This window comes from Vipera ursinii (genome assembly GCF_947247035.1).
Source record: "Vipera ursinii genome assembly, chromosome: Z".
Classification (NCBI taxonomy): Eukaryota; Metazoa; Chordata; class Lepidosauria; order Squamata; family Viperidae; genus Vipera; species Vipera ursinii.
In genome coordinates, this window is record NC_139517.1 from 6,168,729 (window position 1) to 6,240,817 (window position 72,089).

At 39.2% G+C, this 72,089-nt stretch overlaps 3 protein-coding genes across 3 annotated transcripts; all 3 read right to left on the reverse strand.

Annotated features, from left to right (window-relative positions):
- Window positions 1–22,470: 22,470 nt before the first annotated feature.
- LOC310649947 (vomeronasal type-2 receptor 26-like) lies at window positions 22,471–38,311 on the reverse strand (the record flags this gene model as incomplete). The annotated part of the gene is made up of 7 exons (XM_083378779.1): window positions 22,471–23,372; window positions 27,118–27,244; window positions 28,276–28,503; window positions 34,317–35,177; window positions 35,359–35,650; window positions 36,353–36,517; window positions 38,244–38,311. 7 exons carry the CDS (start codon window positions 38,309–38,311, stop codon window positions 22,471–22,473), a joined length of 2,643 nt encoding a protein of 880 aa, XP_083234905.1.
- Window positions 38,312–38,373: 62 nt separating this feature from the next.
- On the reverse strand, window positions 38,374–53,580 carry LOC310649948 (olfactory receptor 6X1-like; the record flags this gene model as incomplete). Its single annotated transcript, XM_083378780.1, has 5 exons — window positions 38,374–38,406; window positions 41,389–41,548; window positions 47,435–47,766; window positions 48,138–48,626; window positions 53,518–53,580. 5 exons carry the CDS (start codon window positions 53,578–53,580, stop codon window positions 38,374–38,376), a joined length of 1,077 nt encoding a protein of 358 aa, XP_083234906.1.
- Window positions 53,581–58,871: 5,291 nt separating this feature from the next.
- Window positions 58,872–69,142, reverse strand: LOC310649949 (vomeronasal type-2 receptor 26-like; the record flags this gene model as incomplete). Its single annotated transcript, XM_083378781.1, has 5 exons — window positions 58,872–58,934; window positions 61,333–61,952; window positions 62,040–62,166; window positions 63,037–63,264; window positions 68,225–69,142. 5 exons carry the CDS (start codon window positions 69,140–69,142, stop codon window positions 58,872–58,874), a joined length of 1,956 nt encoding a protein of 651 aa, XP_083234907.1.
- Window positions 69,143–72,089: the final 2,947 nt, after the last annotated feature.

The window sequence follows — 72,089 nt, forward strand, 5'->3', positions numbered from 1 at the left end:
CTGACAAACAAATATTTTCTTTCTGAAAGGCCATGAGTCTCAAAAGAAAGAAAAATTTACTATTTTGTGCTATTTTGGTTATATCACAACTGGGAAAAGACTCAGAAATTTATACTGACTTCTGAAAAAGTATCAAGGTGGTAATCAAAGTTATTTCCAGTGGAATGATATTCAATAGACAGGACCACCATTGAGAACGTCTTTTATAAGAAGATTGCTTCTTTATAATTTGCTTACAGTAGATAGATAGATAGATAGATAGATAGATAGATAGATAGATAGATAGATAGATAGATAGATAGATAGATAGATAGATAGATAGGCAGGCAGGCAGGCAGGCAGGCAGGCAGACAGACAGACAGACAGACAGACAGACAGACAGACAGACAGACAGACAGACAGACAGATAGATAGATAGATATTTTGGTTTTGGTTATTTTGGTTATTAAGTTTAAGATATGTGAAAAATATTAGAAAATAAGAATATTATATTGTATTATTAATCTGTTGATGTAGATGGTGAGAATCTATATATAAGATGTGTATCCTGAATACTAGACTTTGAGAGGAAGTGTGATAAAGGAATTGGGGTCAATTAAAAATCTGGAAATGATGAATATTAAATGTTAAATTTAAATATTAAGGGAAAATTAAAATTGGGAAAAATTTACTAGGTCATTGATGGTCTAAAAGATTGAATGTTAAAACAATTGAGATTGAATACAAGATACTGCTATGAGTTGAGATAAAGAAAAATTTGGTTAAGTAAAATTTAGAAGTATAAACACTAACAAGTAAATTGGAATATTGGAATATTGATTTGTGGAATAAATACTAATAGTTTAAAAAAGAGGAAATACTAAACATGGAAATAAAAGAAATTTTGTTTTTTTTAAATTTAAGATCTTAAGATATTTGAGAATTATTAGAAAATAAGAATATTAGCTTGCATTATTAATTTGTTGATGTAGATGGTAGAAACCTATATAGATAAGATGTGTATCCTGAACACTAGGCTTTGGGAGGAATTGTGATAGGAGTTGGGGTCATTTAAAATTTGGAAATGATAAATATTAAACATTAAATTTAAATATTAATGGAAAATTAAAATTGAGAAAAAATTATTAGGTCATTAATTCTCTAAAAGATTGAATGTTAAAACAATTAAGACATATATAAACTAAAAACTATGGATAAATGTTAGAAAGTTACTTTCTGTTTGATTGATAGAATAAGAATTGTGTTGTTTCAAATAAGAGACAGTATATATTAAGGGGAAAAGAGAGGGAACAGTTATTGTAATACTCTGAGATCTGTACTAATGATATCTAAATGTAATGGAATTATTGTACTCAGCTGCCACGTTGCTTTTCAAATATGTAGATGTAATAATAGAAAATCATTTTTTTAAAAAAAGATATACCCATACATCCAGTGGTGGGATTCAGCCAGTTCACACCACTTTGGCAGAACCGGTAGCTAATTTTTTGTTGCCCAGGCCCAGAATGGACTTCTGGAAGCAGCAACCACACAGAGAACCGGTTGTTCACATATTTGAATCCCACCACTGCATACATCTATATTTCCATTGAACAGCATGTTAAATATGGTTGGCAGGCATTCTACAAGCTAAGTGTAATTTTCAAGGACAACCTCCCCAATGCTTGAAGAGAAATGTTTTCAATCAGTGTGTGTGCTACCTGCTCTATCATATGCTGGTGAAACATGGACACTAACCTCACAATCAGTACAAAAGTTACGAGTGGCACAAAAAGCCATGGAAAGATACATGCTTGGCATTACAAAACAAAACAGAGCTTCACATGGATTGGAGAACAAATGAAAGTATACAATATAATCAAGAGAGTAAAAGAATTGGAATGGGAATGGGCTGGTCACATAGCAAGAAGAACTGGACCAAGGCAATTCGCAGAATGAATTCCACTTGACAAAAAGCATCCATGAAAGAGACTTAATAAAAGATGGATTGATGACATTGGCAAGTACTACAGGTCAGTTGGCAAAAGAAAGGTCAGGACAGAACTTTTGGAAAAGTTCTAAGATCAGAAGCAAGTTTATTGCATAAACAATAAAGAACTAGGTGTAATAAATATTTTTTTTTCCTTCGGGAAAGGGCAGTATATAAATCGAATAAAATAAATAAATAACTAAATAAATAGAAACTTAACTCCTTGACTGAAACAGAGATTTCAAACTATTTGATTGAAACGGGGATTTTTAGAGTGCTGAATCTGCATAAATTCAGAGGAAAGGTATAAAAGTCAACAATAATAGTGAAAACTCATATCAATTGGATTCAAATCTTTTTATTATTATTTAAATATCATAGTGCTTATATTATCATTTGGTATTTTCTGGAATATAATTGTATTATCAGAAACTTTCATGGGGACAGTTAGAAAACTATAACTGATTCATTTCACAATGGTTTCTCAATGGTTTTTCCTAAAATTAACTTCTTTTCTGTGGGTGTTTTGAGGGAATAGCTTCAGTTTGATAGAATTCCCCATGAAAATATATTTTTTCTTAAAGAAAGAGTTAAAAGGAAATCCAAATCCCTGTGCAAAAATCATTAAAAACATTTTATAATTTTACATATCAATAGATATATTCAAATGAAAAAGTGTTTAAACATGCCTTCGTAACAGTTGCCCCTTGTTGTTTAAATCAGGCCTCAAAACAATAATGTAACACTTGGGGAGAAAGATGCATCCAAGAAGCCCAGCACTAGAGGACAAAATGGAGAATATCTCCACAGCCACCAGGGCTTTTCCTCTGGTGCTCAGGTAGGTTGGAACAAAGGAGACCCAGACACTGCAGAAGGCCAACATGCTGAAGGTGATGAACTTGGCTTCATTAAAGCTGTCAGGCAGTTTACGAGCCTGGAATGCCACAATGAAGCTGGCAAGCGAAAGGAGAGACATATAGCTCAGGACACAATAAAACATAAAGACTGAGCCTTCATTGCATTGTAGAACCATTTCTTCAGTTTTTGAGTGCATGTCTAACTCTGGAAATGGGGGAGAGGTAGACAACCACACAATACAGATGCTTGCTTGGAGTAGAGAGCAGAGCAGGACAATAGAAACAGCCAATCTTTTCCCTACCCATGTCCTCATCTGAGATCCTGGTTGGGTGGCCTTGAAGGCAAGAGAAACAAGGATAGTTTTGGCCAACACACAAGAAATGGACACTGAGAAGACAAGACCAAATGCAGATTGTCTGAGGAGACAGGTGACTCTCCCAGGTTGTCCAATAAAGAGAAAAGAGCAGAGAAAGCAGAACAGAAGGGAGATGAGGAGAGTGTAGGTGAGATCCCGGTTGTTGGCTTTGACGATAGGACTGTCTTTGTGCTTAATAAAAGTTCCCAGCACCCATCCTGTAATGAGGGAAAACACAGCAGCAAGACAAGCTAAGTTATACCCTAAAGGTTCTTCATAAGACAGAAAGTTTATCCTTTTTAGGAGGCATCCATTTCTTTCTTGGTTTGCATACATATCTTCTGAACATTGCAAGCAAGCTACCATATCTGAAATTAAAAAAACAAAAAACAAAAAAAACCACCACACCATGTTTTAATGAATAAATGTGGAGAAACAACAGTGGCTAAACTGATTCCTAAATGTTCTTCCTAAGGCAAGAAGATTTTTTTTCATGATGCATTCATCTTTGTCATGATTTGCATATTGATTTTCAGAGCATTGAAAGTATGAATGTGTCTATAGAGATTCTCAGTCATCGAGATCATGGTTGTCCCAAAAGTGCTTTTTCAAGAGTTCAAGACAGTCAGAACTGAAGAGATGAGGAGCAAAACATCTTCAAGGAAACACAAAGTTTGGTTGCCTCTTGAAAAAGCACCTTAGGGACAAGTAAGAACATTTAAGAAAAAAAGAATAGCCTTTTGTCAATACAGGTTCATGAGACAGAGAATTAATTCCATGCTCAGAATAATATAATTTTCAATGAATTAATGAATTTGTTTTCTTCATTTTCCCATTCCACTTCCAAATAAATGTACAACCTAAACAAAAAACAGATTAGCTGAAAATATTCAACACAACATGGACTGTAAGATATAGAATTCTTTATGTAGAATTCTTGATTGGCCAGGTATGATTGGACACAAACAAGGAATTTGTCTCCTGTGTAGAAGCTCTCAGTGTGCATACAAGCAACAAGTGATCAATCATGATCTTAATCATAAAATACAATCATCATAAATGATAAGATACAACACAAAGTGATAGTCTTAAGATGCCAAAGGAATAGGTAATAGGAAAGATGGGAAGGATAATAGTAATGCAGACCTACTGCATGGTTAGATATTCTAAGGAATAAGACTTTATTGTGGGAATTAGTTGCTTAGCAGAGTGATGGCATGGGGAAAAATTATCTTTGTGTCTGGTTGTTTGGTATGCCTGTATGCCTGAACAGTGTACTCGATTTCTATGGAAGTCTGTCTGAAATTTCAATTTCATCTGTATAACAAGAAAATCAGAGGCGTTTGTTAACGTACCCATCTCTTTAGAGATTTTTCCTTTGGGACATGGAACACAATCATAGCAGCAGAATTTTTTCCCTTCATTCTTCCTTTTCTGATACCCAGGGTGACAATAGTCATTGCACAGAGAAATAGGAAGGACCTAATTATCAATATTAAATGTTGGAAGATGAAGATGTATTTGTTTTGAAGACAAAATAGTTATTACGCTGAAAATAAAATGTTCTACTATATTAAAAGAAATATCCTAACAAATCATTGTAGAAAAGAATTAAAAAAAATCTATTTATTTGAAAATATAGTTAGGACCATTTCAACTGGAACTTTAATTTGAATGTGTGAGCATATCTGATCTGGCTCTCCAAGTTTTCCAATTAGATTCATATCAGGATCTCAATATGCAATATTTCATTAGTTCAATTTATTAAATGAGAATTCCCTTTAAATCACAACTCTGATGAAGCTTCACTCAAACAAGGAAATATAGTTGCTTAAATGCATGTTCTTTTTCTTTCACATTCTTCTTTCAGTTTTTCATGGAGGTGTAATAAATATTATGCACAATATACCTGTCTTAGCTTTTTACAGTAAAAGTTGAAAGAATGTCATTCTTGATTTTCACAGATTGCCTGGAAGCTAATATCTCAACCTAATGAACCCATCTTAGGATAGTCATATAAAGTCTCCTTGCAACCATACCTGGTTAAATGATCTGTGCCAAACTATCATCTCCTCATTTATGTCTAATTCCTTCCCTTTAAGAGCATCAGGGTTCACTGTTCCAACATTTACTCTCTGGTAAGTGGAATTGGGAAAGACAGCTATATTTATGATGTCAAATCCACCCTCCATCTTCTTTTGATCATAAAAAGTCAAGGCCTCTCCAAGAGAATTATTAAATTTCCAGCTTTTAAGAAATTGGTGGAGCTAGATTATTGGGAATACGGAAATAAAGAATAGAAAGGTGTGAGTAATTTAATCATAGTTGTGCTATGCTTTTAAGGGAGAAACTCTGAGAACACGGAAAATCTATTTGTCCAACCTTGAAAAACTGTGTACACATAAGAAGGATTCAATCTTTCCGTTTGAGGAATAGTCAAATGAAAGGTAAAATTGATTCTAGCCTAGTATGCTCTCTTGATCCCAGTTCCAGGAAGAGGCATATAAAAAACTAGAAAAAAAAAACAATTTTCATACTTGTCCCATCTTTCCCACCAAATTTTCATTTCATGTTATTCTCATAGATATAAGGTTGCTAAGAATAGAATAGAATAGAATAGAATAGAATAGAATAGAATAGAATAGAATAGAATAGAATAGAATAGAATAGAATAGAATAGAATAGAATAGAATAGAATAGGAAGGGGCCTTGGAGGTCTTCTAGTCCAGCCCCCTGCTCAAGCAGGAAAACCTATACCATTTCAAACAAGTGACTGTCCAGAATTGAAGGACAGCTAATTAGGCTAAGGAGCATTCATCTAATATCTTCATTAATAGGTGAAATTCCTGAATAGCTATAAGGCTTTGAAAACCAGGACCTGGATCTTAGTTCAGGGGTCCACAGCCCCTGGGCCTTGGACCAGTAATGGTCTGCAACCTGTTGGGAACTGGACCACACAAGTGATGGGCGAGTGCAGAAAGCCCCACCTGCATTGTGCGGGATGTGAGTTGCACACATGAAACTACCACCCCTGCTGCCATTGCCACCACTGCCACCACTATCAATCCATGGAGCCAGAAATGTTGGGGACCACTTTCTGGCTCCATGCTTTAATCTTTGCATCCTGAAGATATCCAGGGAATAAAATGGAAAATATATTACTGTGAACTTAAACCAAGAATGACATAGAAAAATTCAACCTGAGTTCAGTTTTTTTATTTGCTTACACACAATAGACAGAATCTTTCCACAACAAACCCTTACTACTCTCATCCTAATGGATATTCCCTGAAAAATTCAAGGATATTCTAACTCTCTTCTGTCTTTTCTCAGTCTCTAGGCTATGTTGCTTTATCTCTCCCCCAACTTTCTCCAGGGGAATTTGCCTGTTCACTAAGCTGCCTCATGATTCTCCCAGCTTTCTGCAAATGTATTAGGGGGATTTTCCTCTTCACTGCAGTGAGTCACACTAGCTCCCCTTCCACAGGCAACATCTTTCAGAATTACAGCCATGAAAATAAAGATACACAAATAAATATTATCAATGGACAATATTTCAATATTTGCTTCTTCCCTGCTTGAATCATGCACACTAACTTTGTGCTTTAGGACACAGCACTCGTAATGCACAAATCACCTGCCACGGTTGTGAATTTTCATATTCTGATAATTTATGCCTCAAAAAATGCCTGTGGTTAGATCGAAGTAAGAGGAGAGCATGTAAAGCTTGAGCCAATACATAGACTGCATTATAGATACTATAGCTGTGCCCAGACAGCTGCAATTCAAAAAGAGCTCCAGGAATATCCTTCATCCTCTCCTTTCCAGTACATGTATCACTGTCCAGAGAGGTCACGATATGAGCTGGCAATGAGCAATCAAATACTTGCTCCCAGAAAAGTGGAAAAAATCTGTCTTCTTGAATCCAAGGAGGTTTTATGGACTTCTGGAATTCCTTGAACCCTGGAATGTCTTTGGAGTGAATTGTGAAAAAAATGGCACCGTCCAAAACCTGCCGATCCCATCTTGTTTGCATGCCTGTTAATAAATAAACAATCTGGGCAGTCATGATCCACACCTTTCCCAAGGAACTCTTCCCATCTCTAGGATCAAATGTGAATATAGTATTAATGATCCATGCAATTGTCAAAGATTCTCCACAGACAATAAAGGTATTGATCTTCTCATCAGTTATGTGGTTATAAATATTTTCCCCTATAAAGACCATTTCAGATAAATTGTCCCAGTGGGTCAAATATGGAATTCTTTGTGTACAAGCAGAACAGATTCCATGCTGGGAAAAGAGAGAGTCCATGATCTGCAGAAAATATTCTCCATGCCTATTATCAATAGCAAAGAGCCCAACCCATCTCCACCCAAAATGTTGAAGCAATCGGATAATCCCAATGTATTGTGAGGCCTCATTTGGAACCATGGAGTAATAGAAGGGAATCTCGGCACTATGAATATCCTTTGGAGCAAATGAACCGTATGTGAGCTAAAAGAAAACAAACACATATTATAGTAATATGTCATCATCTTTATTATCGTCAACAATAACAACAACAACAACTTCTCTTTTCCTATTTGGGAAACTAATATTTCTTGACAAATTTGGTCAGATTGTGAGATATGTGGGCATTGTTCAGAGTATAATCATTTTTTTCCGTCGCCCTCATTTGGAAAAATAAAGGAGGGGAGGATTTTCATGCCTCTGTCCTCAAAGATCCTACCTGTGGAATCTTGCAAAACTGTATAAGGTCTGCAATATAGGAGGAAGTTTCAGAGCTGAGTCCCCCAATGATAGAAATGAGATTTTTCCTGGTGTCACACTTGTAGTTGGGAACAAATTTCCGTGACCTGAACAAGAGGTCTAGGGTGGTCCAATAGGTCATCATTGCATTGTAGTAGCTGTCATGAATATGGAAGCCAAGAGTGACATTGGACAAAATTTCTGGATTCTCATTGATCTCCTTCACCGCAAAGACCAAGGAAAGGACATGCTGGTAGAATTTTGTTAACACACTGAAAACAGGACAATTTATATGTCTTATTAAATATTTCTAATTCTAGACATTTTCCTGAAGCTTCACAGTGGTGTTTCACTCAATAGCCAAGCACAACTGAAGAACAGCCATTTCAACTCTATTACCAACTCAGCTGCATTGAACTAATTCTTGTGATTTCATTGTAGCAGAATGAATCAATAGGTAGACAATTTTTCCTACACATTAAGATCTCCTATACATTAAGACAATGAGCCAAGGTGTCACAGTGGCTACAATGCAATATATTAGGCTAATTCTGTCAACTCCCAACAATTTGATCCTGACCAGCTCAAGGTTGACTCAGCCTTTCATCCTTCCAAGGTTAGTAAAATGAGGACCCAGATTGTTGAGGGTAATATACTGACTCTGTAAACCACTTACAGAGGGTTGTAAAGCACTGTGAAACAGTGTATAAGTCTAAGTGCTATTGCTATTGTTATCTCCAAATGAGAAATAGGATGGCATCTGGTCACATTCCACTGAAAATATTGAACTTGAGGTTTAAACAGACATGAGAAAATATATTGTTTTAGGCAAGTTCCAAACGTTTCTTAATAAATGAAACAATCTAGAAATGCCACAAAGATAAAAAATAAGAACTGCTTACTCTGGATTGCCAAAATACTCCTGAGAGGGATGCTGCTGAAATGAAACTTCATTAAATTGGTAGTTAGCCATAGAGACCATACCACCAATGACAAGGTCCCCTTCCTGGTACCATTCATTTGGAACAGGTATGGGTTTACCTAGATTGCAAGGCAAAGACTTCACTCTGAAGAGTGGAAATAGGAGAAAAAAGAACATTTGGGCAGCAAATGCTGTCTTAGATGTTCCACCAGGAGCAGCTTTCCACATTAGTCTGCATTCACCAGCCTCAAAATTTCCATTTTAGAGCAAGACTGAAGACTACTAACTTTTAACCCTGATTCTTCTTGCGAACAGTGATAATATTGAAAAAGGTCTGAATGACAATGTAGAGTTCCACCAGCAGAACTTAATTTGTGGCAGTTGAAATCATAGGACTTGCATGTTCTGGTCTTCACTCCCCAGTATCAATGGAGCAGTCCTTCTTAATATTTTTTTTCTTTCTTTTCTATAATGTCTTCTTGAATTGTTTACAGTTTTGATGAAAGGAGAAAATTATTATCATTGGAATAATTTCAGTGGGAAGATAATTATGACTTCAGCATTTTGTCTTCCATTATTCTGTATATATAAATATATACTGTACATATATACACCAATACACACACACACACACACACACAGAGAGAGAGAGAGAGAGAGAGAGAGAGAGAGAGAGAGAGAGAGAGAGAGAGAGAGAGAGAGAGAGAGAGAGAGAGAGACTGGACACTGTGGGGGAGTGGGTGGGGGGTGTTTTGTTTATATATATGTTAAATTTGGATTGCTAACAAAAAAATAAAGAGAGACTGGTATAGCTATATATATATTTACACAAATATATAAATTTACACAAATATGAGCTGCCACTGCTGTGGATACTGCCTGTAGATGGCCTAGGGCTAGGCTGAAACAGGAAATAAGATTTGTCCCGTGTCTGGGACTAAGCAAGTGTATTCTGAATGCTTAACAAACATTTAACATTTTATCTATATCTATATCTATATCTATATCTATATCTATAAAGGTAAAGGTAAAGGTTCCCCCGCACATGCATGCTAGTCGTTTCCAACTCTAGGCACCGGTGCTCATCTCCGTTTCAAAGCCGAAGAGCCAGCGCTTGTCCGAGGACGTCTCCGTGGTCATGTGGCCAGCATGACTAGACGCCAAAGGCGCACGGAACGCTGTTACCTTCCCACCGTAGTGGTCCCTATTTTTCTACTTGCATTTTTACGTGCTTTCGAACTGCTAGGTTGGCAGAAGCTGGGACGAGTAACAGGCGCTCACTCTGCTACGCGGCACTCGGGATTCGACCCGCCAAACTGCCGACCTTCTGTTCGACAAGCTCAGCATCCTAACCCACTGAGCCACCACGTATCTATATCTATATCTATATCTATATCTATATCTATATCTATATCTATATCTATATCTATATCTATATTAATTTAATTTAATTTATTAATATTTCTATACCGCCCTTCTCCCTGAGGACTCAGGGCGGTGTACATGGCAAGAATAATACACAGAAATGTACAAAAATTAAAAGATAATTAAATACATGCCCGATTAAAATACAGTTAATACATAATAAAAACCCAATAAAAATGATAAAAAACCCCACCAATCAACCTCATGCCAGGCCGGCTTGCTCAAACAAGTATGTTTTCAGATCGCGGCGAAAGGAGCGCAGATCGGGCGCCGTCCGGAGCTCAACTGGTAACTGGTTCCATAGCTCCGGGGCGCCCACAGAGAAGGATCTCCCCCTGGGGGCCACAAGACGGCATTCTCTGACCGGTGGCACCCTGAGGAGGCCCTCTCTGTGGGAACGCACAGGGCGCAGGGAGCTTGATGCCGGCAGCAGATGTTCCCTGAGGTACTCCGGCCCCATGCCATGAAGGGCTTTAAACACCATTACTAGCACCTTGAATCTCACCCGGAAGACAACTGGCAACCAATGCAGCTCACAGAGCAGAGGTGTCACATGGGAGTATCGGGAGACTCCCAACACAACTCTCGCGGCTGCATTCTGTACCAGTTGGAGCCTCCGGGTGGTCCTCAAGGGAAGCCCCATGTAGAGAGCATTGCAGTAGTCTAGACGAGAGGTCACGAGCGCGTGAGTGACCGTGCACAAATCATCCCGGCTTAGATAGGGCCGCAACTGGCGCACCAGGCGAACCTGGGCGAAAGCCCCCCTAGTCACGGCCACCATGTGATCTTCCAAGGTAAGCCTTGAATCTAGGAGGACTCCCAAGTTGCGAGCCCTATCTACGGGGGGGTAATAATTCACCCCCCATCGAAAGAGATGGAATATCCGAATAGACCCGGGATGAAGGTATGCAAAGCCACTCGGTCTTGTCGGGGTTGAGTCGAAGTCTGTTCCTCCCCATCCAGACCCGAACCGCCTCCAGGCAACGGGACATCACGTTGAGGGCATCACTGGGGTGGTTTGGGGTAGAAAGAAAAAGCTGGGTATCATCAGCATACTGATGATACCCAACTCCAAAGCCACGAATGATCTCACCCAGCGGTTTCATATAGATGTTGAACAGGAGAGGCGAGAGGACCGACCCCTGAGGAACTCCACAAACGAGAGACCTCGCGGTCGACCTCTGCCCTCCTGTCAACACCGACTGCGAGCGTCCCTGGAGATAGAAGGAGAACCACTGTAATACCGTGCCTCCCACTCCCAATCCCCTGAGACGCCGCAGCAAGATACCATGGTCGATGGTATCGAAAGCCGCTGAGAGGTCTAATAGGACTAGAACAGAGGAATGACCCCTGTCCCGAGCCCTCCAGAGATCATTCACCAGCGCGACCAATGCCGTCTCCGTGCTGTGCCCGGGCCTGAAACCCGATTGGTACGGGTCTAGATAATCCGCTTCATCCAGGACCAAGGGGAGCTGATGCGCCACCACACTCTCAACAACCTTCGCAAGAAAGCGAAGGTTGGAGACCGGACGAAAGTTGTTCAATACATCTGGGTCCAAGGCAGGCTTCTTGAGGAGGGGCCTCACCACCGCCTCTTTCAAGACGGCAGGGAAGCTACCCTCACTCAAAGAAGCTGATATAACTGCCTGGAACCAGGTGCGTGTCCTCTCCCGGGCTGCATAAACCAGCCAGGAAGGGCACGGGTCCAATAAACATGTGGTGGAGCTCAGTCTCCCCATAATCCTGTCCACTTCCTCCGGAGTCACAGAATCAAACTCTTCCCAAATGATATCGACAAGACCACCCGCATCCTGATCGCCAGACTCTGCCCAGTCGGAGTCCAAACCGGTCCGAATCCGAGTGATTTTGTCCGACAGATAATTGTTAAACTCCTCGGCACGACCCTGCAAGGGTTCCTCCCTCACCTCCTGATTAAGGAGGGAGCGAGTCACCCTAAACAGAGCGGCCGGGCGATTATCTGCAGACGCGATAAGGGTAGCGAAGTGATTGGACCTCGCCACCCTTATCGCAGCGAGATAAGACCTAATATGGGTTCTTAGTCGCAATCGGTCGGATTCGGATCGGCTGGACCTCCAACCGCTCTCTAGGCTCCGTCTCCGGCGCTTCATCTCCCTGAGCTCCGCGGAGAACCATGGAGCTCGACGGGATCTGCATCGGGTCAGGGGCCGCAAGGGTACAACTCGGTCAAGAGCCTCAGTGGCCGCCCTTTCCCAAGCTTCCACTAAGGCATCTGCCGAGCCGTGAGTGGGGGAGGCAGGTGGGGACCCCAGCGCTGCCTGGAATCTCGCGGAATCCATTAAGCGTCTGGGGCGGTACCATCTAACTGGTTCCACACACCCACGGCGGGGGGAGGCAAAACGGAAGACCAGCCGCAGGAGATGATGATCGGTCCATGACAGGGGCATAATAATTGGAGAGCCCCCACCAAGATCATCTAACCACCGACCAGATAAGAAAACTAGGTCAAGGGTGTGGCCTCCCTCATGAGTCGGTCCTGAAATTACTTGCGTCAGGTCCATGGCCGTCATGGAAGCCATGAACTCCCGAGCCAACTCAGATGATCCTCCCAGAGATGGTAGATTGAAGTCCCCCAAAACTATAAGTTTCGGGAACTCAACCACCAACCCAGAGAGGACATCGAGAAGCTCAGGCAGGGCTGCTGCTGCGTGACTAGGCGAAAGGTACACCAGCAGCAAGCCCAACTGCGCACCAGGGCCGCATCTCAAGAAGAGAGACTCACACCCGACTATCTGCGGAACGGTGGCCTCCCGCGGAGCTAAGGTCTCCCTCATAACAACAGCCACTCCCCCACCCCTACCCTGAGCCCGAGGCCGGTGTAGCACCCGGAAACCCGGTGGGCAGAGATCAGCCAGAGGAATACCGCCCTCTGGGCCCAACCAAGTCTCCGTGATGCAAGCCAGGTCTGCCTGCTCACCCTCGACCAAGTCACGGACGAGAGGAGCTTTATTAACGACAGACCTGGCATTCAGGTACACCTGCCGGAGCTCAGGAGGCTGCACATCCTCACTCCCGGGACCTCGGGGTAGAACAAGAGGGTCGGAACGCCTCACCGCTTGCAAGTAGCGGAGAGGCCTTCCCTGAGATCGATACGGCCCTCTGTTCCGACACCTGCTGCCATTCCCTAACGTCGTGGGAATAGGCATTCCCACGACTTGCCCTGGAGCCCCGGGGGCGACCGACCCCCGCTCCTCCCCACCGCGATCAATCCCGGCCCTGGCCTGAACAGTGGTTGCTGGACTGCCCCCCATATCCGAACAACCAAAAGAAATTCCCACCCCCCTCCCTAACCTCCTAAAAAATTTAACCAAAAAACTAACCAGGGGCCTCCTATTTGGCTTATATCGGAGTTCCCTACCCATGCCCAGCCATCTCTCAGGGTCCCAACACTCGGGCCCTTCATCAAGAGGAGGTGTAAACAATAAGGCGGGTCGCTCCCAGGATGGAGGGGCCCCCCTGAGAGCGTATAAGGTCGTGCTAGAATAAGTCAGACGCATGATCTTAACAAGTCCGACAAAAAAACAGTAAGGCAGACCAGATCAACATGGGAGGATCTCAAAATAAATAAATCGAAGGCAAATGACCAGAGAGCCAGCCCAGCTCCACTGCCACTAGAGCTGGGAAATCCCGGGACAGATCGAATCCCGCCCTCTCACGGCGGTCAAAGCCAGGGGGCAACCTGGTACATACAAACCGGGGGAGCAATACCCCCCAGAGCTCTCACCTCTGGGAGGCAGCAGATGTAAAAAACTTAACCACTCTCCCACAGTGGTTACAACCCGGGCCTTCTATTATAGGGGAGGGGGGAAAAGGGGAGGGAGCTAGAGCAAAGTGTCTATGAAATACATCAGGATTAATAAACCGGCATGGTCACAAAATGGTAGGAGAGATTATGGTTATATATCTATATCTATATCTATATCTATATCTATATCTATATCTATATCTATATCTATATCTATATCTATATCTATATCTATATCTATCTATCTATCTATCTATCTATCTATCTATCTATCTATCTATCTATATCTATATCTATATCTATATCTATATCTATATCTATATCTATATCTATATCTATATCTATATCTATATCTATATCTATATCTATCTATATCTATATCTATATCTATATCTATCTATCTATCTATCTATCTATCTATCTATCTATCTATCTATCTATCTATCTATCTATATATATATATATATATATATATATATATATATATATATATATATATATATATATATATATATATGGTGTGTGTGTGTGTGGCTGCATTTAGTATTTCCTACTTTATTCTCCCTTTGTGATGTAATAATTGGAAAACTTCAGAGACAAAATTCAATTCATCTCAAAGCTAAACTTTGAATAATAAAACTGGTTATTTTCCACTTTTCAATCAAATGAAGGATTATTACTTCCCAGGATACTTTGGGAATAGAACATTGCTCCATGTGTAACTTGTAGGCCTTGTTATATTGTCATACAAATAACACAATAGATCGATTAGGTTGTTGTGATTCCTCGCTAGCCAGTGGATCCGGCAGCTGAGTCTGAGGACTCACATGAGGAGGAGGGGCCTGGAGGAACAGTGGAGTCTGAGGAAGATTCTGAGGAGCACCAAGACTCACAGTCTGAGAAGGAGCCTGGCCCCTCTACTCACACTCAGCAGAGACACAGAGTTTTGGGAGACTGAGTTGGGTGCCGATGAGGAACAGCTGGGTCCAATCCCAGATGTGCTGATGTGCAGAGAGGAGAAGCAAGCAAGACAGAGGAAGGCATTGGGGTGGCTCCATAGGCAAAATAAAAGTCACCAAGAAGCCACACCCTGGCTAGACTATAAAGGTGGAAGATGTGGGAGGTGCTGGTTGCCAAAGGAAACCATTCACGCTGCGGCTTTGTGTTTTGCTGATTATGTTATTTGCCTCTGAAGTGTTGGACATTGAGTCAGGTGTGTAAAAATAAAAAGGAAGGGGGTGGTTTTTCGAGCGGGTCCTTCCTGGTTCCATGAAGAAGGTTTTTTTCCTCGTGAGTAAAACAGTTGAGCAAATACGCACATAGGCTGGGACAGAACATAGGTTAATCTGCAGAACCTGATCCGAATCTATCTGAAGGGGATTTGTAATCAGGGCAAGGCAATTGTTTTTAGGAATCCCATCATATATCCATGGGAGAGCTGCTGAACATCCCTCCACATGAAGAGGACCTCTACTTCTCTGTCTTTACCGACCATAACTGACCTTGAAAAAAGGAGGAAAACCAGCATTACATCATGAAACCCATCCTCAATCCTCTGACCTGATCCAGAAGGACACCGTGATCAATTGGACTGAAAGCCACCAAGAAGTCAAGTAGGACAAGAATGGATGTACAACCCACATTCCACCCATGTCAGAGATCATTCAAAAACACAAACAGTACTGTTTCTCTCCATACCTTGGCCTCAATCCTGACTGAAAATGATCCAGGTAATCTGCTTCATCCAAGGCCTTTTGAACCACTGGTGCAAGCAATGCTCAAACCTTTTTCTCCTTTAATGAATAAATATTTTCCACCTAATACAGTCCATGACTGTATTTACAATTGTAACATCTATTGAGATCTCATTTTTACATGCATTCCCCTGTGATAAAAGTTTTAATATTCTCAAGTACTAATGTCATGGTTCCAACAGATGAAACTCTTCAAAAGAACTTCGAGGCATTGTTTTCCTTAAACTTTTATTCAAGAAACAAAGTATCGGCACAACATAGTTAAAGCCAAAAACTGAATTCCCCTTCCCTGGGCACAAAGTAGCAAAGCACAGTTCCCTCCTCCAATTAACAGTCATAAATCACATTCCCCCATTAGCTTGAAGTGCAGGTTTTCTCCCCAGCATTCCAGCCCGCCAAATCTTTATCAACTCTGGGCGCAATAACCTTGGATTCTCATGGCGGAATTATTATTGTTATGACAAGCTGGACTCTCATCCACATTTCCCCTCCAAGCATCAACTAACTCTAAAGCAAAAGAGGAAAAAGGCCGCATTTCCATCTGTTGTCAAAGCAAGAACATCCCATGTTAGCAGCGTTGACAACTAAATTCACATACCTATCTGATTTCCCCCCCTTTTTATGACCCTGTAATCCAGACATGTCAAACACAAGGCCCGGGGGCAAGATCCAGCCCGTGAAGTGGTTTCATGTGGCCCGTGAAGCCATCCTGGAAACAGGGAGGGAATGCCCCCCACTGCCTTGGCCCTGGCCCAGAGACCCTCCTTCTGCCAGAGACCCTCAGATCTGTCCCACTCCTGCCCAGGCCCCCATAGGCACCCTTGATGCGAATGATGTAGAGCTGGCCATGCCCACCCAGTAGGCCATACACACTTTAGCCATGCCCACCCAGTAGGCCACACCCACCCAGGCCACACCCAGCTGGCCCCCTGAGGGCAACCGCAATGCTGATGCGGCCCTCAATGAAATTGAGTTTGACACCCCTGCTGTAATCCCTTCATTTGGGGTGGAGTCAGGACAACTGAATGGATATTCAGAATAATACAAAATATTCTCATAGGGTGAGAATGATTCCATCTCAGAGATAAAATGGAATCTGATCTTCTGTTTTTTAATAAGGGAGATTCCTTTTTTAAATATATATTCAATTTATTTTCCCATTTCTTCCACAAACAAGTCAACAAATATATCGCCATACATAAATACATACACGTAGGTTTAGGTGCTGCTTGTCCATTTCCCCTTTCACTGTATCCACCCTCCTCTCTCTTCCCTCTTATCTACTTTCTTTCTCCCTTTCTCCTTTCTTTCCTACTTCCCTCTTCTTCCTCTCCTCTCCTCTTTCCCTCACCACTCCCCTCCTGTTCCTCCCCACTTCTCCTCCTCTTTCCCTCCAACCTTCCTACTTCATTCCCCCCTCCTCTACTCTCTTCCCTCTCTCCTCTCCTTTCTTCCCTCCCATTCCTCTTCTGATACAATTCAGAGGTGATGTCCGAGCATCTCCTCTCCTTGGATTTTCAATGTCTATGTTGTTGTTAGCTGCAAAGTCATGTCCGACCCATCGCGGCCCTATGGACAACGTTCCTCCAGGCCTTCCTGTCCTCTACCATCTTCTGGAGTCTATTTAAGCTCACGCCTACTGCTTCAGTGACTCCATCCAGCCACCTCATTCTCTGTCGTCCCCTTCTTCTATTGCCCTCAATCTTTCCCAGCATTAGGCTCTTCTCCAGTGAGTCCTTCCTTCTCATTAGGTGGCCAAAATATTTGAGTTTTTGCGAGTCCCTTGGACTGCAAGGCGATCAAACCGGTCAGTCCTAGAGGGGAATAATTGTGGGGAAAACTTTATCTTTTTCTTAAATATCTTCTGCATATTCCACCAAATTTTAATCCAAAAAACTTTAACTTTTTTACAAGTCCACCATATATGATAATACATTGCATCATCACAACCACACCTCCAACATTTAGGCTGATGATTTGGATACATACATGCCAATTTCTTAGGATCTAAATGCCATCTATAAAACATCTTATAAAAATTCTCTCTTAAATTTTGTGCCTGTGTAAATTTTACACTTCTAACCCAGATTGTTTCCCAAGTATCCATCATTATTGATTCTTGAATATTCTGGGCCCATTTTATCATACAATCTTTAACAAGTTCCATTTCTGAGTCTATTTCTATCAATGTGTTATATATCCTTCTTATATGAGCAGGACTTTGATCTCTAATTTGTTTAACCAAATTTTCATCTACTATGGAAATACCAATTTTTTTTATCCTGTTTCCATCTAGCTTGCAACTGCCCATACTGAATCAAAGTTTGCACTATATTTTCTTCTTTTAAAATATTAAATGGCTTTAATTGCCATACATTTCTTTCCAGTCTAAGTATTTCTTTATATGTAGTCACGTCATGCTTAAATCCCACATTTATATTTTCTATCGCATGTTTAGGTATTGCCCAAATTGGAATTTTAAAATTTGGCTTATAACTATATTTTTTCCAAACTCGCAACAGAGCATATGTTAATATATATGTCTTAAAAACATCATCCACTTTTTTATCATACAATAAATAAGCATGCCAACCATATAACAAATCATATCCTTCAATATTCAATAATCTCCCTTGTGTTAAGTTAAACCAATTACTAATTGATGATAATACCTCAGCCTCATAGTATAATTTAAAATTGGGCATTTTAAGACCACCTCTTTCACATACTTCTTGCATTATTTTAAGTCTAACTCTCGGCCTCTTCCCTTCCCAAATGAATTTATTAATACCTCTCTGACTTTTCTGGTGTAATTTTGAATAGAAATTTTCTTGGTTTTCATTTGGGGCGTAAATCGCTACCAATAAAGTTTTTTTTACAATTCATAATTACTTCCACCATTAAAATTCGCCCTTCTTCATCTGAATATAACAATGTAGTTTGTGTTGTTTTTTGAATATATAATACCACATCTCTTTTACTCTGATCTGCAAGAGCCTTGGTGGAGCAGTGGGCTAATGCCTCCTTAAGTAACACCAGCTGCCTGCAATTAGTGCAGGTTCGCATCCCACCAGGCTCAAGGTTGACTCAGCCTTCCATCCTTCCGAGGTAGGTAAAATGAGGACCCAGATGGTTGGGGGCAATTAAGCTGACTTTGTAATAATGCCGCTTGGGGTGTGTGTGAAAGCCCTAACAAGCAGGCATATACATAGAATGAAGGCTACTGCTAAGCTTGTAAGCCGCCCTGAGTCTTCGGAGAAGGGCGGGATATAAATGGAATTAAAATAAAAAAATAAATAAAATAAGGGAGGTGTATAATTCTCCCAATATTGGATATTCTAGTAGATTTTTATGTTGTTTCTTAATATGAACTTCTTGTAAACAAATTATATCCATTTTTAGTTTCCCAATTTATTTAGTGTTCTTTTTTTCTTTTTATAGCCGAATTCAGTCTATTTACGTTTATCGAAATTGCTTTTATTTCTTCTTCCATGATTATTTATTTGAAGTTTTAGTTGCTCTCATTATTCTCATCTCTCTTTGCTCTTTTGCCTCTTTTGCTCTTGTCCCTTCTCTCAACACCCTTTCCTCCTGTTCTATGCTATACTTACCGCGTTGCTTCTCTCTCTCGTCTCCTTGCTGTCTGATTACTCTTTCCCCTCTCAGCCTTTCTTCTTGCTGCCCAAAGTATTGAGCATAGAAAGTTCTGCTTTCTCTATTGCACAGGTCTGCAACCCGCGGCTCCGGAGCCGCATGCGGCTCTTTCAGCTGTCTCCTGCGGCTCCCAGTCTTCTGCTATGTGTAGTCAAAAAAAAAAAGTGGGACTAAAAAAGTTCAACCAATCAATTCAAATATGCAGGGTAAGTGCATATCTCGCCTTGGCTCCACTCTTCAGTCAATCCCTGTTCTGCGCATGCGCGCATGTACGTGCATGTGTGCACATTTTTTGCAGCTCCCAGTTTTTCCTTTTGTGAGGGAACCGGTTCCGAGTGGCTCTTTCACTGTTTCAGGTTGCTGACCCCTGCCCTATTGTGTCCAGTCTATGTCTCTGTTCTTGCCTTCTGGTATTAACCATCTAAAATTTATCCCTTTTTTAATTAAGCATTTTGTCAGAAATTGATACTCCTTTCTCAGGTCTCTCACTCTTCTTGGGATCTGTTTTAACATCACTAGCTCTCTTCCTTTATATTTTATTTTAACATTGCTCACCTTCTGTAGTATATCTACCCTTAATACTTTTTTAACAAGTCTTTTTTTATTGAAAAGTTTTATAAAAGTTACAATATTATCCCATCCCCAACCCACCCCTAAACCCGCCTCCCCCTCCCCCACTTCCCAAAGCTGATTACAGGGTTACAAATATATAATAATCATAATTGGCTCCCAGTTGTCTTCCAAGTGAGATTCAAGGTACTGGTAATGGTGTTCAAGGCCCTACATGGCATGGGTCTGGAGTACCTCGGGGATCACCTGCTGCCGGCATCAACTTCCCTCCGCCCCGTGTGTTCCCACAGAAGGAGCCTCCTCAGAGTGCCACTGGTCAGAGAATGTCGTCTGGTGGCCCCCAGGGGGAGGTCCTTCTCTGTGGGTGCCCCAGAGCTATGGAATCGGTTGCCGTTCGAGCTCCGGATGGTGCCCGACCTTCGCTCCATCCGACGCGATCTGAAGACTCACTTATTTGAACAAGCCGGCCTGGCCTGATGGGGGATGGGTTGGGATTTTATTGTTGTTTTTAATATATCTATTTATTGTTTTAGTTTGGGCATTGTGTTTAATTCTTTTTTAACTTTTGTACCTTTGTATTTTTATATGTTTCCCCTGTTCACCGCCCTGAGTCCTTCGGGAGAAGGGCGGTATACAAATAAAAACATTAATTAATTAATTAATTAATTAATTAATCTAACTAACATTAACCAACTATATAAAAAAACAAATACATAGTGCACTTTAACCCGCCTATAACATAATTACAATCTAAAAGTATCCAACTTATACTAATACAATAATAATACCGTATAATATATATATATATATATATATTTACTCATAAGCTAAATAGAACTTTTTAGTCCCATATTTTTTCTGAATATAATCTATCCATCTTTTCCAAACCGAAATGTATCTTTCTTGTGAATGATCCCTCAAGTAAGCAGAAATCTTAGCCATTTCTGCTAAATTTAACACTTTAAGCGTCCATTCCTCTATAGTAGGTAGGCAATCCTTCTTCCAATATTGCCCTACCAATAACCTCACAGCCGTTATCAAATTCAAATTCAAATTCTCTATTGTGTCCAGTCTATGTCTCTGTTCTTGCCTTCTGGTATTAACCATCTAAAATTTATCCCTTTTTTAATTAAGCATTTTGTCAGAAATTGATACTCCTTTCTCCGGTCTCTCACTCTTCTTGGGATCTGTTTTAACATCACTATCTCTCTTCCTTTATATTTTATTTTAACATTGCTCAGCTTCTGTAGTATATCTACCCTTAATGCTTTTTTTTAGTAAATCTTATATGCACCTCTCTGGGGAGAGTATTTCTCATTGCCTATCTAGTGTATATTCTAAATATTTCATCTATATCATCAGTTATCTTTTCCTTGCTTTCCTCCAAAACTTCTGCTAATATTCCCGCCATTACATCTGCTAGGTTCTCTCCCTTTTCTTCTTCAACATTTTGGAATCTTAAATAATAATCAGCTCTATCCGTCTCTAAAGCAATGATCGTTTTCTAAGGGAGATTCCTGTTATCCAAATTTTATCTATAATAAATCCATATAATACTTCCACAGATTCTATATGAAGTATCTGACTATTGTATTTGGTGAATTGTGATTCAATCAGATATTAAAAGAGACTACTCAAAACTATTAAGATAAATAAGAGATGGAGAGCATGTAAACCTGCAAGAACAAAGTGGAAATCTAAAAAAAAATTCCTAATATTTTTTTTTCAAAATTCCATTTATATCCCACCCTTCTCCGAAGACTCAGGGCGGCTTACAAGCTTAGCAGTAGCCTTCATTCTATGTATATGCCTGCTTATTAGGGCTTTCACACACACACCCAAGCGGCATTATTACAAAGTCAGCTTAATTGCCCCCAAAAATCTGGGTCCTCATAGATAGATCCACATATATGACTTAATTTCATATCTTCTCCTGACTCAAAAAGAAAATTGTCAAGTTAGATGGGGTAAAATCCTTGGAATAATTATTTACAATGATAGATATATTAATGTTATTAAAATGTGTTTTCCTATAATAACTAATAACCTAATAAACCAAAGGAACAAACTTAGAGCAAAAATTGTATTCTTATCCACTTTCTTCATTATAAGAGAAATGTGTTTACTGACCTACTGAAACCAGAATTAACACATTTGAATTTTCCCTTTTAAAAAAGATAATTGTTAATACAAAAAAAAGGTTTTCTCTGGTTTACCTCAAACCATATTACTATTCCCCACTACGTTCTGTGAGACCTCTTTGTAAGTTGTGGGGGAAAAACATAATTTGAAACAATTTTTCATAAATTCAGGTTTCTAAACTACAAGTAAATAAAAATGCTAAACAATCTTTTTACACCTATAAGAATATATTTAAAAGACTGTATTTGACATTTCTCAACTTAAAAACATTATCAAAAAGGTTTTTAAACATGTCTTCTTATCAGTTGATCCTTGTTGTTTAAATCAGGTCTAAAAACAATAATGTAACATTTGGGGAAAAAGATGCATCCAAGAAGCCCAGCACCAGAGGACAAAATGGAGAATATCTCCACAGCCACCATGGCTTTTCCTCTGGTGCTCAGGTAGGTTGGAACAAAGGAGACCCAGACACTGCAGAAGGCCAACATGCTGAAGGTGATGAACTTGGCTTCATTAAAGCTGTCAGGCAGTTTACGAGCCTGGAATGCCACAATGAAGCTGGCAAGCGAAAGGAGAGCCATATAGCTCAGAACACAATAAAACATAAAGACTGAGCCTTCATTGCATTGTAGAACCATTTCTTCAGTGATTGAGTGCATGTCTAATTCTGGAAATGGGGGAGAGGTGGATAACCAAACAATACAGATGCTTGCTTGCAGTAGAGAGCAGAGCAAAACAATAGAAACAGCCAATCTTTTCCCCACCCATGTCCTTATCCGAGATCCTGGCTTGGTGGCCTTGAAGGCAAGAGAAACAAGGATGGTTTTGGCCAACACACAAGAGATGGACAATGAGAAGGTGAGACCAAATGCAGACTGTCTGAGCAGACAGGTGACTCTCCCAGGTTGTCCAATAAAGAGCAAAGAAGAGAAGAAGCAAAGGAGAAGGGAGATGAGGAGAGCGTAGGTGAGATCTCGGTTGTTGGCTTTGATGATAGGACTGTCTTTGTGCTTAATAAATATTCCCAACACCCATGCTGTAATGAGGAAAAATAAAGTAGCAACAGTGGCTAAACTGAGTCCTAAAGGTTCTTCATAAGATAAGAAGCTAATTGTTTTCATGATGCATCCATCTTTCTTATGGTTTGCATATTGATCATCAGGACATTGAAAGCAAGCAACAGTGTCTAAAAGGGAAAAATGACAAGACAGTTTTGTAACAAAGATTATTATTAAATTCCATATTTATCCCCTCTGATGTTTATGTCTTTGGTATAAATAATAGAATCTACAATATAAAAATGCATTTCAACATCTCTCTCTGTATATTTTGCGTGTTGTGCTATTAAGTCAAATATTGCTTTGATTATACACAAGAAAATTTCACAAACTCCATGAAAATCCATTTTATCTTGATTTGCTTTCTTATGATAAAGGAGTTCTCCAATAAAGATTCATGAATAGCTGAAGTGATATATTTTCATATTTGAAACCATATTGACTTATTGAATATTGAACAATATTCAAACTATGGTATATAAGTATAATAGTTTCACCAAATTCAAAGTGAAAGAGGAAAGAAAATTTTCAAGGAGAAAATTGTAAAACATATGAGTAATTACATATTTGAAGGAAAAATTATAGAGTAAAAGGGATTTTCTGTTTCTGTAAGAGAAGTATATATCCCTTTTTAATTTAATATCACTATTTTTGTTTTCTTTCTATGTTTCTTTTAATATTTCATTTCTTGTGTTTACCCCCATAAAGAAAATATTGGAATCAGCCTGCATTACATATAAAATACTTAGATATTACATATCCAAGAGAACAACACAATGTAGAGAAAATATGAATAAATATTTCTCAAAGAAGCAAAACTGTGGACAAATGGATGGATGGATGGAAGGATGGATGGATGGATAAGTAATAACTAAACACACAAACAAACAAATAAAGTGACTGAGAGGGTTGGAAACATTATTAAGACAAAAAGTATGGAGTGATTTAATCATATTCCACATTATGTCTGCAAGATTCCTATTATTAAGAGAAATATCTCATTAGTTTGTCCACTCTTCTTAAGAAGTAAATATTGACTTCCATAAATTTTAGAAATTCTCGTTTTCATTATTATATATCAAGAGTGCCCCTATTTAATTGGTGCACATTGGAGATTTTTGGATTCCATAGTTTAATCAAAAGATATCAATTCTGAATTCCTTCCTTCCTTCCTTCCTTCCTTCCTTCCTTCCTTCCTTCCTTCCTTCCTTCCTTCCTTCTTTCCTTCCTTCCTTCCTTTATTTTTACAAATTTTATTGATTTTCTAATATTACATTCACATATTTGAAAACCAATGTGGTGGCTGAGTAGTTGTAATACATACAGATATCATTAGTACAGATTTCAGATTGCTACCATAAACATTTCCTTTCTTTTTCCCTACATATATGTTTTCTATTTGTAAATTAAAAGACAGGTTTTATCTTATCACTCACAAAGAAAATAACTTTCTTACATATATCCATAGTTTTTAGTTTACATATATTCTAGTTGTTTTAACACACAATCTTTTAGACAATCAATGACCTAATAGATTTTTCAGTTTTAATTTCCACTAACATTTATATTTAATGTTTGATATTTATTATTCCCAAGATTTTTAATATACTCCCAATTCATCTATCACCATTCCTCACAAAATCTAATATTCAAAATATACATCCCGTCTATTTAACTTCTCACCCTATATGTCAACAAATTAAGGATACAATATGATATCCTTCCTTTTTGCTAGTTTTCAGTTTGTTTTTCTTATGTAGTAATCAAAATTTCTTTTTATTACAGATACTTCATCTCTCTTCCTCTTTGTATCTGCTATCTCTTGCTTAAACTAAAATTTTTCATTTTTAAAGTTCCATATAGACCTATTTATTCCTTTCAACAATATGTTTTTAGCTTATCTACATTATTCACCTTTACATGACCTTTATGCACAAATCAATATTCAAATTAGCTATTAGTATTTATACTGCTACATTTTAATGACCACATTTTTTTCTTTATCTCAGTTCATCACAATGTCTTGAGTTCAAAATGCACATCTTATCTCTTTAAGTACATTCTGTTTTAGATTTCAATAAGATGGTCAAAACTCCATTCTTTTTTAATCTTATTCTGGCTTTTTTCCTTTGCCAAGTCATCTTCCCTGTCCTTGCTTTTGGATCATCGAACCAATCTCCTTGTAATATCATGTATATTAATTGATATTGGAAAAACCATCTGGTCGCCATTTTTTTGAGAGGACTTATAGATCTAGTGGGTCGTCTCTTTATTCTTCCATATTGACGTGGTTGTTCTGAATTGTTTATCTTCTCATCCAACTGTTCTTTTTCTAGATCCTATAATTCCTTCTGAGTTGTATAAAGAAACATTTTCCTTTTTCCAGGTTGTCGATGTCTTTTCTGGATTTTCAAATGTCAATATTTGTTGAATAGTAGATTCTTCTGTCATAGTATTTGAATGTTTCATTTTTTCCATTGTATTTTGTATAGACAGTTCTTTAGTTGTAGTCAAAGTTTGGCCTTCCATATCTGGGCTGTCTTCTTATTCCTTCCCATAGCCTCTTAGTATTTCATTGGTTGTGGTAAGAGTTTGAATTAGTATTTTCAACATAGAGAGAGTTTATTTGATCTTCATCTATAAGGAAATTTTGTTCCTGGTCTTCTTCCATATTAGTATTTTAGACTAAAGGCTTGACACTTAGAAAATCCAAAAGAGAGAAAAAGTTTTTTTGTTTTTTTCCCCCAGGTAGGGAACACAGATCCTTTCACAGCTGTTGTTTCAAAATTCTCAAGGTTATGTATCTTATCTATTTCCCTGGGCAGCCAGTCAGGCCCCTTTTAAAGTTGCCTTTTGAGTCCCAAAGTTATTTTAATCTTTTCAGTTTTCCTTTTTTATATAAGAAAAAAACAACAGATTAGATAATGAAAAATAATAATAAAAAATATTTCAGTCCACATGCTTTGAGAAGTAAAGTTCCAATTGGGATTCAGTTACTTTTTCAATGTTTAAAACGCCCCTGGATTTTTAGTCACTGCTCTTTCTGGAGGGAGGGCTAAAATCCCCCTTCCCTCACCGCAGGAGGGAGAATGCTTAGCAGCTTAATGACGTACAGAAAAAAATAGGGTGTAAAAGAGGTAGATCTCACCCAGTCTCTTCCGCGCTGCTTTAAGAGTTGCCTGATGGAAAATGTGACCAGCTGTTCACAGCCTAGGGACGACCCACAATGGCTGGTCTTTTCATCCGCTGGTTTGGAGGGATCACCAGGTCTAACGGGAGAGTTGCAGTTCTCCTGCAATCCAGCAAGCACCCCTCCTTGCTGGTCACCTCTTCGGGGCGACTTTTGGCCCTTTTCAGAGGCCCCCAGCAATGCAAAACTGGACAGGGGAGAGAGAGAGAGCAAGTCTCCCAGCCATCCATAGTGGCAGCATGGCAAACCAGAAGCCCCTTCCTTCCTTCCTTCCTTCCTTCCTTCCTTCCTTCCTTCCTTCCTTCCTTCCTTCCTTCCTTCCTTCCTCTCCACCTTTACAGACATTGTATTATATGTAGTTTTGAAATTGTACAATCATGTTTTTGTGGGTTTTTATTTTTCATCTTTAAAAAAACCCTGAAATAATATATTTGGGGGGGGTGCATATATTGTCTTCAGTGCAAATGTTTCTGAATCTCTACTATGGTGCTTGCTTGGTTATAAAGCTGAAACCATTCCAGGATTGGTTTAATTAATTAATGGAAACATTGTTGTGATTGTGAACATTAACACTTGCAATTCCATTGTAAGAACTTATACTTTTAAATGCATTATTTAATTAGCTGAAAGTGTTCAGCACACTAGACAGTATAACAACAAAATTGAATGATTTGTTAACTTACTACTCTCTTTAGAGATTTTCCCCTCTGGACATTCAACACAATCATAACAGCAGAATTTCTTTCCTTCATTCTTCCTCTTGTGATAACCAGGGAGACAATGTTCATTGCATAGAGAAATGGGAAGCACCTATTTATCAATATTACAATGTTGGAAGATGAGCATTTATTGTTTTGAAGAAAATCCAGTTGTCACACTGAAGAGAAACGTGCTGTTACATTAAAGAGAATAGTCCCATCTAAAGGTTGTAAAATGAGAACTTGATTGGATTTGATGATTTATTTCAAACACAATTAAGTATGTTTCAGTTTGCACCCTGATTTGATTTTGTGAGCACAACTGATCTGAATTTCCAATTTTTGTTATGTTGAAATTCTCGTATCAATTTAATTAAAGTTTTATTAATTCAAATCATCACACTGACCAGAAACATTGAGTCAAGCAATCACTATGTCAACACTGCTAACATCGGTTCTTTTTCATTGACAACAAATGGAAATGTAGCCATTTTCTTCCTTTTGCTTTTAGAGTTAGATAATGTTGGGGAGGGGGGATATGAATGAGAGTCCAACTAGACATAGCAACACTGAACCTAGTGTGAGAATCAAGGTTGTGGAAATCAGAGCTGATAAAGAATTGGTGGGTTGGAGAACTGGAGAGGAAGCCCGCGTTTCAAGCTAATTGGGGAATAAGATTTATGACTGTAAATTGGAGGAGGAATTGTGCTTTGATACTATGTGCCCAGGGGAGGGGAATTCAGTTTTTGGCTTCAATTATGTAAGTGCCGATATTATGCTACTTGAATAAAAGATGCTTTAAGGAAAATAATGCCTCGAAGTTCTCTGAAGAGTTTCATCTGTCGGAACCATGACAACTGATTTGAACACAGATTTGATAAAGCTTCACTCAACTAGAGTAATATACTCCTTTAAAAGCATGGTTATTTTTTTCCCCTTTCTCATTAACATTTCAATATATGAGTTAAGTCTAATAAATATAGTGCACAATACCAGAAAGTGTTAGCCTTTAATAATTAAAGAGGAAAAAAGTTATTTCTCAATCTTGGTATCGTTATAGGTTGCCAAGAAGGATAAAAGTAAATATGCCAATCTAATGAATCCTTATCTGAATGATCAGACAAAATATTCTTGAAATCATACCTGGTTAAATGCTCTATGCCAAACAATCATATCCTCATTAATGACTAATTCCCTTCCTTTTAAAGCATCAGGATCCACTTTCCCAATCTTGTGTCTCTGGAAAGTGGAATTGGGAAAGACAACAATGTTTATGATATCAAATCCACCTTCCATCTTCTTTTGATCATAAAAAGTCAAGGTTTCTCCAAGAGAATTATTGTATTTCATGCCTTTCAGAAATTGGTGGAGCTATATGATTGGGAACAATAAAACAGGTAAATAAAAACATAGAAATGAGTGGGCAAATCACGTGAAGATCACGTGAAGTACTAATACCACTTTACAATGCCTTGGTAAGGCCACACCTGGAATACTGCATCCAGTTTTGGTCACCACGATGTAAAAAAGATGTTGAGATTCTAGAAAGGGTACAGAGAAGGGCAACAAAGATGACTGGGGGACTGGAGGCTAAAACATATAGGGAACAGTTGCTGGAATTGGGTATGTGTAGTTTAACAAAGAGAAGGGTAAGGGGTGACATTATAGCAGTGTTCCAATATCTCAGGGGCTGCCACAAAGAAGAAGGAGTCAAGCTATTCTCCAAAGCACATGAAGGCAGGACAAGAAGCAACGGATGGAAACTAGTCAAGGAGAGAAGCAACTTAGAACTAAGGAGAAACTTCCTGACAGTTAGAACAAGTAACCAGTGGAACAACCTGCCTCCAGAAGTGTTGAATGCTCCAACACTGGAAGTTTTTAAGAGGAGACTGGACAGCCATTTGTCTGAAATGGTATAGGGTTTCCTTCCTTAGCGGGGGGTTGCACTAGATGACCTCCAAGGTCCCTTCCAACTTCTTCTTCTTCTTCTTCTTCTTCTTCTTCTTCTTCTTCTTCTTCTTCTTCTTCTTCTTCTTCTTCTTCTTCTTCTTCTTCTTCTTCTTCTTCTTCTTCTTCTTCTTCTTCTACTTCTTCTTCTTCTTCTTCTTCTTCTTCTTATTATTATTATTATTATTATTATTATTATTATTACTATTATTATTATTACTATTACTATTACTATTACTATTATTACTATTATTATATGCCTCTAACAAAGATACTGTACTTGACTTACTCTTTATATCTACAGTAACACCTATAAGAATATGGAATGATTCTCTGACCCAGCAGAACATATTGATTAAAAATGATAATGGGCAAAAAAGGGCTAAAGTGAAAATTAAGAAAATAGATTATGAGGCCTATCAGAGGGAATATTTAAAAAAGAAACACCTGTTTGGGAATGGTTAAAGAAATAGAAAAAAAAATTGGATGTGACTTTGATTTTAAGAGGAAAGAGCCCCTCAAGTAACATGGTACCTTCTTTTTCTACTTTTTTATTTTATTTCTAGATATGAGTAATATAAAAGAGTTGGGGTGGCTTATATAAAGGAAATGTTTTAGATATCTAAAGGTGATTGACTTTGAGAAAATTAATAAACTGATTTTTTTTAAAAAAATGTTTTGACTAAGAGCTAAAAGACTAGAGGATTAGATTTATTAAATGGAATATTTAAAGATCAAATACATTTTTAATTATGGTAAAAAAGAACAAAAAATGGAAATAGATATGTGTTAGCTTATAGGAAATAGGGATTTTAAGTAGGATAATGTCTTTTTATTTTATTTTTATTCTTATTCTTCTTTTTTCTCTTTTCCGTCTTATTTATTCCTTAAGAAAGGTAAAAGTATTGGGTTGGCTTACATGATAAAAATAGATTTAAATATTTAAATGTAATTAACTTTGAGAAAATCTTAATCAGTAAAAATGTTAAGAACATTGTGGGAAAAACAAATGTAAACAAGAACTATAAACATGATATATGATGAGACAACCAGAATGACTAGATAGAAAAGGAATATTATATTGATGTGATTATTGTTTGTAGAAATATTAGAAAACTTTTGTACTCAATTATCATTTATTAAAACAACAAGAATTGTATTAACTTAAGGTTGGTAAAAGAGAATACTATGGGGAAAAGAGGAAATCAAGTAAAGTTATCATGTGGATTATAGATTATAGAAATTAACTGTTAGTGAATATTTTTTTAAATGTAAACTCTGACAATTATTTTATTTTAATTTAATTCCATTTATATCCCGCCCTTCTCCGAAGACTCAGGGCGGCTTACAAGCTTAGCAGTAGTCTACCAAATATTAAGGTGATTATGTTAAAAAATTAATAAAGCGTACTTTTAAAAAAGGTATATAATAAACATTATCAGTGGACAAATGTTCAAATTAATTTTAGAGTCGCTTCTTCCCTTTTTGGCTCATGCACCATAGGTTTAATTTACTAGGCTCAGAGAATAAAATAGAAAGCATATTAGTGTGAAGCTAAGCCCAAGCTATACCCCTTCATGGATTACTGCCTTGTCGTGGCGAAGGGGCTTGCGTAATTCAATGAAGCTATGAGCTATGCCGTGCAGGGCCACCCAAGACAGACAGGTCATAGCTGAGAGTTCTGACAAAACGTGATCCACTGGAGAAGGAAATGGCAACCCACTCCAGTATCTTTGCCATGAAAACCCTATGGACAGTACCAAAAGGCAAAACGATATGATGCTGGAAGATGAGCCCCTCAGGTCGGAAGGCGTCCAATATGCTACTGGGGAAGAGCAGAGGGCTAGTACTAGTAGCGCCAGAAAGAATGAAGCGACTGGGCCAAAGCCGAAAGGACGCTCAGCTGTGGATGTGTCTGGTGGTGAAAGGAAAGTCCGATGCTGTAAAGATTTTTTCTCCATAGGAACCTGGAATGTAAGATCCATGAATCAAGGAAAGCTGGACATGGTCAAACAAGAGATGTCAAGACTGAACATCGACATCTTAGGTATTAGCGAACTAAAATGGACAGGAATGGGTGAATTTAATTCATATGACCATCAGGTATACTACTGCGGGCAAGAATCCCTCAGAAGAAATGGAGTAGCCTTCATAGTCAATAAAAGAGTAGGAAAATCAATACTGGGATACAATCCTCAAAATGACAGAATGATCTCAGTTCGAATCCAAGGCAAACCATTCAATATCACAGTAGTCCAAGTCTATGCCCCAACCACCAGTGTTGAAGAGGATGAAATTGACCGGTTCTATGAAGCCCTACAGCACCTTATAGAACTAACACCAAAAAATGATGTCCTTATCATCATGGGGGATTGGAATGCTAAAGTAGGAAGCCAAAAGATAACTGGAATAACAGGCAAGTTTGGCCTTGGAGTACAAAATGAAGCAGGGCACAGGCTGATAGAATTTTGCCAAGAGAATATGATGGTCATAGCAAACACTCTTTTCCAACAACCCAAGAGACGGCTCTACACATGGACATCACCAGACGGTCAACACAGAAATCAGATTGACTATATGCTCTGCAGCCAAAGATGGAGAAGCTCTATACAGTCGGTAAAAACAAGACCAGGAGCTGACTGTGGCTCAGACCATGAGCTTCTCCTTGCAAAGTTTAGGCTGAAACTGAAGAAAGTAGGGAAAAGCACTAGGCCACTCAGGTATGAATTAAATCATATCCCTGTTGAATATACAGTAGAGGTGACAAATAGATTTAAGGAATTAGATCTGATAGACAGAGTGCCTGAAGAACTATGGACAGAGGTTCACGACATTGTACAACAGGTAGCAACCAAAACCATCCCAAAGAAAAAGAAATGCAAGAAAGCAAAATGGTTGTCTGAGGAAGCTTTGCAAATAGCTGAGGAAAGGAGGAAAGCGAAAGGCAAGGGAGAAAAACATAGATATGCCCAATTGAATGCAGAATTCCAGAGAATAGCTAGAAGAGATAAGAATGCCTTCTTAAATGAACAGTGCAAAGAAATAGAAGAAAACAATAGAATGGGGAGGACCAGAGATCTTTTCAAGAAAATTGGAGAGATGAAGGGAACATTCCATGCAAAAATGGGCATGATAAAGGACCAAAATGGCAAGGACCTAACAGAGGCAGAAGAGATTAAGAAGAGGTGGCAAAATTACACAGAAGAACTATACAAGAATGAGCTTAACGTCCCTGATAATCACAATGAGGTGGTCACTGACCTCGAGCCAGACATCCTAGAATGTGAAGTGAAGTGGGCCTTAGAAAAGCTGAGCAACAACAAAGCTAGTGGAGGTGACAGTATTCCAGCTGAGCTATTCAAAATCTTAAAAGACAGTGCAGTAAAAGCGCTACACTCAATTTGCCAGCAAATTTGGAAAACTCAACAGTGGCCAGAGGATTGGAAAAGATCAGTTTACATTCCAATTCCAAAGAAAGGCAGTGCCAAAGAATGTTCAAACTATCGCACCATTGCACTCATTTCTCATGCTAGTAAAGTCATGCTTAAAATCCTACAAGCTAGACTTCAGCAGTATGTGGATCGAGAACTACCAGAAGTACAGGCAGGATTTCAAAGAGGCAGAGGAACTAGAGATCAAATTGCCAACATACGCTGGATCATGGAGAAAGCTAGAGAGTTCCAGAAAAACATCTACTTCTGCTTCATTGACTATGCTAAAGCCTTTGATTGTGTGGATCATAACAAACTGTGGCAAGTTCTTAAAGAGATGGGAGTACCAGACCATCTTATTTGTCTCTTGAGAAACCTATATGCGGGTCAAGAAGCAACAGTGAGAACTGGACACGGAACCACTGATTGGTTCAGAATTGGGAAAGGAGTCCGGCAAGGCTGTATACTGTCGCCCTGCCTATTTAACTTATATGCAGAACACATCATGAGAAAGGCAGGGCTAAATGAATCAAAAGTTGGAATTAAGATTGCTGGAAGAAATATCAACAACCTAAGATACGCAGATGATACCACTCTAATGGCAGAAAGTGAAGAAGAACTAAAGAGCCTCTTGTTGCGGGTGAAGAAGGAGAGTGCAAAAGTTGGGTTGAAACTTAACATTAAGAAAACCAAGATCATGGCATCTGGCCCTCTCAATTCCTGGCAAATAGATGGGGAAGAAATGGAGGTAGTGACAGATTTTGTTTTCCTGGGCTCCAAGATCACTGCAGATGGGGACTGTAGCCAAGAAATTAAAAGACGCTTGCTCCTGGGAAGGAAAGCCATGGCAAATCTAGACAGCACACTAAAAAGCAGAGACATCACCCTGCCAATGAAAGTGCGTATAGTCAAGGCTATGGTCTTCCCAGTTGCAATGTATGGCAGTGAAAGTTGGACCATAAGAAAGGCTGAGCGCCAAAGAATTGAGGCCTTTGAACTGTGGTGCTGGAGAAGACTCCTGCGAGTTCCTTGGACTGCAAAGCGATCAAACCGGTCAGTCCTAGAGGAGATCAATCCTGACTGCTCTTTAGAAGGCCAGATCTTGAAGCTAAAACTCAAATACTTTGGCCACCTAATGAGAAAGAAGGACTCACTGGAGAAGAGCCTAATGCTGGGAAAGATTGAGGGCAATAGAAGAAAGGGATGACAGAGAATGAGGTGGCTGGATGGAGTCACTGAAGCAGTAGGCGTGAGCTTAAATGGACTCCAGAAGATGGTGGAAGACAGGAAGGCCTGGAGGAACGTTGTCCATAGGGTCGCGATGAGTCGGACACGACTTCGCAGCTAACAACAACAACAAAGCCCAAGAATGATATAGAAAAAATGAGCCAGAATTCAAGTTTTTTATTTACTTACACATTGTAGGTAATATCTTCCCATACTAAATCCTTACTACTCACATATAACCTGAGAGATATACCCTGTAAGATTCTAGGTAGTGGCTATTGTAACTCTCTTCCACTGTCTCCTCAGAGTTTGAGGGTGTGCTACCTCTTCTCTCCCACACAAACAGTTTCTGAAATGTGTTCCCTCCTTTCAAAAAAACTGCCATCATATCAGCTCCCTTCTACATGCACCATTTCCTACAATTACAGGGATGGAAATAAAAGGTATGCAAATAAATGCCATCATTAGACAAATGTTCAAATCCATTTTAGTACCTGCCACTTCCCTGTTGGAATCATACACCCTAACTTTGTACTTTGCTATTATGTAGTACAAAATACTTGTAGCACAAAAGTTCACCTGCCATGGTTGTGAATCTTCATATTCTGATAATTTGTGTCTCATAAAATGCCTGTGATTAGATCGAAGTAAGAAGAGAGCATGTAAAGCTTGAGCCAATACAGAGGCAGCATTGTAGATACTATAGCTGTGCCCAGACATCTCTACCTCAAAAAGAGCCCCAGGAATATCCTCTAGCCTCTCCTCTCCAGTACAAAAGGGATTGACCAGTTTGCTCAAAGAAGGGGATGGTAATGAACAATCAAATACTTGCTCCCAGAAAAGTGGAAAAAATCCATCTTCTTGAATCCAAGGAGGTTTTATCAAGGTCAAGAATTCCTTGAACCTTGAAATTTCTTTTGAGTGAATTGTAAAGCAAATGGCACCATCAAAGAACTGCCGATCCCATTTTTTAGTCATTCCAGTTAATAAATAATCCATCTGGGCAGTCATGATCCATACCTTTCCCAAGGAACTCTGCACATGTCCAGAGCCAAGCCAAAACATTATATCCGTTAACCATGCAATTGTCACGGATTCTCCACAGATGATAAAGGTGTTTGTCTTCTCATTAATTATGTGTTTATAAATATTTTTCCATTTTTCCAACATTTCAAAAAACTTATCCCAGTAGCTTAGCAATGGGATTCTTTCTGTAGAAGCAGAGCAGATTCCATGCTGGGAAAAGAGGGACTCCATGCTCTGCAGAAAATGGTCTCCTTGACTGTTATCAATAGCAAGGAGTCCAACCCATCTCCACCCAAAATGTTGAAGCAGTCGGATAATCCCAATGTACTGTGAGGACTCATTTGGAACCATGGAGTAGTAGAATGGAATCTCAGTACTATGAACATCTTGTGGGGTGAATGACCCATATGTGAGCTAAAAGAAACACAGATTATGGAAATGGATCATCATCACTATCTTTTTCTTCATATATTCCAACAAATTTGGTCAGATTGTTGAGTAATGTGGCCAGAGAATAAAGATGTTTTAATAAGCCTAGTTTGGTAAAAAGAAAAGAGGGGGGGATTTTTCAGGACTCCCTTCCCAAAAACCCTACCTGTGGAATCTTGTAAAACTTTACAATGTCTGCAATATAGGAGGAAGTTCCAAAGCTGAGCCCTCCTATGATAGAAATGAGATTTTTCCTGCTGTCACATTTATAGTTGGGGACAAATCTCTCTGATCTGAAGAGCAGGTCCAGGGTGGTCCGATAGGTCATTATTGCATTGTAGTAGCTATCATGAATATAGAAGCCAAGAGTGACATTGGACAAGATTTCTGGATTCTCATTGATCTCCTTCACAGCGAAGACCAAGGAAAGGATATGTTGGTAAAACTTTGTTAGCACGCTGAAAACGGGAAAAATTTACATCTATCATTAAATATTTCTTTATTATTTTCCTGGAACCCCAGGGAGATACTTTACCCCATATAAGGAATCACCAATCCAGCCCTATTTTTAATTCTACTGCACTGAACTAATTCTTGTGATTTCTATTGTTTGCATGATAGAATCAATATTCCTTAAAACAGGGGGCCCCAATCCCCAGTCCATGGACTGGTACCGGGCCACAGCATGCCTGCAACCGGGTTGCACAAAGAAGCAAAGGCCCATCTGCGGGTTGGAGGCAGCACACAAAACCACACCCTCTCTGGTCCATGAAAAAAAACCTCTCTCTATGTAACTTGTCCCTGGTGCCCAAAAGATTAGGGACCTCTGCCTGAAAACACTTCCCCACAAAACAAAGTGTTCCCAATATGGTTGACTCAGCCTTCCATCCTTCCGAGGTAGGTAAAATGAGGACCCAGATTTTTGGGGGCAATTAAGCTGACTTTGTAATAATGCTGCTTGGGGTGTGTGTGTGAAAGCCCTAATAAGCAGGCATATACATAGAATGAAGGCTACTGCTAAGCTTGTAAGCTGCCCTGAGTCTTCGGAGAAGGGCTGGATATAAATGGAATTTAAAAAAAAAATATGAAAGAAAATATCTGCCTTTCTTTTTATTCATTGCATAGAGATGACACAAAGGTGAATGATAAGAATTGCTTACCTTGGATGTTCAAAAAACTCCTGAGAGGGCTGCTGCTGAAATGAAACTTGATTAAATTGGTAGTTAGCCATAGATACCATCTCACCAATGACAAGGTCCCCTTCCTGGTACCATTCATTTGGAACAGGTATCGGTTCACCTGGATGACAAGGCAGTGACTTCACTCTGAAGAGTGGAAATAGGAGAAGAAAGAACATCGGGGCAGGAAATGCTCTTTCAATATAGAAGTTCCTCCATCAGCAGCTTGCCACGTTAGTCTGCATTTCACCAGCCTCAAAATTTCTATTAAGAACAAGTTGAAATCCTAACTTATACCTCTGATTCTGCTTGCATATACTGCTAATACTCAAAAAGATCTGAACGGCAATGTGGAGCTTCAGCAACAGAACTTCATTTGGGGTGGTTGAAATGACCGACTTCATCTACCTATCTTCTACTCTCCAGTCTCCGTGGGACAGACTTTTCTTCATACATTTGTTCATTTCTCTTATGTCTTCCTCAGGTGTTTACAGTTTTGATGAAGGAAACAAATTATTATCATTGGAATAATTCCATTGGGGAAGTAATCATCCCTTCAGTATTTTCTCTAGCATTGTTATTCTTTTATTTATAGGGGGTAAAAAAGATTGTTGATTTTGAACAACAAATGAAGAGAAGAACTAGGGTTGACATGATAGCAGTGTTCCAATATCTCAGGGGTTTAAACAAAGAAGAGGGAGTCAAGCTATTCTCTAAAGCACCTGAAGGCAGGAGAAGAAGCAACGGATGGAAATTAATTCAGGATAGGAGCAACCTAGAACTAAGGAGAAATTTCCTGACAGAACAATTAATCAGTGGAACAACCTGCCTCCAGAAGTTGTGAATGCTCCAACACTGGAAGTTTTGAAGAAGAGACTGGACAGCAAATTGTCTGAAATTGTATAGGGTGTCCTGGCTGAGCAGGGGGGTTGGACTAGAAGACCTCCAAGGTCCCTTCCAACATTATTATTATTATTATTATTATTATTATTATTATTATTATTATTATTATTATTATTATCGTTATTGTTGTTGTTATTGTTATTATTTATTGTTGTATGCCCACATTTCTTTTCTCTTTGTGGCTTAATAATTGGAGAAGTTCAGATGTGAACTCCAATTCATCTTGATGAATACTCTCTGAGTGTTAAATATTAATAAAAAAGGTAAAGGTAAAGGTTCCCCCGCACATGCGTGCTAGTCGTTTCCAACTCTAGGGGCCGGTGCTCATCTCCGTTTCAAAGCCGAAGAGCCAGTGCTTGTCCGAGGACGTCTCCGTGGTCATGTGGCTGGCATGACTAGACGCCAAAGGCGCCCGGAACGCTGTTACCTTCCCACTGTAGTGGTCCCTATTTTTCTACTTGCATTTTTAAACTGCTAGGTTGGCAGAAGCTGGGACGAGTAACAGGCGCTCACTCTGCTACGCGGCACTCGGGATTCAACCTGTCAAACTGCCAACCTTCTGATCGACAAGCTCAGCGTCCTAACCCACTGAGCCACCGCATCCCTTTTTAAATATTAATATGATACATTAATTAAAATTTATTTTCCATTTTTCAACCAAAATATATTACCCTGTTAGCGCAAGGTTCACAATAAGAAACATTGAGGCACATATAGAAAGTATATTTCACTAGTAAAATGGAGGAGTTATTAGTATTACTTTTGAGGCCTTGTTACATTGTTATATGAATAATCCAACAGCTCAATTAGAATCTGCAGAATCTGATCCATTTTCTAGAAAGTATTTGTAGTTCATTTAGGGCAATTGATTTGAGTGGATTTAATACCCAGTGCCTACATTCAGAATGCATCAAACCCATCATATGGCCATGAGGCTTCTCAACTTGCAAGAAATCAGCTTGAAGGTTACCTAATTTCCATTCTCATGTCAGAGTTCTCCATGACTCTGAATGACATAGGCCTATCAAAATGTGACATCGCACAGGTTCAAGAAAAGATATTATAATAAACTGGGGATTAAATTGAATACCACATGATTATTAAACAGCCTGTTCATCCAACGTTAAAACAAACTGAAATTGAGTAGGAATTAATTATTAACTATTTTCAATTATCTAGGAAGTTATACTAGATAAGAGCCATGATGGTGCAGTGGTTAGGATGTCTACTGCCAGAAGTTTGATCCCGACTGGCTCAAAGTTGACTTAGCCTTCCATCTTCCTGAGGATGGTAAAATGAGGACCCAGATTGTTGGGGGCAATATGCTGACATTTGTAAACAGCTCAGAGAGTGCTATAAAGCACTATAGAGAGGTATGTAAGTCTAAGTGCTATTGCTATTGCTGTCAAGCTACAAAGAATGTTTATGCTGCTGCAGCCATTACTGCTGAAGGTTTGGCTTCATTAAAAGCAGGGCTTTTTTTCTCATAGAATGCTCAGAACGGAGTTCCGGCACCTGTTTTGGATGGAACCTTGTAGGGTAGGCAAGGCAGGTTGTATTACATGTGTGAGTTCCGGCACCTTTTTCTTTTACAAAAAAAGCACTGATTAAAAGTATCAGGCAATTTTCTGGTAAAGAATCCCACAGTAAAACTGATGGTGGCCAGCAGACCCAAAGTAGCCAAGGACAATGTAAAACATGGCATCATGAGCCTTCATTACATTGAACAATAATCTCTTCAATCTGTGAATGCGTGTCCCATTCGGAGAAGGGAGCACACATAATCAACCATAACATACAGATAACAACTTGAATACATGAGCAGAGAGCAATGACAGACCCAGCCAGTCTCTTTCCTAGCCATTTTCTCATTTGGTTTCCTGGCTTTGAGGCCAAGAAGGCCAGAACAACAGTCATGGTCTTGGCCAAGTTACAAGACACTGAGAGAGAGAAAATGGTGCCAAACACAGTTTGCCTGAGAAAGCAAGTCATCTCCCCAGGCTGATCTATGAAGAGCAGAGAGCAGAGAAAACACAGCAGGAGAGAGGAAAGAAGGATGCATGTGATGTTCCTGTTGTTAGCTTTGACAATGGGGGTGTCCCAGTGCAGAATAAACGTCACTACCACCCAAATGAGGACAGATGAAAAGAAAACGATCAAGGAAATCAGAATGATCCCCAAAGGTTCACCATAGGATAAATAGCTGAAACGTTTGGGAAGGCACTGGACATTTTCTGCATTCAAATAGTGATCTCCTGGGCATGTCTCACATTGGTCTGCATCTGAAACATGAAAAAGACCTGGTCATTTCCAACTATATAGGACAATATATAGAGCTAACTGAGAGAAACCATTCTTGGTGGTATAGTTTACAATTGTTCTGTACCAGCCTGCTACCGGCCCTGCAGAAAAGGCAGGGACAACCCCTTTTACAAGAAGGCAAGAGGCTGGAACTAAGCCTGCCAAATTTATGGACACAAAAGCAAACAGAACAAGACACGAACCATGAAAAAGGAGCTATTCAAGCAGTTGCCTTCAGCAAACCAGCCCTCCCACGCATTTCCCTTTTATACAGTTCAGGGCGTGGCTTCTCTCTGCCTCCTTCCGAGGTGCCCCATTGCCTTCCTCTGTTTACTCCTGATTGACTGCCTCCTGCATCGGGCGTCCTTCAACAGGGCCAGCTGTGGGTCATCTTCATCCACGCTGACAGGCTCACACAGCTGGGTCTGCGTCGTGACCAGGTGGGAGGGGCCTGGCTGAGGGTTCTGTGGAGCCTCAATATTATTATCAGCAAGCTCTTCAACACTCCCCTCCTCCTCCTCTGAATCGTCCGACCCAACTGCCGAACCCACAGGCTGACCCTGAATCACAACAACAATCCTCTTGACATTCACACAATAATACTCTCAAAAATTGCTAAATACAGATTCCGGGCTATCAATTATGCAAACGTATCCCTTTGACTTTCAATATTAGTAGGGTAGGACTCTGAAAAGAACTATAACTCTCAACCTAGCAAAGGATATCACAATAGAATGGACTTATGCAAGCATTAAAATTACACCCACTTTTAAAAAAAAGAATCTACTGCACTTTACCCCTATTCAACCAAATAGCATACCAAAGTTGGAAGGAATAAAGAAAAGATGAGTTTGGAAGCTCTCAATTCCCAATTGTCTCTTTACTTATGCATTTTGTTCGAAATTCTTCCTTCAGGACATTGTGTACAATTGTAGCAACAAGTATCTTTTCCTTCCTGAACAAGCCTGCTGTACCCCTGACGGCAGCTCTCTACACATCTTGCACAGGGAAGTACCTGGGATATTTTTTTTAAAGAAAACAACAACATAAAAGAAGTTTTAGTAGTAGGATTCATAAAGATGTTGATCAAGTTGTCCATTTTATTAGGAGAAATTAGTACATTCAGGGGGATGCATAATCTTCTGATATCAAGATATCCCAAGATGCTTTTGGAGAGTGTCCATGTTTACAGAGAATCTTCCTATTCATAGGATACGTTCTGAGTTATTTTGGCAACACAGCCATTCTCTTTTATTCTTGTACAATAAGAAAAATAGATAGTAAAGAGCATGACAGTTTTTGGTGGGAGATATCTAAAATGTTTCGATTCTACTAGAATTGAAATCAGAGCAATCTAGAGAGTTTTGCAACCTGTGGTCTAGGCAGTAATGAAGGATTACATTATGTATGAAATGTCAATTGGATAGACAAATAACCACTTCCTCTTAATTATTTTATGTAGAAATGGTATTTATGACAAAGATTCATCACAAGTTTAAACCAATTTCCTCCTAATCTTTATTCTGTTCACTGCAAAAATGCAGATATATTGTAATTTATTTAAAGAAATGGTAGCATGTTCATCAAACTAGATAAGCACAAGCATATGTATAAATATTCTTATGTCATATTAATTTCAAAATGCAACTCAGTTCCATGTTGATGGTCTTCATAAAGACCATACTAAATGTTCAGCAAAAGCACCAGGCTCCAGGATACCATCACTGAAATTTCTGGACATTCAGATCATTGGGGAAGAATTTCTTCCCCTCCAAATGATAGTCTACCAAATTAGAGTAGACCAAATGTCTCACCTGCTGAAACATGTGATTCCACACAATGGCACTTTTATCAGTGGTGAACCTTTTCCCATAGGGAGCTTTGGAGACCATCTTTCCAATCCGGAACTCTCTGGAAAGATTGATTGTGAAAGGTGACAAAGTTGAAGATTTCGTATCCTGGGTCAAAGTCCCCCTTTTCATTAAAAAAACAAAAACAACAAAAACAAACCATGTCTTCTCCCACATTGTTAATAAAATGGGTGTTTCTCAGAAAGTAGTGAAGCTGGATTTGAAAGAGAGGAGAAGCCAGAGCAATTATTCTAATACCCAGTTTGGCTTCATTCTGAATCCCAGCAGAGTTTCTGTAGCGAATCTTATCGGAATTGTAACTGAAGTGCATTGTGATTTGATTGCACAGCACATTTCTAATTTCAGCAACGTCAGATCCAACAATTTGCTTATATTTATTCCTTTAAGTGGAATATGTTAACAGATAAATTAAGACCCTTGGCATAGGATTCTCATACAGCCTATTTTCCAACAGTTGCACAAATAAACAATTGGAGGAAACAGGCCATACCACATAAATAAGGTAGGATATCCACTATATGTGAAGCCAGTGCTTTTTTGTTAAAGAGAAAGGTGCCGGAACTCACAGATGTCATACAACCCGCCTTGCCTACCCTACAAGATTCCATCCAAAAAAGGTGCCGGAACTCCGTTCTGAGCGTTCTATGAGAAAAAAAGCCCTGTGTGAAGCAAAGAAAGGGAAACACAGGGAATTTATTACCATATGGTTCTTGTTCTTGAATCACAGACTTGCAGCATTTTGTTTCAATCTGAATCAGTAGCTTCCTGAAATTAATTAGATTCTTGGACAGCTTTGAGATTTAAGTTAGTCTTTCCAATCCTGCCTATCCCATATATCTGGACTGTTATATGAGAATGGAATGGAATAGAAAATATGGAAATAGAATAGAATAGAATAGAATAGAATAGAATAGAATAGAATAGAATAGAATAGAATAGAATAGAATAGAATAGAATAGAATAGAATAGAATAGAATAGAATAGAATCTGGAAGGGACCTTGGAGGTTTTCTAGTCCAGCCCCCTGATCAAGCAGGAGAACCTAGAAAATTCTGTAGACTGATATGCTTAAGCATATCTGGTTGGAATTATGAGGGTGGTAAAATCATGGCCTTTGCATTGGGATGTTATCGTCCTATGACGTGTAGTAGATAATTCTGTCCTATAATGTGTGTGACTGTGAAGTATTCAGTGTTGTGTTCCACTCACATCTCTCCTTAATTCATCTGCACTGAAGGCTGACGTTTCTTCATGTGTGTTTGTATTTAACCCAGAATTATTTATTTATTTATTTATTTATTTATTTATTTATTTATTTATTTATTTATTTATTTATTTAATTTGTATACCGCCCTTCTCCCGAAGGACTCAGGGCAGTGAACAGGGCAATACATAATAAAAACAAGATACAAAAATTAAAAATTATTAAAAAGTAATTAAACAGCGATGCCCGTAATAAATTAGTACGGATTAGAAGTTAAGACCAATTTATAAAACCCAACCCCATCCCATCAGGTCAGGCCGGCTTGTTAAAAAAGGTGGGTTTTAAGATCGCGCCGGAAGGAGCGGAGATCAGGTGCCATCCGGAGCTCGACCGGAAGATGGTTCCATAAATCTGGTGCGCCCACAGAGAACGCCCTCCCTCTGGGGGCCACCAGTCGGCATTCTTTGACCGGTGGCACCCTGAGGAGGCCCTCTCTGTGGGAGCGTACTGGGCGGAGGGAAATTGAAGCCGGGCGCAGGTGCTCCCCAAGGTATTCCGGACCCATGCCATGTAGGGCTTTGTAGGTCATTACTAACACCTTGAACCTCACCTGGAAGACAACTGGAAGCCAATGCAGCTCACGGAGCAGAGGTGTGACATGGGAGTGTCGGGAAACTCCCAACACAACTCTCGCGGCTGCATTCTGCACCAGTTGGAGCCTCCGAGTGGTCTTCAAGGGTAGCCCCATGTAGAGAGTGTTGCAGTAGTCAAGACGAGAGGTCACGAGCGCATGAGTGGCCATACATAAGGCATCCCGGTCTAGATAGGGCCACAACTGGCGCACCAGGCGGACCTGGGCGAAGGCCCCCCTAGTCACAGCTACTATATGGTCTTCTAGGGAAAGCTGTGAGTCTAGGAGGACTCCCAATTACAGAATTTGGATATCTCTTTGGGATATTGAAGTTTGGATTCTTGTCCCAAAGTCAGGTGGGTGGAATATAATGACCCAAATGCCCCCTTCCAACTTTGGAATTTTATGATATCATTCTGTGTCACAGCAGAACATTGTTTAAGAGTGGAGATCACAAAATACCAGATCTATAAAGGACAGAGTAAGTCACTTCAGTTCATCAATAAGATGTTAGCATACACAGACTTGAAAATGTTTCAATATACAAGGATTTTAGGGGTCAAGGTTCCCAATTTGATTCTCCTTTAGGATACTCTTTTCTGTTATCCACTCTTTCCATTCCAGATTTCATTTCTTCTCCACATAGAAAGTAAATCCATGTATTTGTAACTTTTGAAAATTTCTGCATAGATGCTCTCCTATGTGTAAATGACACTACTTTAGAGAATAGAAGGACAAGAATGTTAAGAGTGATTTTCTTCCTGTCAGATTGATATGCTTTTCAACATTTCCACATAAGGTGTATTCTCTGTATGGGAAGTGATTGACTCAAGGTCACTTATGAACTCTCAGGACAAATCCATTCCCTGACCACAATAGCACACCATGGTGTGTAGAGCAACCCAAGGAAAAGGCTTAAAAACATACTTTGCTGATACACATCATGATACAAAGTCAATTCATTATGATCCTTAATGATGCAACTGGTATGGAATCCCCCAACCCCAATCTTCATTTGTGATGCCCTCAAGAATAGGAAGAAACAATTATAGCACCGATGATGTTACTTGATTTGGGCATGCCGGATTTATGGAATCGTCTTCCGGTTGAGCTCCGGATTGCACCCGACCTGCGCTCCTTCCGGCGCGATCTAAAGACTTATCTCTTTGAACAAGCTGGCCTGGCCTGATGGGATGGGGTTGGGTTTTATTACTTTTAATTGTGTTTTAACCTATTGTAAGAGTTGTGGGCATTTTGTTTAATCTCTTTTAATTTTTGTATTTTGTCTTTTAACATGTACTGCCCTGTTCACCGCCCTGAGTCCTTCAGGAGAAGGGCGGTATACAAATAAAATTAATAAATAAAAATAAATAAATAAATAATGGAGCATCTGCAGGAAAACAACCAAGCACAGAGAGCACCAAGGACACTCAGAAATAAATTTAGACTCCATCTCAATGTTTGCTTACATAACGTTGTATCTTTGAACTAATATGTTAAAGAAAAGTTAGCTATTCACCCTTCATTGTTCATATTAAAAGCAAGGGATGCTCAACAGATGTTTTTATAAAAGTGTATATCTATTTTCTGAACCTAATGTACATAAATTTGCATTCTTTCAGAGAACTTCTTTAAACAAGGGATATGTTAGGCAAATGGACCATACGCTACATTCTGGGAAAGTTTTAATTCATTATTTGAAAAACCGTTTTCCAAACCAGAAAACAAGATATCAAATAGGCATCAAGAGAGGAAATAAGAGAAGTCTAACTGGGAAAAAAAATCCCCTTCACTATAAGCTCTCACTATCCCACAAATTTCTGGGTTCTATTTTTGTTTAAAAATATATTACTTCAGACAAATAATTTATAAAAGGACCATAATTGTGCAAATCAGCAAAGCATATTATGGAGAAAAAGTGGGACAGTATTTATTTACTTAGGACAGGAAGGCCTGGAGGAATGTTGTCCATAGGGTCACGATGAGTCGGACACGACTTCGCAGCTAACAACATAACAACATTACATATTTATTTATTTGGTTTCTAAAGTTCTCCAACACCGTAACAACTCTTGGCGGCACACAATATTCAAACATTTCAAAACAAAATAGCAAATACAAGTAGCTCACCAGGCCCAGACATGGAAATGCAATCCCATTTGGGATGACAAAATATCTGGGACAATAAAGTCAAAATATCTCTGGCAATGGGTCTTTCTACGACTGAACTCAGCCCATTCTTCCACATTCAGACGTCAATTGGGACATGACCTTAACAAAAATCATTTGGTTAGTCCAGGGTTGAAATATGTATTTGGATATTACTTGTTCCAACCTGAAAGATGACCACACCCAATTTCCTTGGGTAAATTTTAAACAGCATATGAAACTAACCATAGAAAAAGGAGAGGAATGTCATGAAATGTCATGACCAATCCATACCAATCCTTTCTGTAATCCAGATGGATACCATGATTGATAGCACTGAATGAGGCTAGAGATGAAGGGGAACTAGGATGCCTGCACCATGCCTTCCCAATTTTAACACTGACAAGCATGGTTGATACAGTCTCAATCTTACGTCCTGCTCTGAAACCCAACTGATTATGAAAATAAAATAAAACCTCATTTTATTTTACACAGGCTTTTGAACAAAGTTTTCATAAAACAACAACAACATTAACTCCCTCTTGAATGTTATTCACTCTTACCTCTTTGCTATACTAGGCAAATATAAGAACTTTGATTGATACTCCTGGCACTCCCCAAATTGCAGGAAGACATATATAGAGAACTGTCAAAAGACAGTTTACAGGTTTACATTTCATATAAAAGAAATCTGTTGGAAAGTGGAATCACTCTCCATTTCATTTAACCAAGGGTTAGGGTTGGAGGTAATTAGAGTTTACCTGGAACCTTTCTTCCTATCATTTTGCATACAGAATCTTTCACTTCATTGTTCCTAATGGTGTAGATCAGGCATGTACAAAGTCTGGCCCGCGGGCCATTTGCGGCCCGGGGGGCGGTTTAATACGGCCCTCTAACAGCCCTCCCCGCTCTGTGTAAATGCGGCCCTCCCACGGCCCTCCCTTCTGATTGAGGGCGGCAAGCAGAAGACTGTCTGCCACAGGAGGGAGGGCGGTGAGAGGGCTGCATCGGAAGCCCAATCCTGACGTCACCGCCCAAACTTGGAAGACGAGCGTAGGACACGCGAGTTTGGAGTTGGAGAAGGCAAGCGAGGGAAGTAGGTCGGGTCATTGCTGGAGGCTCTTCAGCAGCCTCAAGGCGAGGCAAGGGTGGGGGGGTCCTTTCCACCAACATCTATCAGCCCATTTCTTCTGCGAAAGACTGGAGGGGCTGACCGGGCGAGGGAGCCGGCGCACGGAGGGCGCAAGGCTCCTGCATGGAAAGCTGGCTGTGGCGTTCTTTAGGGGAAAGGCGGCAGGGGGAGGGAGGCTTACAGAAATTGGGGAGAGCTGCTTTTTGGTTTCAAGAGAGGGGCCGCCCGCATTGGAGGGGCGTGGCGCCTCTGGGCACGTGCAGAATGCCTTCCAGTCACGGCCCAGGTAAGCCGCAGCTCCGCTGGGCGGGGCAGGAGCACCTCTCCTTCCCAGCGAGGCGCTGAGCCCAGTGCGGGCGGCAGAGGCTACCGGGGTGCGGCTAGCGGGTTGGGGCGTGCGGCGCTGGTTCTCTCCTCGGCAGGGAGGAAGGTGAGGCAGTGGTGGGGCAGGCCTGGCCCGGGAGAATCAGGGCGCGCCTTCTTTGCCGCCGGAGCTGCCCCAGTTCTGAAGCCCTCCGGCTCCCCTGGGCGAAGGCGACGTCCGGGGAAGGGCGGGGGGTGCTGCATGCTTTGGAGGGGAGGGAGGATGCACCTCCAGATGGCCATGCTTAGAGGGCCTCCTGGGAGTGACACACACACACACACACACACACAAACACACAGACATGCCCAAGAGTATTTTCATGCAAGAATATTGTACCTGTTTGAAAACAGCTCTGAATTTTGAGGTTGTTATAATGTTCGGAAAAATGTTCTGCCCTCCAGCATGTTCACTTCATCCAATCTGGCCCTCTTTGAAAAAAGTTTGGACACCCCTGGTGTAGATGAAAGGATTGAGCACAGGGGTGATGAAAGTATACAATATGGAGACAGACTTCGTCATACTAAAAGAAGAATTCTTGATAGTTGGTCTTAAGTAGACAAAAAAGACTGACCCGTACAAAAGGCTGACCACAACCAGATGTGAAGCACATGTCGAAAAGGCCCTCTGCTGTCTGGAGGTTGAAGGCATTTGAAGAATGGTGTAGATGATGAAGAGGTACGAAACGAGGGTAAAAACCAGGGAAGACACAACCACAACCACAGCAACAAGGAAGCCAAGGGCTTCAATGAGATGGGTATCTCCTCCTGCAATCTTCAACATGGGTCCAACATCACAATAGAAATGATTGATAATGTTGGAAGTACAATAGGGCAAGTTTGCAATCATTAGTAAAGGTAAAGGTTCCCCCGCACATGCGTGCTAGTCGTTTCTGACTCTAGGGGCCGGCGCTCATCTCCGTTTCAAAGCCAAAGAGCCAGCGCTTGTCCGAGGACGTCTCCGTGGTCATGTGGCCGGCATGAGTAGACGCCAAAGGCGCACGGAACGCTGTTACCTTCCCACTGTAGTGGTCCCTATTTTTCTACTTGCATTTTTACGTGCTTTCGAACTGCTAGGTTGGCAGAAGCTGGGACGAGTAACAGGCGCTCACTCTGCTACGCGGCACTCGGGATTCGACCCGCCAAACTGCCGACCTTCTGATCGACAGGCTCAGCATCCTAACCCACTGAGCGACCACATCCCCTTGCAATCATTACCACCTGACAAATTACGGAGAAAAAACATCCAAACCAGGCACCTATTGCCAGCTTAAGGCAGATCCCTGAAGTCATGATAGTGGAGTGTCTCAAAGGATGGCAAATGGCTATGTATCTATCCAAGGATATCAAGCTGATAATAAAAAATTCAGTGACTCCAAAAAGAAAATAGAAGCACAATTGTATCACACAGCAATACAAACAGATGGAATTATCAGCCAAGAGATAATTGAACAGCAGTTTAGGTATAAAGGTTGTGGTGTGTCCGATGTCTTTGAAAGAAAGGTTGCTAAGGAAGAAATACATCGGTTTCTGGAGATGGTGATCCATGACTACCATCATAATGATGAGCCCATTGCCCATCAGACACAGGATGTAGAGCAGAAAGACACTTGCATACATCACCCTTTCCATTCCCCAAACACGTGGCAACCCCACAAGAATGAATTCAGTTGTTCTTGTTGAGTTGGCCAAATTCATCTTCTCCTTCTGTTGAAAAAAAGGGAAAATATTGAATCATTATGGACTTGAGATTTAGCCAAATTTATAAAGTATTTTTTTCAGAAACTAGTATAATGAGCTCAACAGACAAAACACCAACACATGATGCCATGGCCAAAGAAACACTATTAGAGATTATTGTCATGTGTGAAATTTGTCACTATGGGAAATTTGTCGTTTGGGTAATCTTGAAAATATAATGACCTCTTTGCAAGATGTAGCCGACAGATAAAATGTTTTTATTCAGATTAGAATTTGAGAAATCTGGGATGGCAAGAGTTCCATAAAGTGCAGGAACTTTCTTTGCATTATTAATTACCATACAATATTAACCTTGTGAACTCTAAAGCTTCCTCCTTCCATTATGTATTCAAGATGGACAGTGATTGATATTTATATGTTACTTATATGTAAGGGTGTAGATCTATACACATGTTACATATAGTATGTTTAAATGTGTGTTATATATGTTTACACTTTGAGAACAAGGGACTAAATTTCATTTTTAATGTGTGCCATTGTGCCCACAGTAAAAAAATGAGAATAAAGCTTATATCTATCTATCTATCTATCTATCTATCTATCTATCTATCTATCTATCTATCTATCTATCTATCTATCTATCTATCTACCTACCTACCTACCTACCTATCTATCTATCTATCTATCTATCTATCTATCTATCTATCTATCTATCTATCTATCTATCTATCATCTATCTATCTAAAGAAAAGAGGAATAAAACACTGAGAAACAAAACATGGGGTGTAATAGAAATATGAGAGTAAATAAAGGGCTCTAGAAATATAAGAGCCAAGATGTTTCTCTGATGGGAGGGGGTGGATGTGTGTCTATGCTAGGAAGTCATAATATAATATTCTATGTATGAGATGTGGTTGACCCATGATCACTTGTGAGCTCTCCAGACAAAGGACTTGAATCTGAGCTTATCCATTCCCTGACCAACTGCTCAACCACAATGCCACATCACGGTGTGTGCAACAACCCAAGGAAAAGGCTTAAGAACATACTTTATTGAAACACATCATGATACAAAGTCAATTCATTGTGGCAGACTTAATAATGTAACTGGTATGGGATCCCCTATCCCAATCTTTATTTGTGATGCCCTCAAGAATGGGAAGAAATAAATACTAGCACTGATGATGTTACTTAATTTGGATAATGAAACATCTGCAAGAAAACAACCAAGCAAACAGAGCAGCAAGGACCCTCAGAAATAAATTTAGACCCCATCTGAATGTTTACTTACATAATGTTGCATCTTTGAACCAATACATTAAACAAGTTAGCTATTCACCCTTCATTGCTCATATTAAAAGCAAGGACTGCTCAACAGATGTTTTATAAAAGTATATATCTATTTTATATGAACATAATGTACATAAATATACATCTTCTTATACATAATGTACATCTTCCCATCGTCCTGTGCGCCCCCACAGGGAGGGCCTTCTCAGGGTACCGCCGGTTAATGAATGCCGGCGGGTTATTCCCAGGGGAAGGGCGTTCTCTGTGGGTGTGCCAGCCCTATGGAACCAACTACCCACAGAACTTAGGACTGCCCCCGACCTTCGCTCATTTCGCCGGGACCTGAAAACTTGGCTCTTCGATCTGTTTGGTCCAGACTATGGGGTTGTTAATTTAACTGGGTTTTAGATTTACTCTTGGGGCTTGAATCTAATTTAATTGTTTTAATTGTTTTTAATTTTTTGTATTCATGGTTTTAACTGCCCTGTAAACCGCCCTGAGTCCTACGGGAATAGGGCGGTATACAAATCCAATAAAATAAATAAATAAATAAATAAATTATTTTAGAAAACATCTTTAAACAAATGATATATGAGACCAATGGACCACAGGCTACATTCTGTGCAGGAACTTTGCATTTTTAATTATCTAAAGAAGAGAGGAATAAAATATGGAAAAACAAAACATGGTTTGTGATAGAAATATGGAAGTAAATAAAGAGCTATAGAAATATAAAAGCTAAGATGTTTCTCTCTGTTTGTAGGGGTGGATTAGATGCTAAAAGTCATAGCTGATTTTGCAGTGAAATGGTGGATCTAAAGATCTCTCCACTTTTACCTTGGATTGTTCTTACTTCATTACCATCCTTGACTTCTCCAAGCAACTTTCATTCCATCTCTCTATCCATTTATGAAGACAATGTTTTCAAGAAGCATAGAAAATGATTCATCATGTGTTCAGGGGAAAATGGTAGACTTCTTAGAAATACAGTATTATCCTTGACATTTAAAGAGCATGTAGTGGTTGGCACAATAGAAGGTTTATTTACTTCTTCTCTAGAGAAGCTTGGAGTACAGTCTCTAAGGATGTTTGAATTAATTTCCCATGATTATCTTAGCAGTCTACGTAGAATATACTGAAGACTGATATGCTTTAGATTGAATGTCAAGCGCCATTCCAAAATAGGGAGTCCTCTGGAGGCACACCAACAAGAATAAACCTTTAAGCATTTTTTTGTATAGTTGGTTTAATTACCATTCTTCTCCTACTGCAAAAAGAGTAAGTGTGAAACCTTCACTGACACAATGCTTCATTTTGTACAGAAGGTTGAAAAGGTCTCTCTGTTTCCATTAGTATCCACAGATTAATGGCAAGAGTAGATTATCTTGCATCAGCGTGACCATTGCCCACTTCTCTTTGGATTAACTTTCAAGTGCTATTTCCAGAAGTACAGTCTTCTATATATTATTAAGTCTTCCAAGATAGTTCAAAGAACTCAATAAATTTTGAGACACTTTTTTTTCTGTTCCTCACCCCTATCATTTTCTGGGTTCTATGTGTTCACTTCATACAAAAAGAGCACATGCATTTGTAACATATGTAAAGCTCTACAGATATGTTCTCCTATGTGTAAATGATACTGTTTTCTGCCCTGGTTCTCTTCAATGTTGAACATCCTGCAGCCAAAAAAGCTCCACACACATTTTAACTACCCAGGTGACCCTGAGGACACAGATAAACCTCCAAATGACCTCAATGACTCTCTAAAAGAAGGCAAAGAACAGCTGCCTGCAAGGAATATAAATCCTTCCATTCCCCACCATCCAGTTAGAGCTGAAGAAGCTTCTTGGATGAGAAGTGAAATATCTTCAAGGAAAAACAAGAAAGTCCAGTTGCCTTCTGAAAAAGCAACTTTGGGACAACCATGACCTGGATGATTGAGAATCTCCACAAACATCAAACTGGATGGGACAGGGAGGAGAAATCTCCACAACTATAAGCAGATTTGGTTTTTAGCCAAGAAGGATTTGTTCATTTGGAAAGAAGAATCTGAAATGCCTGAATGTAGCTTAGTTGGAAAGTGTGAATTGGAGAATTTAATTGAAATATAGTGATGAGAGATGAGGGAACAAGGCACCCTCAGATTTGAGTCTTGTGCTTGAGCTTAGCATTGTGTATTATGTGCTTGTAAGAATGAATGCTGGTGATCTCTTTCTTCAACACCAATTCCCACAAATTTTGGGGTTCCATTTGCTCCTCTCATAAAAGCCACAAAGCAATTACTAATTTTATATAGACAATTCCTATAAATTGAAACACTACAGATAGTGCTACTCAGCTATGAAGAATGATGGAAATGAATGAGTGATATTTTTTCCTTGTTTGCTAGATTTCTACCCTGACTTTTCTCCAGGACTACAAGACAATGTACCAGGAACTCTCTCCTCCCTCTTTTCCCCCACAACAACACCCATGTAAAGGAGGTGGAAGGAGTGGGTTGTTGACAAGAAAATCCAGTTGCCTCCTGAAAAAGCACCTTTGGGACAACCATGATCTGGATGACTGAGAATCTCCATAGACAGAAAAGAACGTGTTTCCCTCCTATTAAACATTAATAGGAGGGAAGTGAAGAGGAACTAAAGAGCCTCTTGTTGCGAGTGAAGAAGGAGAGTGCAAAACTTAGGTTGAAACTAAACATTAAGAAAACCAAGATCATGGCATCCAGCCCTCTCAATTCCTGGCAAATAGATGGGGAAGAAATGGAGGTAGTGACAGATTTTATTTTCCTGGGCTCCAAGATCACTGCAGATGGGGACTGTAGCCAAGAAATTAAAAGACACTTGTTCCTGGGGAGGAAAGCCATGGCAAATCTAGACAGCACACTAAAAAGCAGAGACATCACCCTGTCAACAAAAGTGTGTATAGTCAAGGCTATGGTCTTCCCAGTTGCAATGTATGGCAGTGAAATTTGGACCATAAAAAAGGCTGAGCGCCAAAGAATTGAGGCCTTTGAACTCTGGTGCTGGAGAAGACTCCTGCGAGTCCCTTGGACTGCAAGGTGATCAAACCAGTCAGTCCTAGAGGAGATCAACCCTGACTGCTCTTTAGAAGGCCAGATCCTGAAGCTAAAACTCAAATACTTTGGCCACCTAGTGAGAAGGAAGGACTCCCTGGAGAAGAGCCTAATGCTGGGAAAGATTAAGGGCAAGAGAAGAAGGAGACGACAGAGAATGAGGTGGCTGGATGGAGTCACTGAAGCAGTAGGCATGAGCTTAAATGGACTCCAGAAGATGGTAGAGGACAGGAAGGCCTGGAGGAATGCTGTCCATAGGGTCGCAATGGGTTGGACATGACTTCACAACTAACAACAACAAAACATTACTCACAACTTCCTTCTTTTTTATGGTAGGCATGGTGAAATATTTCAACCATATTGATTCATATTTCTGACATTCCCCCAAGTGGAAGGAATGCAAATAGAGGAGTCCTGCAAAAGACATAAAAGTTTAGAACTTATCTTTAGGAACTCTGCTTGGAAATGGAATCAATTCCCATTCCTTTTAACACAGGGGAGAGCTAGAATCTTTCTTCCAATCATTCTACGTACAGAATCTTTCACTTCATTGTTCCTAATGGTATAGATGAAAGGATTGAGCACTGGGGTGATCATAGTGTACACAATGGAGACAACCTTCATTACCCTGAAGGAAGAGTTCTTGACCGTTGGCCTTAGGTAGACAAAAAAGACTGACCCATACAAAATAAAAACCACAATCAGATGGGAAGCACATGTGGAGAAAGCCCTCTGCTGTCAGGAAGGCATTCGAAAAATGGTGAAGATGATGAACAGGTAAGAAATGAGGGTGAAAAGCAAAGAGGACATAATCACAACCACAGAAACGAGGAAACCAAGGGTTTCAATAATACGTGTATCTCCTCTTGCAATCTTCAACACAGGTCCAACATCACAAAAGAAATGATTGATAACGTTGGAAGTACAGTAGGGCAAGTTTGCAATCATCACTACTTGACCAATTATGGAGATAAATCCTCCAAACCAGGCTGCTATTGCCAGCTTAAGGCAGACCCCTGAAGTCATGATAGTGGCATATCTCAAAGGATGGCAAATGGCTACATATCTGTCCAAGGATATCAAAGTGATGATGAAAAATTCAGTGACCCCAAAAAGGAAATAGAAGCACAACTGAATTACACAGCAATAAAAACAGATGAAATTACTAGCAGAGAGATAATTGAGCAACAGCTTGGGTATAAAGGATGTGGTATGTCCAATGTCTATAAAAGAAAGGTTGCTAAGGAAGAAATACATAGGTTTCTGCAGGTGGTGGTCCACAATTACCATCATAATGATGAGCCCGTTGCCCATCAGACTCAGAAGATAGAGCAGAAAGACACTGGTGTACATCATGCTTTCCATACTCCCAAAAGTTGACAATCCAACAAGGAGGAAATCTGCAGGTCTTGTACAGTTGGTCAAATCCATTCTTTTATTTAGCTACCAAAGCAATCAGAATTTGAATTGAGTCAACTTTTTGCTATATTTCTTTCAATTATTTCTTATGGTGCTAGCTTTGTTATAAAAGCATGCTATGAAAAAAGCTAAGTTCGTACTAAAGTTTTCTTAAATTCCTGCCACCAAGACAAGATTGGCTGGGATCACAGAAGATGTTGAAACCAAAATCATGAATTTTAAAGGTTCCCTCCATGGGATCCCACAAAATATGGGGTCAAAAGCATAGGAGAAGAGAAAGAAACCAGTCCTATTGGAAATTAAATAGCAGCATTGGATTCCTGCAGAACGTGCATTACAGACAGAGGACTAGTCTATGTTTAAATGTCTTCATGGAAATTTTGAGCCCTCTAAAGGGAACTTTATGTTCCAATGGAAGGATTCTTCAGAATATTTTAGGTTTACATATTAAAACAAAAATCCAATACACATATATTGTAAAGTAATACATATATGTTTATGAATTTAATTTTGAAGAGTACATGAAAATTAACAGAAATTAATATAGAATAAAGAGAACACAGAGAGAAAGAGATTAGGGGAAAAAATAAAATGGAAAACAAAAGGATAAAAAGTAGGAAGAAAAAGCTTCTACTTTCCTTTGCAGCAAATACAAGTGTGATTACAAAATTACCTTTATGATTACACACATACACACACACAAAACCTCACACTTGTGTTAGTTTTTGTCTAACCATTGAAAACACAAATCATAAATACTTTCTTTGTTACATGCAAATGTCTATAAGAGCTTTCCATTTAGCCATAAATATAGATCTTCTCTTTTCATTAATCAAAGAAGTGATTTTACCCAATAATAAATGTAAACTATTAATGCAGGGAATCCTTTTGTGCTTTTACAATTGGCAAAAGGCATAAACCTTTCTGCCACTTACCTTGAGTTTCTCATCTGTTATTCCTTACCCTTTCATCTCTTCTTCATGTGTTCTTTTACTCCATCTCAATATCAAATCAGTCACTGATCTGCCCACAGATGACAACATGGTCTGCCTTTGAGAAAATCCTATTTACTTCTTTAAAATATTGTCCTTAACATTTAATGCAGTTTCAAAAGATTGCATCATAGAAAACTTGTTCATTTCCTGCAGTAAGTTAGGATACCATCTCTGAGGACATGTCTTTCTAATTTCCCATGAGTATCCAGTCTTTGTGCCTAAAATTTATGATTTGAATAGCGTAACTCAAAGGTGATCTTATTTGGATTAACTATTAACCTCCACACCAACATATGGATCTGTTATTAATCGTGCAAATATTTTCAGGGAAGGAATTCATTAGAGCCATTATTTTATTATTTTGTTAGGATTTTCACTTCCCCTTCTTCCATCTTCTCAAAGAGATTACATTGGGGAAATTAAACAAAGGACAACAGTTGAGATTTTATTCAGGCAATGTTTATAAGTGGGGGGGGAACATTGAGAATAAGACATTTTACATTTTAGTGGATACTTTTTTCAAGAATTATCTCTCTTCTCCATTACTGAAATTTTTATTTATTATATTCCATATTTTTAAACCTACCATATCCCCCTGAGAGGGACTCTGGATGGTATGCAAGTTAATCAATAAAACTAAGCATTAAAAACAGAATAATTTAAGATATTTTTTTTAAAAAAGTGAAACATTATAAAATTGCAAAAGATGGAGAGTTCCAAAATGGAGAGCTTAACAGTTGTTAATACAGGTGGCGGGGGGAGGATATTTCTCATGGGGGCCAACCAGTCCCATGGTTGTGTGAGGCCCTGTGTCTCCCACACAAGGCTACACAGCGGGTTTTTTCTCCATAGTATATTAAATATTCAGGACAGGGGTGGGGTGGGGGGTTTGTGGCCCCTTGATTAAAGTCACAGACTCAACAATATAGCCTTTCATGGATACTTAAGCATGGCTGCCTCATGAAAAAGCACCTTTGGGATAACCATACCTGGATGACTGAGATTCTCCATAGACATTAAGTATGGCTTCAAGTAAATATAATCAGCTTCAAGCTATAGAGTCACAGAGATATCCTTAGAAAAATAGCAGAAACAGCTAGAAAAACAACAGCACATTTTAAGCTGGACAAAAATCCTGGAAATGATTTTCTGTAGGTGTTCAGTAGTGACTACCATGACAACTAAACAACATGGCTCATGATGCCATCATAGAAATGCTGCAGCTGATGCAATTGTGTGCTACACCTGTGGTCAAAATGCACAAACCCTTGCTGACACTTTACTCCTTGTTATTTTCAGCAAGAATGACATCAAGAAGTGTTTCTCTTTTCTTCCCTCATTCCCTCTCTCTAAATCCTGAGAGCAGGACAGAGAATTGGGAATTTAAATGACAGGAAGACAGATTCCAGTTAAATATTGGAGAAAGTTGAAGAGAAACAGCACATCGGAAGAGAAACCAATAAACTAGACTGGTGGGGGTCCCACCGTCATGAAATGTGTTTCAAAGGAGGCCATTATTATTATTATTATTATTATTATTATTATTATTATTATTATTATTATTATTATTATTATTATTATTATTATTATTATTATTATTAAAGATGAACCTAGGATAATGTTGGTAGAAAAATCAGATCTGCTTCCAAGCTGGGAGAAAGAAGCTGGAATAAAATGGAAGCAGGTTGCAGGAAAGAAGGTCTCTGTTTATTTGGGAGCCAGAAACTAGTGACCAGCAGCATGTTTCTGAGATGGCTGACAAAATGGAGAGAGGGGGGGGGGTTATACATTCTTTGGGAATTTGTGATTGAGATGTCCGCTTTTCTGTAAGAATATATCCTTTAATATTTTAATTGCTGTTACCAATTCTTACAGGGTCATGTAAGGGTCATCGCTGGCTCTACAGACAAGAGGGGAAATGCAAATTCTAGATGTTTTGTTTGTCTGGGCTAATCATGTCAGTTTGGCCTTGCCTATTGTGTTGCTTTCACTGAAGAAGATCCTAATGCTGGGAAAGATTGAGGGCAAGAGAAGAAGGGGACGACAGAGAATGAGGTGGCTGAATGGAGTCACTGGAGCAGTAGTCATGAGCTTAAATGGATTCCAGAAGATGGTAGAGGAAAGGAAGGCCTGGAGGAACATTGTCCATAGGGTTGCGATGGGTCGGACACGACTTCGCAACTAACAACAACAACAAATTGTGTTGCTTATTTAGGGTTTCTGGATGTTCTTTGGTTATGAATTGTGTGGCCCAGCTTTCTGAATGGATGCAAACTATTCATTCCTAAAGAGTAGCTTCTTCAAGCTTCTGCTTGAGGCTACTTTCCTATAACAAGAAGACTGGGGCTGCTTTCTGCCTTTGTTAAGATTTTTCTCCTCTTCTCCTTTAGGGGAAATATTCTATCCTGCCTCTTTTTATATCCTGTAGAATATTTTTTATTCTGGGGGGGGGGGGAGAAACTTCCCGCAATAATTAAATTTTGAGTTTTAAATTAAGTAGGGGAGTGAACTCAATACTCAGACGGCCTCTTCCACCTCTAGATTTTATGCTTTTTAATAAATTCTAAGAGTTTTGCTTAATAGAGGAGCACATAAAAAATTATACCTGGAATCAAGAGTATTACTCAATTCAGTTTCTGAAATGAAGCTAGCAGATATAGAAGGACAACAGAGGGGGATAAACATTTTGAAATTTGACTCTGTCAGAGGATAATTTAAATGACAAAATTAAATAAAACCTATCCTGAGGTAGGGTTTAATTTTCTACAAACGTTTGTGACACCATTTCTAGAGATATTTATCTCTCAATTTCCATAAGTATTCATAGACAAAGCCAAGAATAAATTATTTTGAATCAGCATGAGTCATCCCTAGCTTTATTCGGGCAAAACTTGCAGGACCATTCCTAAAGTTGATTATGTCTATGGTTTATTAACTCTTCAAAGACTCTTCAAATGCTCAGTAAGATAAGATTAAAAAGTGTCTGTTGTCTAAATTAAAGAATTGTTCACAGAAGAAGAAAAACTTTGGCTCTTGGCTAATCTTTTAGGGGAGAATTTACTGGAAGGATTTAAGGTGGCTAAACATACTGAATTGCAACTTTGATTGATTGATAGTTGATCCCTGAATTAAAAAAAAGTTACAAAATACTGCCTTCACTGAGGCCTTGATAATTGGAAATATATTGGACTATAAAAACCATATATAAAGATAAGAGCTATATGAGATTGGTTGTGCGACTCTGAGACTGATAGGTTGAATAACTATTTATAGAGATTAAAGACTATTTGAAGGGCAGAGACAACATGGATATCATACACATCAAAAAATGACAGGACACCACACTCAATATTTACCCCTGAAAGATTTAGTCTGGAATATCAAAGACCTCCAGAAGCAATATTTCAAGGCAAGTCAAATACTTTCCAGGAGGAAATGTACATAATGTTACAACAGATACAAATGACAATAGATTTAAGCCATCAGGAAATCAGAAACAACTTTGATGACATAAATAAGCACATCTCTAATATAAATCTACAATAAAAAAACACCCAGAAAATGATGGCATATGAACAAACAAATCAGATAATAGAACACAAACTAGAAGAACATGATCAAATCAACAAAGCTACAAACAATTTAATACAAATAGGAAAAAAATCTACAAGACTTTGATATAACAACAAAAATGGAATGGTCTATAGAATTCCCAGATGAATCATTAGAGTTTTGGAGACAGAAAGTATATATTTCACTTATTCTATGTTCTTTATTCCCAACAAAACTTACAAAAACACAGAAACTACAGGGTAAGCAGAATATATCAACTTGGAAAGCTACTTGGCAAAAGAAAAAGGCCTAGAAACAGATTCAAGAAATTCAACTCACCCTACCAGATAATAATAATAATAATAATAATAATAATAATAATAATAATAATAATAATAATAATAATAATTAATAATAATAATAATAATAATAATAATAATAATAATAATAATAATAATAATAATAATAATAATAATAATTTTATTTATATACGGCCCTTCTCCCGAAGGACTCAGGGCGGTGAACAGGGCAAATGTATAAAATACAAAAATACAAAAGTTAAAAGGAATTAAACATAATGCCCAAGGTAAAAACAATAAATACAAATATTAAGAACAATAAAAAAAAACCAACCCATCCCCCATCAGGCCAAGCCGGCTTGTTCAAATAAATGCGTTTTCAGATCGCGTCGGAAGGAGCAGAGGTTGGGCGCCATCCAGAGCTCAACCGGCAACCGATTCCATAACTCCGGGGCACCCACAGAGAAGGACCTCCCCCTGGGGGCCACCAAACGACATTCTCTGATCGGTGGCCTGAGGAGGCCCTCTCTGTGGGAACGCACAGGGCGGAGGGAAGTTGATGCCGGCAGCAGGTGCTTCCTAAGGTACTCCGGACCCATGCCATGTAGGGCCTTGAACACCATTACCAGTACCTTGAATCTCACTCGGAAGACAACTGGGAGCCAATGCAGCTCACTGAGCAGAGGTGTAACATGGGAGTATCGGGAGACTCCCAACATGACTCTCGCGGCTGCATTTTGTACCAGTTGGAGCCTCTGAGTGGTCCTCAAGGGCAGCCCCATGTAGAGAGCGTTGCAGTAGTCCAAACGAGAGGTCACGAGCACATGAAGCATTACATGAGTAAACACTTGTTTGAATATGATTAAAAGAACAGAGAACTTTGAACATAAAGGGGCTCTACAACAAGAAGGTTAAGAGATTTAAGTAGTATAGTATGTTTTACAATATATGAAATGTAAAAATATTGGGAAGATGCAATTTTTATAAATATAAGTGAAATATAAGCTGATCAGAAAGGATGTTATTTGCAGATGCTATAAGACAGATAAGAAACATAGTACTTTTATAACATATGAAATATAAAAATATTGGGATGATGTAATTAAATGGAGAAAATTGAATATTTAGATGACTAACATTGAGAAAATCATGATTGATAAGAAAGGATTGAATATAAAGGGGAAATTAAGCTTCAAAAAACCCCTACAAAAATAGGATGTATGATGAACTAATGAGATGATTTCTATAAGAATAAAGCTGATGATAAGTTGTCATTATCTGAACAAACATGAAAAACGTTTGACTGTTTTTTTAAAATTATCATTGTCTTGTTTTTCAAATATATAAACCAAGACAACACACTGTGCACCAGAAACTGGAGATTGTTATTATAAAAAAAACAATAAAATATTTTTTAAAAACCCAATTTATAGGTCTTCTCTGAAAGGCTCATTTGTGTTTAATGCCCACTTCTTGTTACACATTCTATTCTGGATATGAATTAAGATGACTAATAAAGATAAATATATAATTCACATTTAATCTATATATTTAGTCAGAATGTCACATAACTGAAATATCTCAACAAATCAATTTGTCCTATTGTTTATTTATTTATACATTTTTATGGTCCCCAATTATAATTGACTTCCAGAAGGAAAAAGAGTTTCAAACTATCCAAGTCCTAGGGGACAGGGCATCATAGAAGGCCAGTCTAATTGCACATTGCTTTGTGGCTTCAATGTAGAAGTGAATAAGTTCCCCAACATACATTATGTATGATGTCAGGCAAAGAGAGTAATTTGTTAAAACTTTCTTTTCATGAGCTGATGTTTATTGTTCAGTTCAGGTCTCATCACAATGATAAAACACTTGGGAAGAAATATACACACTAATAATCCAGCGCTGGAGGAGATCATGGAGAAGATCTCGACAGCCAATGTATATTTTCCCCTTGTGCTTAGATAGGTTGGAATAAAGCACAGCCAAACACTGCAGAAGACCAACATGCTGAAGGTGATGAATTTGGCTTCATTGAAAGTGTCCGGTAAATTCCTAGCTAGAAAAGCAGCAGAGAAACTAACCAGAGCAAGAAAACCCATAAAACCCAAAACACAGTAGAACATGACTGAGTCTTCATTGCACTCCAGGATAAGTTCTTCAGGTATTGAATGCACATCAAAGTCTGGATATGGTGGTGAGGCTATCATCCACACAGCACAAACACATATTTGAACAAGGGAGCAGGATAGTAGAATGAAACTAACCATTCTTCCCCCCACCCATTTCCTTAATTTGGAACCAGGTTTGGTGGCCATGAATGCTAGAACCACAATGAAGGTTTTGGCCAATACACAAGAAACCGCCACAGAAAAAATCAGGGCAAAAGCTGGTTGTCGAAGGAGACACACAATCGTATTGGGTCTCCCAACAAACAGAAAGACACAAAGGAATGAAAGTAGAAGAGAAACTAGAAGTGTATAAGTGAGATTCCGATTGTTGGCTTTGACAATGGGAGTAACTTTGTGTTTCACAAAGATTGTGATTACTAAAGTTGTCATCAATGACAAGCAAAGAGAAAGAACAGTCAGACTGATCCCCAAGGGTTCTTCATAGGACAAAAAGGTGATCCGCTTTGGAAGGCACATATTTTTCTCAGGATTTGGATATTGGTCTTCTGGACATGGAGAGCAGTCATCTATGTCTGAAAAAGAATGCATGTGAATTGATATAGGGAATTATAGTGTTGTGCCATCTTGGCTTAGTTCCATTATATTTGAAAATTTCCTACCCTTCTTCTTTGACATTTTCCCTTCTGGACATAGGTGGCAATCATAGCAGCAAAAGGACTCCCCTTCTTTCTTGGCCTTGCTGTATCCTGTCTCACAAGGATCGTTACACAAAGATAGAGGTAATCCCTATCATTGAATGAAGAAGAATATTTTAAGATTCAGAGAGGAAAGGAAGTGCTTGGAGTGATACTGTAAGTGTGCAATCAATAGATTAAAAATAAAGTAGTGTGATAACAATTTTTGATGTAGTTGGTCTGAAACAGACATGTCAAACACAAGGCCCGGGGGCCGGATTCGGCCCGCAAAGTGGTTTCATGCGGCCCGCGAAGCCATCCTGGAAACAGTGAGGGAACGGCCCCCACTGCCTTGGCCCTGGCCCAGAGACCCTCCTCCTGCCAGAGACCCTCAGATCTGTCCCACGCCTGCCCAGGCCCCCATAGGCACCCTTGATGCGAACGATGTAGAGCTGGCCATGCCCACCCAGTAGGCCATACGCACTCTAGCCACGCCCACCCAGTAGGCCACGCCCACCCAGACCACACCCACCTGGCCCCTTGAGGGCAACCGCAATGCTGATGCGGCCCTCAATGAAATTGAGTTTGACACCCCTGGTCTGAAATAATAATAAATTAAATATCTACAATTATTGATATTTATGGCCTTCTGTCCCTACCGTCCAAAGATGAGTAGTTAAAGTTGGTTTTCTCAACTTCTGAATTTTGAAGCCAGCTAACTGATGGAATCTAGCACACTAGCTTGTAGTTTTTACATCCAAACCATGAAAACTATTGTCCATAATTAACAGGGGACAAAAATAAAAGGTACAATGTTCAACAGCAATTGCTAGAAAAGTAAAAAAAAAAATAATCTTACAGATATTTTTCCTTCCCCGTGACATTTGTATCTACTGTAGGTTAGTCAAAAATGATGTTTTGAGACTTTCATCCATAAGGATATTTAAATGAAGGCAGACCAATCTAGATTCAAAAAGCTAACCTGATTAAAGCCTACTGGCCACGTGGTGGAATCCACAGAAATATTGAAGAACTTGTCTGCCGGAGCTGTGGGATCTATTATTCCAACTTTGACCCTCACAAAGGATTGGTTTGTGAATGTGATCCAGTTGACAATATCAAATCCACCAATGAACTCTCCATTTTTGTCAAAGGAGATCTTTTCACCAACACTGTTGTTGAATCTGACACTTCTCAGAAAGGAATGAACCTGAAATATATTGATACTCAGAAAGAACAAGAGAGAGAACAGGACTCAGGAGAGAGACATAATTCACATATTCAAAACATTTATATGAATGTTTCTTTAAACAAAGAAAATATAAAGAGTTTAAAAAAAAATGCAGTTGTAGGCCAGTATAAAACAAATGACATTCCAACACAAAGGAAAAGATAACATATCAGCTTGAAATAAAATTAACATAGAATTGCAAAAAAACAAACAAACCCAAAACCTTTGTAGTTTAATTGTGAGTGCTACTTAAGCCAGAGGACTTGTAATAAATATATAATAAATACTAAGAAGTTTAAAACTACCATATACTGTAATTGTGCTCATTTCACACAATAACAAGGCTATACTCAAAATCCTACAAGCTAGGCTTCAGCGGTATGTGAACCAAGAACCATAAGAAGTACAATTTTTTTTTTGAAAAGGCAGAGGAAATAGTGAACAAATTGCCAACATTTGCTGGATTATGAGAAAGCAAGTTAGTTCCAGAAAAACATTTACATCTGTTTCATTGACTATGCTAAAGCCTTTGATTGTGTGGATCACAACATACTGTGACAAGTTCTTAAAAGAGCTGGGAGTATCAGACCAACTGAGAAACCTCTATGCAGGTTCAATAAGCAACAGTTACAACTGGACATGGAACAAATGATTGGTTCAAAATAGGGAAAAGAGTACTACAAGGCTGTATATTTCACCCTGCTCATTTAAATTATGTGCAGAGTAAACCATGAAAAACTCCAGGCTGGATATAAATCACAAGCTGGATTTAAGATATCCAGGAAAAATATTAACAACCTCACATAAGCAGACAATATTACTTTAATGGTAGAAAGTGAAGAGAAAATAAAGAACCTCTTAATGAAGGTAAAATGGGAGAGTGCAAAAGTTAGCTTGAAACTCAACATGAAAAAACTAAGATCATGGCATCTGGTCCCATCACTCCTGGCAAACAGAAGGAGAAGAAATGGAAGCAGTGATAGATTTATTTTCTTGGGCTACAAAATCACTGCAGATAGTGGCTTCAGCCATGAAATTAAGAGAGGCATACTCCTTGGGAGGAAAGCTATGGCAAACCTACACAGCATATTAAAAAGCAGAGACATCACCTTGCTGTCAAAAGTCTGTATAGTCAAAGCTATGGTTTTCCCAGTAGTAATGTAAAATTGTGAGAGTTGGACCATAAGGAAGGCTGAGCACCAAGGAATTGATGCTTTCAATTTTGGTGCTAGAGAAGATTCTTGAGCGCCCCTTGGAGTACAAGGAGAGTAAATCAGTCAATCCTAAAGGAAATAAACCTTGACTGCTTTGGAGGACAGATATTGAAGCTGAAGCTCAAATACTTTGGCCACCTAATGATAAGAGACGACTCGTTGGAAAAGATCCTGATGCTGGGAAAGAAGGAAAGCAAAAGGAGAAGTCAAAGGATAGCAAAAGGATAGCAGAGGATGAGATGGTTATATAGTGTCTTCAGCACAATGAACATTAATTTGGGCAAATTCTGTGAGACAGTGGAGGATAGGGGGGCCTTCGGTGTTATGGTCCATGAGGTCACAAAGACTAAGACATGACTTAATGATTAAGCAACAACAATATATAGAATATATAGGGCTATAATAGTTGAATACTCTTCTTACTTATAAAGAACCTTATATTTGTAGCTGTGCTAAAACTTGATTTCAATTACAGTATAGTTAAAATCAAACAGACTAGAGGCAAGGAACTAACAAGTTAAAACACAATCTAATTGAAAATGTCTATATGTATGTATGTATATACAGACAGACACAAAACCCTTTCCAGTTGTTGTTGTTAGCTGCGAAGTCGTGTCCGACCCATCACGACCCTATGGACAACATTCCTCCAGGCCTTCCTGTCCTCTACCATCTTCTGGAGTCCATTTAAGCTCACACCTACTGCTTCAGTGACTCCATCCAGCCACCTCATTCTCTGTCGTCCCATTCTTCTCTTGTCCTCAATCTTTCCCAGAACCTTTCCAGTTACAATATGTTTTATCTAGATATTGTGTTATGTATTTGGCTATATTATCTTATGTTCAAAACAGAGAGAAAACTGGCCATAAGGCGTACTAAGTTATGGTAACCTAGATGGGATCCAGGATCACTTCACTTGGAGGAGTGATATGCATTCAATCTTAGCTCACATACAGAACTGGGCTACAGTGTCTGATATCCCCATTCCCGGACAGCTAGCAAGAGACAGTTGTAGTCAGGGTCCTTCTCCCACAGCTAATGTGTTGTGAATGGAGAAATATCTACATTTCTATTGATCATATGAATGGTCTTGAAGGACAGAAGGGAGATCCACTATCAAGGTATCATTCAAATAAGAAGTACTTGAACCTTGATTAAGAAATATGATTTGAGAAAACATTTCAGAGAAACCTTAGTGTATCAAACAAAGAGAATATGGTACAGAGCTAAGCACATTCAGACTTGCAAGATTCAGTTACTACAGCTCTTGCAATAAAATTAGTCCTGAGCTACATAGTGATGGTTTCTCAGTCTGGTCTACCTTTTGGGGCTGAAAATGTCTTGGAGGTCTCTATATATGAAACAATGCAGAAATACTTAAGTACAGGTGTTCCTCATTCAATGGCTGCTTGTTCAGCAATCATTTGAAACTGATCGGTGCAAAATGTATGGTACTGATGACTTCCTTGAAATTCCAGCTGTCACAACATCCCTGTGGTCATGTGATCACAATATTGGAACTTGGTAACTGGATTTCTGACTGTTGCAGCATCCCAAAATTACATAATTGGGATCTGTAACCTTTCTTGCAGGCTTTCCACAAGCAATGTCAATGGGGAAGTTGGACGGAAGTTGGAAGCTGTAATCACATGAGGTGCTTCAAAACCTGTCCAGTCCTCACTTAACAATGATAATTGGGAACTGTCAAAATTGCTTTTGTAAACTGCATGGTCAAATGACAGCATACTTTATAACTGTATCACTTAGCAATGGAAATTCTGGCCCTGATTACCGTAGTTCAGTAAATATGATCTGTAAAATGTTCTGTATAATAGAAGACAGACTTACTTTTAAAATGTAAAATCTAAACTTAATTTTAAAAAAATAATTTGCAAACTATATTTTACCTATGAAACAAAGTCTCAGTAGAAGAGGTTAGGCCAGGGGTGTCAAACTGCATCATATAGAGGCCACACACACACACACACACACACACACACAGCTCTGGCAATGCAAAAAAAGTCACGATACGTCACGACACATCACGTGATGTGGCGAGTTTGACCCCTTGGGTTAGGCAATGAGAAATAATGACCAAAGGGCAATGTTCTTTCTTTTACTGGATGTGTTCAAAGAGAGGCAGAATCAACATCTGCTGAGATGCTAGAATTTGAAATCCTGCACTAAGCCTAAATATCCATTTTTTAAACCTATGATCACTTGGGAGTATATATGTCTCACAAAAAGTAGGCTCAAAATTAAATCCTACCTTGGTCCTCTTTTATTAAGCACCTGAAATGTTTAAAACGCCTTCACTCCCTTCTCTGCTATTCCTAGAACACTGTTCCTGGAAGCATATAAGGCTGTCCTCATTCTTTTCCATTCCTTTGCTCCGAAACTAAGCGTGTTTTGTTCTTAATTTCTGTGTGTAGAAATGCAGATGACATTCTAATGGTCTGTGAAGTCTCGGAAACTTATGCTTGATGGAAAGGGAACATCTGAATCCTTTTTTTTTTGAGTAATCATGTCACAATATAATTATCAGTCCTTCCTCTTCCACACAGGGAATGACCAATAAAGGCACGCCTGTACTTTCAACAATCACAGAACTGTGTGTGATTAAAAGCAACTATTCCAAAGAAAGCATCTAAAACAGGGGTGTAAAGCTGCCAGCCTGCAGGCTGCTTGTGTCACATGGGAACCGCACCCACCGCGGTTCTGGCAATGGGGAAAAAGTTGTGATACATCCTGACACTTCACGTGACATGGCAGGTTCGACACCCATGATCTAGAAGAAAAAGCAACTACTGCACATCATGTGGATGGAATAGATCACCTCATTCTATTTATTAATAGACTGAATTTATGGCAGAGGGATGGAATGTAGTAAGGAGGTGAAATCTCAGGAGGGAGGTCCTTCTCTGTGGGTGCCCCGGATTTATGGAATCGGTTGCCGGTCGAGCTCCGGATGGCGCCCGACCTTCGCTCCTTCCGACACGATCTGAAGACTCACTTATTCGAACAAGCCAGCCTGGCCTGATGGGGGGAGATTTTACTTTTGTTTTTAATATATCTATTTATTGTTTTAGTTTGGGCATTGTGTTTAATTCTTTTTAACTTTTGTATCTTTGTATTTTTATATGTTTGCCCTGTTCACCGCCCTGAGTCCTTCGGGAGAAGGGCAGTATATAAATAAAATTATTATTATTATTATTATTATTATTATTATTATTATTATTATTATTATTATTATTATTATTATTATTATTATTATTATTATTATTATATTTCAGACAAGGAAAAGACAACTCAGTTTGAATATTATGTGTGAGAGAAAAAAAATGAAAACACTTCTTCCTGAATAGTTCACAGATTATACAGTGGATACATGTATTAAAGTGCTCAGTCTGGCAAGATTTTGTCTATAGGTATGAAACAAGAAAGAAACCAGCTTGGAAGAATCACCATATCCCATTCTAAATTTTGCAGGCAGTTCATTTCATGGATAGTTAGTACATTCTAAAAGATGTGGTTACAATTTTGTAGGATGCTATTTACAATTTTAACATCAGCACATAAATATTTCAATTGGTTCATCCATTACTGTATCTCACGTTTAAACCTAATGTCAATCCCTCAAGAAATTATTATTCACTAGAGCATATGGACAGATCTTACAATTTGCAGATATGGTGGTTTCTGTACTACTCTGCTTACAGAATTACCTGCCACCACGCTTGATTATGAAACCGTTTCCTCCCTTCTTTCACTATGGTTTTTTCCCTGGATTTGGATGAATACAGAGATTGCAAAGCATGTGCCACAGCATAGACCGCGTTGTAAATATTGTAACTCTGGCCTTGCATGTGTGTTTCAAACACAGATGTGGGAAGGGTCTCAAGCCTCTCCTGTCCAGTACATTTCTTCCCAGAGGTCTCAGTTTTGGAGTTTGCAAAGAAACAATCAAATGCCTGTTGCCAAAAATCTTTCCGAAAATGATCGTGCTGGTTGTTGTTTGCATTCAAGTTTTGAAGAAATTCCTGGAAGTCTTGGACCTCCTCTGTATGAATTGCAAAGGATAAAGCACCATGTAGGAAATGGATATCCCAAAATTTATGAAAGGCAACTGAAGTGTAATCTGTCTGAGCTGTTATAAGCCAAATCTTATTCTTCTTTGGCATATCCTCCACTTCTGAAAACTGGAGGAAGCTTCTCAGTGTTGATATGGACTGAGTTCCACCATATAAAATTACCACATTAGCAGTGCTGTTCATGAGGACATGGTAGATGTGTAGCCCTTCAACCATGGTATCAGTAAAATCACTGTAAAAAGCTACATTTGGGAACTCCTCTATGAACTCAGTGCAGATGCCATGCTCAGAAAATGTGGGGAGAACCTCCTGGACAAATTTCTCTCCTTTCTCATCCTTTACTACAAGAATTCCAATCCAGATCCATCTAAAATAGAGCAAAAGCTGGAGGAGGCCCTTACGTTGGTGGGATTCATTCGGGAACAATTGTTGGAAGAAAACTGCTTGAGTCTCTTTCTCCATGGCTGGAGCAGAGCCATAGGTCAACTGCAGGAAGATAAACATATGCAGTTGCAAAGGTCTATATACGCCTCTGAAAGCATGAATATTCATTTGAGTCTTTGAGTGCCCCTGAGCTTATATAATTAAATATGAATTCTATTTATTTAGAAATATCAACCGATATCACTATTAAGGTATCAGTAAATACCTTTTCCAGGAAGTAGTCTCATTCTGAATATTTGAATCTTAGTTCAGTGTCTGGAATTTGGATATATTTTGCTGTGTCACATGGCCCCACCATCTGTTCAGAGTTATGATTACTCATTTTTTTATTTTATTTTTTATTTTAATCCCATTTATATCCCGCCCTTCTCCAAGGACTCAGGGCGGCTTACAATTTAAAGCACAAATCAATGTGCTTAGCAATAGCCTTCATTCTATGTATATGCCTGCTTATTAGGGCTTTCCCCCCCCAAGCGGCATTATTACAAAGTCAGCTTATTGCCCCCAACAATCTGGGTCCTCATTTTACCTACCTCGGAAGGATGGAAGGCTGAGTCAACCTTGAGCCTGGTGGGATGCGAACCTGCACTAATTGCAGGCAGCTGGTGTTACTTAAGGAGGCATTAGCCCACTGCTCCACCAAGGCTCCACTAAGCCCACTCATGCTGTTATGCTAATCTTATCAAGCAAAAATAATATCTAGGAATCTGATAGGATTTTTAGGAATATCACCAAGATGTCACTCTTCAGGTAACAGTAAATACCTTTTCCTAGAAGTAGTCTCTTTGTGCATATATCAAATTTGAACCTTGGAACAATTTCTAGAATTGAGAAATGTTTTGCTATGGCACATATCCCCACTGTCTATTCAAACTTACTCATTACTCAGGCAGCTCTACTGATCCTATCAAACAAAAATTAATATGTAGGAATCAGAAAAAAAATCTCCTTTTCACAGAGGGAAGCATATACATACCTGTAGGGGTATGGCAAAATGATAGTGTATGTCTTCAGCACATCTTACCTGAGGAATTTTGTAGATGGAGAGCACAGTTGCCATGTGAAGAGAGATGTCAGGGGCTCCAATGACTGCAGCCAAGGTATTTGGGACTCCACACTTGTAGTTAGGGATGAATTTTCCCTGCGTGAAAGGCAGAACCATTGAGGCAAAATAGGTCCAGCTTGGACTAAAATTGCTGTTAAAAATGTGAAAGCCCAGTGTGATATTGGGTAGGATCTGAGGATTTTCATTAATCTGTTTTATAGTAAATGCTAATGCCAGAATATGCTGGTAATTCTGAAAAAATATTCTGTAAAACATTTTTTTAAAAGTACATTAAGAAAGGTCTGCTTCACATTATGGCACTTGCAATCCTTCAGTACAAAACATTTTGTGGAATGTGTGAAATAATCCTTATTTCCGTGTTCTTATACTGTATGTGAGAATGTCCCGCTATCAAACAACAGCTTTTAAGAATGACTTATATGCAGAAGGAAATTGCTACATTTTGGCACCATAATTATCAAATGAGAAAACTGATCATGGTAAATATGTGTTTCCCCTTTCTTAATGATAGTAGCATCTTCATAAATTAAGCCACATTCCTGTATATTAATAGATATTTAGATATGTGTTATAAATGGAGATTTGAGCTCCATTTCAACATTACCTGGAGACTAAAGTAATTTAATTTAATTTAATTTATTATATTTTTATACCGCCCTTCTCCCGAAGGACTCAGGGCGGTGTACAGGGCAATAAATACAAAACAGGATACAAAAGTTAAAAGCGATTAAATAAATGCCCAAGGTTAAAACAATAATTAAAACGTATTTAAAACCCCAACTCTAACCCATCAGACCAGGTCAGACTGCTCAAATAGATACGTTTTGAGATCACGCCAGAAGGAGCGAAGGTCGGGGGCCGTCCGGAGCTCAACCGGCAAGCGGTTCCATAGGTCTGGCGTGCCCACAGAGAACGCTCTCCCCTGGGGGCCACCAATCAACATTCTTTGATCGGAGGCACCCTGAGGAGGCCCTCTCTGTGGGAGCGCACTGGACGGAGGGAAGTTGACGCCAGCTGCAGGTGTTGCCATAGGTAATCCGGACCCATGCCATGTAGGGCTTTGTAAATCATTACTAACACCTTGAATCTCACCCGGAGATTCACATAACTTCACATAAAATAAATCTAGACACTCTATTTTAGATGTTTTTTTTTCTGGAATTTTTGCCATTAGAAGAAACATTTCAAGCATTAGGTAATATACCAGCAAGGCTCAGAGATTAGCAATAAATTAATGATGTACTTACATAAGTCCATCATGAAATCCCTGAGAAGGATCTTGAATAAATTTAATGGGATTAGAAGATGCAAAGAAGGCAGAAATAATGCCAGCAATATTAATTTCTCCAACATGATGATAAGTATGCCGAATAGGAAGAGGCTGATGAAAGTCACATTGAGGGCCAGGATCCTTGCACACCACTTCAGGCAATACTATCAACATTAACTCCATGAATACTAACATCTTCCTTGAGTGTCTTCTTTCTCGGTGCAAATGCCTCTGTCTGCCACAAGTTATTTGAAGTGGATCAGAGTGACCTGCCTTCTTGAGATGTTCTTCAAACACAAATATCGAGTGCAACATACTAACAGATCAACTCACAGAGCCTTGGGGCTCCCAGCCATGGGTTGGAATATCATTGGGACAATAAATACCATTTCAGTGTCAGTTCCTCCTATTTTCATGAAGTCCCATAGGATTTGGAAGAGACAAACTGGCTAATTTCTTAATGATAATAACACAGTCACATATGTGAACATCTTCAAAACATGTGAGGTCCTCCAGAGGCAGGAATGCATGAACTGACAAACAATAAAATAATTAGATCCATAAATCAAAATAGAGATGTAAATATATGTATGGGTAAATGCATTACTATAGCTATTCTATTCTATTCTGTTCTATTCTATTCTATTCTATTCTATTCTATTCTATTCTATTCTATTCTATTCTATTCTATGCCATGCCATGCCATGCCATGCCATGCC